This window comes from Manis javanica, chromosome 4 (assembly GCF_040802235.1).
Source record: "Manis javanica isolate MJ-LG chromosome 4, MJ_LKY, whole genome shotgun sequence".
In the NCBI taxonomy this organism is placed as follows: Eukaryota; Metazoa; Chordata; class Mammalia; order Pholidota; family Manidae; genus Manis; species Manis javanica.
Window position 1 is genome coordinate 22,848,168 of NC_133159.1, and position 72,089 is coordinate 22,920,256.

The window sequence follows — 72,089 nt, forward strand, 5'->3', positions numbered from 1 at the left end:
TGGGGACCCACACCTGGTTTGCCAAGAAGCCTGAGGGTTGCAGGAGGCTATCATCTAAGGATATCACTTTTGACTTTCAAAAGTTCATGAAAAACCAAGTAAACCCAACCAATCACTTAAGCAGTCATTAGTAAAAGGCTTTTTTGTGCACACACCAAAAAGACAAGTTTAAAAACTGGGAGCACTCAAATCGAAACATGGACTGAGGCTCAGAGGTATGTTGTAATAAAGCAGTTCATGTAGTGTGAAGGCAGTGTTTATTGTTCACATTGATTGGTTACAATACGAGAGTTTTCTTAAATGAAAGGGAACTGGTCTGTGGCTACCTCTTATCAATTTCAGGAAACTACTTAAGTTGCACTTTGATTTTCAGAGGCAGACGCAGGAAGTGACCTCGTTTGTCTTGCAAAATGAGTTAGATTAAGGTTTTCTTGTATGAGTAACTTGTTTTGTCTGCCCAGGGAATTTTCAGGTACAGTCTTCATTTGTGTTTGATTTTTAGCAGTGCTGTGACTCTCATTTCTTGGCCCTTCTCCCTGAACACTCACTCTACGAAGTGTGGCTTGTGCCATCCATCTTCCCAGATGGCTTTTTAAGTGAAGCTGTTCGTTGGTAGAAAAAGAAAAGGGACGGGGAGAGGAGGAGCAGATGGAGACACTGCAGCCCCAGGGGAGATGAAGTGAGAGCAACTACAGGGAGGCGGGCAGGGAGGGCTGTGCCGTCCAGGAAAGGTGCAGAGCATGGCCCCCCAGGACGGACCTCTGCCACAGCCCAGTCCACGGGACCACAGTCCCAACAACAGTCATCAGAGCTCCTGGGCCTTACTGTGTGCCCCACTTTGGGGTGGGCCCTTTGGACTCACTGGTCCAACACACCCTCACACCATCTGCACAGCAGGTCCCATAACCATCCTCATTCTGCAGAGGAGGTGCTCAGAAAGGTGCAGGCACTTGTCCAAGGTCACACAGCTGGGGAGAGGAAGGCTTGGGACTTGAGTCCCAGACTGTGGAACTCCAGAGCCCAGGCTCTTAACCAAGATCTCACACAACACCCCTAGATTGTCAGCTGGAAGGGCCGCACACATCGGCCCCACGGCAGCACTCGGGCCCGAGCGGCTCCACCTTCTCCGTCTGCCCAGCGAGGGAGCTGGTGTAGCCCCACAGGTCTAAGCCTGGCTCCACAGCAGAACCTCCAGGGACTTTCCAGTAATACTGAGGCCTGGGCCCCATCTCAGTTTTCAAAATTTTTTTAGAGCCCCAACCCAACCCAGGGCATTCTAACTCTTGACCCACTTGTACAAGGTCACACCGCGGTCAGAGGGTCTAGTACCCACACCCGCTCTCTGGTAAATTCTTAAAATGAGTGCCTACAGAGCTGACCACTGGAGCGAGATAGAGAGACAGAATTGGCTGATAGCACACACATCTCAAAGTCTCTTTTGCCCCCTCCCCCTTCCTCAGAGATGCCCACCTCCTTTAAGCCAGGCTTCAAGGCATGGGCTGTCCACCAGTATGCACCAACTGCCCAGCCCAGTGTCACCACGGCGGCTTGGTGTGCGATTGAATGGGAGGGCGAGGGAAGTGCCTGGGAAGGGTGCCCCCCACCCGGATGTTGCAGGCAGAGCAGAGCGACTTCCTCTCCAGGCAGCCCCACTCCACACCCTGCACTGTGTTCTTCGGAGTCAAATCAAATCTGGTGCATCAAATGACAGGGCTGGGAACAGCTCAGGCATAAATAATGCTGGAAAACAGCATGTGTCTCACACTCACAATCAGGCACTGCCTGCCCAGAAGAAAGGCTTTCTGCCCCATCTCCTAGAGGGGCAGAGCAAGGCACAATGTGAGGCCATGGCCAGAGGCTCTCAAAGTGGCAGGAGATGGGGAGACCCCACAGCCTCGCTCCTGCCAACCTGGCCCAGACGCCTCATTCTTCACTGTCTGTTCCCCAAGCCCACTCCTCCCTGGGTTTCCTGACCCAGGAAAGCGCTGGGGAGCCCTGAGAAGCTCCCTCCTTCACCACTGCCTCAAAGATGAATTAAGTCTTTCCTGCCCCCACTCACTCACCAGTCTACCAAGTGCCCATGGTGTGCCCGCTCTGCACCAGGGAGACAGCCCAGCAGGAAGGGCAAGCACCCAGGTAGGAGCGCCTAGCCGTGCTTGGGGCTGTGCTTGGGGTCCTGGGAGCTGCAGATCCAGTGAGGGGAGAGGAAGTCCTGGGTGGAGGGCTCAGGGGTGCAAATCCTGAGATGGGGAGAGCTGGGAGTGGTTCTCTGCGGAGGGAGGCCCTGGCCCTCCATTTTAGGTGAGGAAACTAAGTCAGAGAGAAGCTGTCACTTGCCTGTCCCCAGTTTGGCCCCCTTTGGTGTTGACTAAAACCTCCCAGTTTTCTAGCTGACACCAACTTCTCTGTAAGATGTAAAATCTGACCATGTTCAAATCCTTTTGCTGAGGGTGCATGAAAATGGCAGCTGTCCCTTTTAGAGAAAGTCCATGGAGGCGGGTGTCAGTGACAGTGCAGTACCCTGTCCTCCAAGGCCAGCCTGTCTGAGGTGCCCATTAGGGAACGAATGTGGTCCAGCTCACTGCACACCAGTTCGGCGTGTGCTGAAGAAATTGCTACCCAGACAACAGAGTGAAGGGGGCACAGTTGAAGCCCAGCTTATAAGGGAGAGGGGAGGGGTGGAGAGGGCCTCTCAGGGGCTCTTCATAAGACCAGAACTGCTGGGTCAGAAGTTTCTCTTGACTCAAATTTGTCCCATGAGATTCAATTCCAGGAATTTTTTAGAACTGCTGGCAATAGACAATATCTTTTTTGTGAACTTAAAACAGTAGAAAGGTCTATCAGAAGCAGGCAGGGGTGCCTCCAGAAAGAGAAGAACTGCCTCAGGTTCAAGCCTAAGTGGATTGGGGGCACCTCAAATCCACTTTGGAATAAAAATAATAGCAAGCACTTATATATTGGGTGTATGTATGTGCCTGGAGCTGTTCTAAATACCCTACCCATATATTTACTTACTTGTTCCTCTGCACAACTCTAAGAAATAGTCATTATTATTCTGATTTTACAGAATGAGAAACTGAGGCACAGAGAGGTTGAGTAGGATGACCACGTTCGCACAGTCACTAAGTCCTGGAGTCAAGAATCACACCCAAGCTGTCTGGCCTCGGTGTCTGGGTCCTTAATCACCTGAATGCAATGTTCCTGCATGAAACACAGTGAAGAGAAACAAAGAAAGTAAATGTAAGCCACGGAATTACATGGTCAGCTAGTCTTCTGGGATAGCACTTGGTAGTTCAGGCTTCAGTATTCTTCACTGAATGCCTACTGTGTGTCAGGCCTGGTGGGAGGCACTGGATGTGGGCCAGAGGGAGGGAGACCAGCTGGAAGCTATTGCAACAGGTGGGTAAACAGAGACCCAGAAAAAGAGAAAGGACATGCCATGGCACACAGCAGGGGAGGGCAGGTGGCATGGGACCAGCATCTCTGAGTCCTGCCCAGCCCAGTCTGCTTCTTGTCCTTGTCAAGAGAGTTTCTGGAAGCCTGAGAATTTGATTTTATTATCCAATTATTGGGAAACAGGAACCACAGCCCAGAGCATCGTTTGCCATTGACCCAGTGAAATACAGATTGAGGCAATCAAATCTGTTTTAAAAAACAGTAAGACACAATGTTTTTTAACGTGTCCAGGAACATCTCAGGCATGCAGTGCAGCTCTGGGGAGTGTCAGTCACGCCAAGCTTTCAGGCAAGTGATTAAGTAATAAAAATTATGATGTTTCAATATATTTATACCCTTTGATGGAGTAGTTCTGCTTTTAGGAAACTGTCCTGAGGAATTGATTAGAGATTCAAGGAAAGATAATGCCCCCAAGATGTGCATTATAGCCTAATGATATGAAAAATGAAACAATGTAACCTCCAAAGTATTCAGCTTTAAAAGATGGTGGTAAAGTGTGATGCATCTGAATTGTTGATCTACTATACAATTATTAACATGATGCTTTTGAAAAATTTTTAATGATGTGAAAAAATGTTCCTGATAAAATAGTGAATATGAAAAACTGAATATTTTCTCAATTATACTATTTTATAAGAAATATGATCTCAATTATACTATTTTAATTATAATTCAATATTTCAATTACAATGTAGTTATAAGATTCAATATATACATAGTGAAAGATTAGAAGGTCATAATTAAAATAACAAAAATAATAAAGGTTACTGCACATTGAGCATCTACTATATACATGACACTGTACTAACTCCTCTCCTAAGTACTAATTTAATGAGTAGTAAGTGCTCATTTAACCTTCACAACAACTCTGTGTCATGGGTACTTTTGTTCCATTTTACATATTTTTAAAAGCACAGAGAGTTTAAGTGACATGTCACAAAGCTGAGGGGCCCAGCCAAAAATTGCACCCAGGTCTGGCGAACTCAGAAACCTTTGCATTGTCACTACTATTTACTCTACTTGCCAAGCTGGGGAGACCAAGGTAAGGTGAGGGTCAACTGAGCCAGAGCACCAGGGATCTTATGAAACATACGAAGCCTTTGGACTTTGTTCATCAAGGGGACTGTGCAGGGATTTAAACAGGGGAGGGGCATGGCCCTGAACATGGATCTTAGCCTAGCCCTGGAGGACCTCAGAGAACAGGACCGAGATAATTCAGTGGGATTACTCATGAGCAGGCCAGGAGCCAGGGGTTGCTCTGTCCCCCTAATGGTGCTCTGTGCCTCAGCCACGTCTGCTTGCAGTTTCCCACACCCGTGATGCTGCCCTCCAGGCCTTTGCTCATGCTGTGCCACTGCCTGAAATGCCCTCTCCTCTACCTTGCTTTGACTTCCTGGTGAACTCCTCTGCACCCCTCAGCATGCTAGCTGAAATGTCACCTTCTCTAGAGAAGGTGGGGGTGGGGGTGTTGCCCTGAGGTGGAGTTAGGGCCTGGTGCAGTCCTCAGGAAGGTCCTGCACTAGCTCTTGCCATTGTCGGTTTATGTGTCTGCTTCTGCACCAGAACGTGAGACCCACGGGACGGGGCCTGTTCTTACTTCACCAAGACACCGTATTGTCTAGTGGTCAGAGCATGGGCCTTGAGGGTGGAAAACCCCCATCTGAGCCCCAGTGTCACCACTTAGTCACAATCTAACACAGAGCAAATGAACTCACCATTCTGTACCTCAGCTCCCTAGTGTTTCAGAGGAGGCAACGGTGACACCTACGGCGCAGGGCCTGGGAGCTTGCAGAAGTTAGAAAGCACTGAATGAGCACCTGCTCTTATTTCTCTCCAATGCTCCAGGGCCCACACAGAGCCTAATCCAGATCAACAAATGCTTTTTGAATGGTTAAGTGACTATCTTGGCCTGGCTTTGACAGCCATTAAAAGCTCCCCATATCTGGGATCCTAAGCTCTTTGCTGGGTGTCCCTGCCATCTTTCCCTAGCAAGCTGGATATGCCCCCCGTCTATGGCATCCTGTTCTGTGGCCCCAGAGGTTGATTGTAGAGAGGCACCAATGGGCTCCCAGGCTCTCTGGCTTCAGATTGGGCTTGGCCATGGGAAGAACTAGCAGGAGATTGGAGGACGAATGTTCATCTCCCCATCTCCCTTCCTGCGGGTCACTGCAGAGCATCTGCACATCCCAAAGGCTGCAGCCCTTGTGGGGAAGCCTGTTCCATGTGGCTCTTTAGTGGGGTTCTAACTACCTCTCCCTCAGGGCTTGGCCGGGTGGACTCCCCGCTGTTGTTAGCCTGGGCCTGCTCCCTGTGTCAGCGGGGTGTCCACTGAAAGGCCCTGTGTGAGGAGCATCTGTCTCCTGCAGGAACCCTGACCTGATACCCTGCCACTCACTTCTCTCCTTCACCACCCTGCACTCTCAACTGTCTGCTCACTGGCCTTACTTGACATTGCCTCCACCGGGGGCAGAGAGGGGCCTCGTCTCTCCAGCCACCCACACCCTCCCTAGTTTGATGCATAGACACCTTCCCAGACTCACCCCTTCTGCCCTCAGAGTCCTCATGAGTTCCACTGCTGGGGCATCTCCCACCTTGGTCTGCACAGCCTCTCATGTTTGAGTCACTGTTAAGTGAGACAGAACGTGGTACACTTGGGGCAGAAAGCCCTGAGTTCAAATCTCACCTCCACTGTGCACCACTTGTGTGAGGCTGGGCAAGTCATTTCAACTTTCTAAACTTTGAGTTTCTCGCCTTTGAAATAGGCATGACCATATGGACCCTTCGTGGCTGCTGGAGGCTGAAAGAAGGTGACAAATGTGATGCGGATGCACACAGTAGAGGCCCAGCAAGTGGTGGTGATCATACTGCTGAGTATCGATGACCTGATGCATCCATCTCCCTCCTCTGCAGCCAGCTACTTAGCACAGGGACATGCCTGATGCAATACTGTAGCCCCAGGGCTTGCTCAGGACCCAGAGCACAAGGGGTCCTCCAGAAAGATGCTCACCATGCAGCCTATTTATTCCACAAAATGCATACTGCTCTAGATGCTGGAAATGCAGCCATGAACAAGACAGACACAAATCCTTGCCCTGGAGGATCTAGGCAGCTTTAGGGGTAGAATCTGGGGGTTGCATTGCCTGGAAAGACATGAGGACCCAGAAAGTTAGAGCAGCGGGGATCTGGGAGATGGAGCAGGCCTTTCAAGGTCCCATCCTGAGTGCATCAGTGGCTGCAGTGGACAGTTCCCAGGAACCACCGCAGTGTTCTGCTGTAAAAGCCGCATTTCTCCCTGCTCTCTGGCTTCTGACCCGGGGAGTGTGCTCAGTCCAAGGGCAGGGCTGACTGAAGGGGGCTGGAGGATGCCGGGGTTGCAAAGGTGACCTGCAGCTGATACAGGGCAGAAGGTGGTAGAGGTATGTGCCACATGGTTCTGCTAAGGGTCCTCAGAAGCAGGGAGTACCCACTGCCCACAGCAGTATCCACACTTGAGGCACCCATCTGATTTTTCTCCCTCCCTGGCCCTTGCTCTAAGGTCATCTCCCAAATAAACCACTAGCCAGCCACTCAAAACCTGACTTCCAGGACTGTTTAGCAGAGCCCAGCTAAGAGAGGCCATCTAAGTCCCCATCATTATGGAAACACGTCCAGAGAGGGCCAGCAACTCGTCTAGTTCACACAGAAGTTTGGGGCAGAAGCAGTCTCCCCACAGTGGCCACCACAAAGCTATCCTTCTTTTCCCTGCGCCACAAGATAAGCATTTAAGAATTCTTTGGTTTTTTTAAAAGAGAATTTGGTTCTATAAGAAGACTCAGAGACAGGTGATGCAATCAATTTTACGTGAGCATGTCCAGGAAGGAAGTGTTCCAACCTCCCCCAGTGGCCGTGTACCCTTAAACAGAGCCTGTCTCCATTTCCAAATGGGGCACCTCTCTGCATATCAGTGTGGGCTGCTGGGCTGTGTGGACCAGCTGGAGAAAGACCATTAAGTTTCCTCATCCTGCCAGCCTTTTCTACAGGTCTGGGGCATTTCATCCTCTCCACCCCCTGAGTCTAGAGCAGAGGTGTGACTTCCTCTCCCCTAAAGGGTCTGGAGAGGGGAGCACAGCAAGGCTGGGGCAGAGGAAAGTCGAGTCACTGGCTCCTCCAGCATCCAGCCTCACTGTTTTTCCTGTCCCATCCCATATTTAGAAGCCAGGTCTTCCTGCAACACACACGTGCATTCCTACCTCAGGACCTTTGCGCTTGCTATTCTTTTTGTCTGGAAACCTTTTGTTTTACTGTCCTGCTCCTTTTCTCACTCAGGTCCTGCTCAAAAGTCTTCTCACCAGGATGATAGGGGATCAAGGAGGGCTGCCCTGAGGAAGTGGCTTTATCAGGCGCCTGTGGGAATGTGGTAGAGGGGACTGGGGTGCCAGTCAATGTTCTGGCCAAATAATGATTAATTCCCCAAATCCTGTGATTCAGACTTGAAATTTTATGGTTTTAAGTTTCTGTTAATTGACTGATTCTAAGACTGATATGTCTGAAATACAAGGATGTTAGGTCTGTTGAGTGAGTGCTAAGGTGCTGGGATTCTCACATATGAGCCCTGGCTACTAGAGAAAGGGCTGTCGGAGCCTTTCTTGGCCCAGCGGAGGTCTTCCCCTTCCTACCCAGCTCCCCAGTGCGTGTGAATGTGGCTCTTGGCGGCATGGAGAATGCATATTTATTCTGCAGCTCCAGTCTCAGGCACTTGCCTTATCTGCATGTTCCAGTTTCCAGAATAAATATTAGAAGACAAGTCTGTGAAGATTTTCTGTGTGTACATGAGTTAATTCCTCCAGCCAGGAGCTCAGCCAGACACGGATTTTAACACAGAGTGCCATTTTGCACGCACTGCACGGCCGGACTGGTGACTGGGCTGCAGCAGAGGCACAGGGAGGTTAAGTAACTTGCCCAACATCAGGTAGCAGCTCTAAAAATCTGTGAACAGGCTTAAAAACATAAACATTTTCCAGCAGCTCTCCTGGCTGGTCTCAGGAGTTGTCCACTCTACGCTGACTCCTGGAACCAGCACATACTTCTGCTCTGACCAATGATCTGGGTCCAGCCTGGCAGCTGTGAAAGGCAGTCGATGCCTTCAAGCCTTTGAGCTCACCCTGAGCACTCTTCCTGGAGCATCTTCCCAGGCTCTACCCATCCAGAGAACTCCTATTCATGCTTCCAGGCCCAGGCCCAATATCATTCTCTGTGCACACCCACCCTGCCCAGCCCTCACCCTCTGCTCCTCCAGGAGCTCATAGCAGCTGCACTGCAGGATTACACCCTCAGGATCCTCTGTCCTCTCTGCTCATTCCTCCCCTCTTCCAGCAGCCTCACCAAGTCAGCACAAGTCCAGAGACTCACATTCCGGGAGGGAAGACCAACCCCATGCCAGGCCAGGATCGTCCTGACACATTGTGCACCCCCAGCCCCTGAGCCCACTTCCCGTGCCTATGGTTGGGCAAAGAGCAAAAGGCTCACTGTTGATTTACCTGAAACTGATTTTCTGCTCTGCAGCCTGCAGCTGGTACTCAGTGACCATCTTTTGGCCTCACATGCCATTCATGCTACACCCATTTTCGTTGGTAAAAGACTCATTGCTATAGTGAGGCCTCCAGACTGTGGACCCAGGCAGGGACCTCTGCGACCCCACGGCTCTCTTGACTCCCTCCTCACAACTGCATTGCTGCCTCTGGGGTAGCAAGGCTGCTGCAGCGGGGCCTGGGCCCCTGCAGGGCTGGGTGAGAGCTGGGGAGGCAGACAGGTGGCTACCTGGGGATCCTCCAACTCTGAGGTGCTGAGGGCAGGAGAGGGCTGGCTGGGTGACCCTGACTCCAGGCAGAGGCCTGGGGGTTCAGACACCAGCTGGCCACTCAGCACATAGCCTCAGAGATGGCCCAAGGAATCAGCTCACCCGACTCCATACCCAACCCCATTTCCCCCAGAGGGACCCTGGGTGTTCAGGGAGGGCGGCCTCATCACCTCCCTCTCCTCCCTGCCTGAGCCCTGGCCAGCACAGCCTCTGCTCCCGGGACAATGCCCGGGACAACATAGCTGCTTGGCAAATACACATCTGTTCAAGAATCACTAAGATTAAACAAATCCTTCCATTAAAATAAAGCTAACAGTAATAGCAAGAAAGAAATCTTTCTTTCAAAGATAAACTTTGTCCTCCAAATGGACAACTCTAGATTTGAACCACCTGCTCTGGCATTTTCCTTTGGAGCACTCAAAGGCATCTTCAAATTAAGGTCCACAGCAGGACTCCTATTTCTAACTTTTACTGGCGCCCCCTCCATTCCCTGGCTCAGGGCACAGCCCACCCCACCCCACACTGGCTCAGGCCCCAGGCTCTGGAGTCCCTTGATTATTCCTGTCCTTTGCCCCCACATCTGACCCATCAGCCAGTTCTGAAGTTCTCTCCCCAAAATACACACCACAGCCGTGCCTCCAGCTCCCGCCCACTGCCCTGGTCCAGCCTCTTATCTGCTATAGCCCCCCTGCCTGCCTGGCCCCCTGTTTTCACCCCTGCCTGGTTCCAAGCCATCCCCCTGTCCCAGAGGGGTTGGATCACACCACTTTTTTACTTAAAACTCAGCCGTTGACTTTCACTACACTTAAGGAAAACCCCAGCTCCTTACCGCATGGCCTGCGGGGTGCGGCCCCAGCCCGCTTCTCCACTCCTTGGCCCCAGCTCTTCCACCCACAGGGGCACTCCCTTCCCCTGGCTGGTTCTTTCTCATTCTCAAAGGTCAACTCCAAGGTCAACTCTTCCCCAAGCATGGTGCTGAACTCTTCTCCCCTGTGCTGGGGCTCCCTAGCGCCCCCCTCCAGCTTCTCAATCCACCCTTGCCGCTTGCTCTGTGCCCCCAGGGGGCTGATCATACAGGCGACATCAAGGAACCCTGTGCCCCTGTGGGTTTGGTCAACAGGGCACCCCAAGGGGAGGCAGGGGAAGGTCAGGGTGTTTTTCACCCTGGGTCCCTTCCTGCAGAACACGAGGGCTGGCTCTGCCCCACACTGGGGGTTCCCACTCCTGTCAGATGATCCCTTCCCACCTGGTCCCTCTACCCAGCTCTTTCTTTCTCGCTGAGTTCCAGTCCTTGTCCTCTACTCACCCTGTCAGGCCTGCAGTTTGAGAGGGGAAAGGCCGCCCCTCTCCGGGGGTTTCCTGCACACCTCCCTAAGCAGTCTCCTTTGGAAGCTCTCCTCAAATACTTGATCTGACTGTCATTTCGTCTGTCTCCTGCTGGGTCCCCAACTGATACAATACCCACCCTCCTCTCTTCCATCTCACCAGCCTGTCTGATTTCCGCCATGGAACTTCTCAATGCCCAAAATTGTTCTTGTTCACTATCTGTGTCCCGTCCACCAGAATATAAGCTCCATCTGAGAGAGGGGGATTTATTACATCATATGTCAGAGGACTAGAGCAGACACAGCTCACACCTCCTAACACCGCCATGCAGACTCTCCCGAAAGCCCAGCCAATTCTGTGCGAGTTCCTTATTAAATCACACTGACTTTTAAGTGCCTTCACACGACATTTCCCAAACCGAGATCAGGTGACATTCATTTGGGAGGTGTTAACACTTGGCAACCTTATACTGACGGTCGATGTTGGCCTGGTTTTTCTCATTTCACTGTGAGCCTGTGACATTTCACCCCAGGCTGCCTTGACAGGTTCAAGTCTGTCCATCAGCCCCAGTCAGGACTGGGGAGACCCTCATTCACTGGTCCTCCTAGAGCCTGAGGGGCTCCCACATGAAGCATTTATTCCACAGGCTTAAATGCATCCGCCTCCATTCAAACACACTCCTCCCTCATCTGTTCCAGGCTTGGGTTTCTGCTCAGCCAGCCACAGGCCTGGGATCCATGTGGCTAAGGCACACAGAACTTTAGCCCTGGGTGAGGAGTTCATATCCTGGCCTCTGTTCTATCACCAGCTCACCGTGTGGTGTTAGGTTGCCGCCCCCCCCCGGGGCCTAGTCTCCCAGCGGCTCCTCCTCCTCCTTCGGTCTTGGGTCTCCTTCCCTGTGAGTAGGTAGGACCGCATGCTCCCCTCGCCCCCTCCCTGCTCTGGTGGTGAGGTCTTGCCCAGCGCACAGGTCTACTGGTGCTCATCTCTCTTTGGGAGGTGAGAAAAAGAGAAAAAAATGTCATCCCGACTATGATCCATAATTCCTGTGATGAGAAAGCAAAAGGCAGAGACTTATGCCAGTCCCTGCTGGCCCGACTGCAGGGATATGCTAGTTCTCAGTGGGACTAAGCTGCCTTGCTGGGCGAGATGAAGCCCAGAGACCATAAAACTAGGCTGTCCTCCAAAGTGTGGGTTTCAGGATTAACTAAGTCCGTTGACAGAATGATGCTCCTTCTTGATGGCAGAGCCTCAGGGACATGAAACCTGATGCCAGGAGAGGGGATGTGGGAATGAGGATGGAGCATCACCTTCACCATTACTGTTGCCATAGCAACTGACATATGCTGAGGGTTGTCTGTGGAGGCCCTCACCTGATGCTCACAGCAGCCCTAGGAGGAAGGTAGTGTTACCACCATCTCTGCTTTCCAGCTGAGAACAGGGCTTCCAGAGGTTACATTACCTGCCCCAAGCCACAAGCTTGTAAGTGACTCTAAAAAGACTATGCCAGTTCTGAGCTCCCATCGTGAGCTTGTTCTAACAATGCACTGACACCTGCATGGCGGTCACTGTCCCCTTCGGAGCAAGGGACTGAGGGTAAGGGCCCAGCTGCCAGCACAGTCGGGGACTAGGAGCGGGTCACGGACATCACCGCTGTCACCTGGCACACTGCACATCTTGGCACCTGGCCCAGATCAGGAGGCCCAGTGTTTCAGGACCAGACTTGGGGTTGAAGGAGGGACCGTTGGTATGTTATTTCCTTGTCACCAGGCAAATTTGCAGGGAGCTTCCTTCCCAGATCTTCCCCTGTTAGATGAGCCTGATGCCGGGACACTATCAAGAAGAGAACATGGAAGAGATGCTGGGGGTACTGAAGCACCAGAGTCCCTCCCCCAACTTCCTGACCAGGTTAGTAGCCAGCCAGGTGCTAATGCCGCTCCGCCCACAATCACCCAGCCTCGGCTGAGCAGGCTGGTCTGAGAGGCTGCGGGAATGAGGGGACCACCCATGGGGGGGATGTTGAAACTGTCCATAAAGGTTGTACTGGGCAAAGAAAGAATTAATTAACCTATCACCTTACCACTGAGCCCCAAATTCTCATAATGAACCAAGAGGAGGAAGAGGAAGAGGTCTGTATAAGGATTAAATAAGGTGAAATGCGCAAAGTGCATAAAGCAATACATGGCCGATGATGCTCGTTCAATGAGGATCTATTGGGCATAAAGCACAGGGGTGCCACCAGTGCCTGGCCTCCACCCCGCCGCCCACACGTTCTTCAAGGGGCCGATGTCCCTGACACCAGACAAAGTCATTCAAGCCAAGGGAATTTCTAAACTTGGAGACTGACTTGGACAATCCTAGCCCAAAGGAATGGTTCTGCAGCGATGGACCCCAGCATCTGCCAGGCAGCTGGGGGTGGGTGGGGAGCTAAGATTTGCCAGGGAGTCGGCGGTTGGATAGCTCTGCTCAGCATCCCTCAAACCCAAACATATGGATGGCGTCTGTCAGCCACTTTTTTATTGAGATGTACTTGACATATAACATTATATTAGTTTCAGGCGTAAAACAAAATGATTCAGTTTTTGTATATTTTGCAAAATGATCACCACAATAAGTCTAGTTAACATCCATCACCATACATAGCTATAGAATTTCCTTGTGACAAGAAGTTTTAAGATCTACTCTCTTAGCCACTTTCAAATATGCAATACAGTATATGAACTATAGTCACCATGTTGTATATTATATTCCCATGACTTATGTATTTTATAACTGGAAATCTGAACCTTATAATGCCTTCCACCCATTTTTCTCACCACCCACTCCTTGCTTCTGGCAACCACCCATCTGTTCTCTGTATGAGCTCTTATTATTATTTTTTTTAAGATTCCACATATAAATGAGATCATACAGTATTTGTCTTTCTCTGTCTGTCTTATTTCACTTAGCATAATACCCTCAAGTTCCATCCATGTTGTCACAAATGGCAAGATTTCCTTCTTTTTTATGACTGAATAATATTCTATATTTTATTCTCACCTGGCCCTGGTTGACTAGCTCACTACACACATGTGGGCAATGCCTTGTTATTGACTCTATAGAGAGAGCTCTGCCCAGTCCTCTGGGTGACACAGTGGCATGGCTGCAAGGCTGCAGGAGAGCAGAGCAGAGGCTAGAGTGGTGGCAGCACTGAGGACAGAGACTGGGACGGCTGCGTGGGTAGAGAGGCCCAGAGGCAGAGACCGGCTTGCTGCACACAGACTCACTGTGAGTGGACGGGATTCTAGTGATTGACATGCCACTATGGGGAAAAAGTTGGGTATAACCCTTTCACCCCAAGAATATTCTACTGTCATTTCTTTGGTCACACTGAATCCATTGTGAACTTGCCTGGGGCTGAAACCCATTGGCAAGACAATTGGCAACAATCAACAGGGTTCACTGGTGACCAAGGAAAAAGAACAGGCTGCCCCCATGGGAGGAGTGTTTCAGCGGGCTGCACCTATGAACAGGGGGGCATTCGAGTGCCCCCTGTGAACATGTGGTACTGGGAAGGGAAGGAGGACTGGGTTCCATCCCCAAGAGAAAGAAAATTTGTTGCTGACTGAAATGGCGTTACTACGAAGTGCTGTGGAAATAATAAAGGCCCCAGAGAAGGCAGCGCCAGAAGGAGCAGCACGCAGGCTGCCAGGTGCCCTAGGGCAGGTGAAGGATGTAGTGGAGCCGTCAGCCCCAGAAATGGAGGAGGGGAGGTTTCACGAACAGATGGGGGTGGAGGCCCTGCCGGTGCTGGAGGCATCAGCCCCTCCTCAGTTGACGGTTGAAAGCTGGTGGAAAGCCTGAAGGACTTGGCAGCCCCGGGTTCCTCCAGGAGAGGTGCAGCCCCCTCCTCAGGCTGTGGAGCCCTCCAGGCTCTGCCTCTATCCTCAGGCTCAAGCAGTAAAGGAAATACACTCTGCTTCTTGAAGGAAGAATTTAAAGGGCCCCGTGAAGGTCACGATGACCCAGATGTGGGTTGGTTTGAAAAGGCAGGAGCAGAGGGAAAGAAATTGGATGACTGGAGCTGTGGCAATTGAGACTGGATCAGCGGTTCCAGCTGCTGAGGACAAAACAAAAGGCAGAGATAAAACAACAAGATCAGCCTGTGTGTCTGCAAGACTTTCTGCTGGAGAGGCTGGAGAAGGTGGGTATTGTAAGGCCCACCACAGTTCTTTTGGTTAATTCATTTGAGTAGAACTGGTTTGAGTATAGCCAGGATGGTCACTTGGTGGCAATGGATCTCCTTAGGCTTGAAGGTTGTTATAATTTGTTGTAATTTTTGTTATTTGTATATTGTTGTAGCCTCTGTTGTTGTTATGGAATTTGGTTACAATGCTCCAGCTTTCTCGCACAGGGACCATTGCAGAGGATTAAGGGCACATAAATTGAGAAGCAAGAATCCTGGAGGGGTGGAGTGTGGATAAAGTGAACGTTCCTGTGGCCAGGATTCTCACCTGGCCCTGGTCAGCTAGCTCACCACACACGTGTGGGCAATGCGACGTTATTGACTCTATATAGAGAGCCCTGCCCAGTGCTCTGGACGACACGGTGGCATGGCTGCATGGCTGCAGGAGAGCAGAGCAGAGGCTGGAATGGTGGCAGCACTGGGAACACAGACTAGGATGGCTGTGTGGGCAGAGAGGCCCAGAGGCAGAGACCGGCTTGCTGCACGCAGACTCGCTCTGAGTGAACGGGATTCTAGTGACTGACCTGTCACCGTGGAGATAAAGTTGGGTATAACCCTTTCACCCAAAGAACGTTCTACTGTCATTCCTTTGGTCACATTGAATCCATAGTGAACTTGCCTGGAGCTGAAATGCATTGGCAAGACAGCTTGGTTTTGCAAATTCCCATTTCCTTAATTCTCTAATTGTCTAGGAAATTCCCGCACTCTGGGTCTGTACATGATTGAGGGCCTTGGGTGCCTTTTTGTTAATGACAAGTCTGAGGGGGCTTCACCAAAACAGGGTACCTTCTTGGTTTCCAAACCATCAGTACAATCAGGGCAATGAACATATCACCACCTCTAAAACTTTCCTCCTTCCCCTCGTAAGCCCCCTCTTCTGCTCCCCATCCCCATCTGCAATCATTGATCCCCTCTTGCTATAAATTAGCTTGTATTTCACAGAGTTTTATATAAATGGAATCTCAGTATGCCTGACTTCCTTCACTCAGCACAATTATTTTGAGATTCATCCATGATATAGCACAGGTCAATAGTGCATTCTTCTTTATGAATGAGTAGTATTCCATTGTATAAATACACCAACATTCCTTTTTACGTATTCACCTGTTGATAGACATCTGAATTATTTCCAGTTTGGGTTTATTGCAAAGAAAGTATGAGTATTCATGTACAAATTTTTGTATGGACATATGCTTTTATTTGTCTTAGATAAATTCCTAGGAGTGGATTTGCTACACCATAAGATAGGTGTGCTTTTAACTTTTTAAGAAACTGCCAAACCGTTTTCTAGAGTGGTTCTAATACTCTCACCAGTAGGGCCAGAGATCTCCATTTCCATAATTGCCAACATATGGCACGTTCAGTCTTTATAGTTTTAGCCATTTTCTCAGGTGTGTAATGGTATCTCATTGTGGTTTTAACTTTTATTTCCCTAATGACTGAGAAGACTGGGCATCTTTTCTTTTGCCTTTCTGCCATCTGTATATTTTCTTCAATAAATGTTCAGATCTCTCTCCATTTTTTCCTGGGTTGGTTGTTTTCTTATTGAATTTCTATTGAATAACATATCCTGGATAAAAGTAGTTATTAACTATATACTCTACAAATACTTTTGCCCTTGTATGTGCCTTCTCTCTTCTTTCTCCTGAGAGTCTTTTAAAGAGCAGAAGTTTTTCATTTTGATGAAGTCATATGCATCATTTTGTTCATAATGTCAAAGTCCTATCCAAGAAATATTTGCCTAAAACAAGGTCGCAAAGGTTTTTTACTATGTTTTGTGTTTTATATTTACATCTATGATCTATTTTGAGTTCATATTTGTATATGGTGTGAGGTATGGACCAAAGTTTCTTTCTGTTTTTTGTTTTGTTTTGTGGCTATTCAATTGTTCCCCTTCCATTGGTTGTGAAGACTGTCCTTACTCCACTGAATGACCTTACACGATTGTGAAAACTGGCCCATATTTCACATGAAAAGATGCTCCACATCGCTGATTATCAGGAAAATGCAAATTAAAACCACAGTGAGATATCACCTCATGCCCGTTAGTGTGGCCAATATCCAAAAGACAACGAACAAGAAATGCTGGCAAGGATGAGGAGAAAGGGGAACCCTCCTGCACTGCTGGTGGGAATGTAACTTAGTTCAACCATTGTGGAAAGCAGTATGGAGGTTCCTCAAAAAACTAAAACTAAAAATAGAAATACCATTTGACCCAGGAATTCCACCCCTAGGAATTTACCCAAAGAAAACAAGATCCCAGATTCAAAAAAACATATGCACCCGTATGTTTATCATATCACTATTTACAATAGCCAAGATAGGGAAGCAATCTAAGTGTCCATCAGTAGATGAATGGATAAAGAAGAGGTGGTATGGTATATATACACAATGGAATCTTATTCAGCCATAAGAAAACAAATTCTACCATTTGTAACAATGTGGATGGAGCTAGAGGGTATTATGATCAGTGAAATAAGCCAGGTGGAGAAAGACAAGTACCAAATGATTTCACTTATTCTTGGAGTACAGCAACAAAGCAAAGCTGAAGGAACAAAACAGCAGCAGACTCACAGACTCCACGAAGGGACTAAGGCTATCAAAGGGAATGGGGTGGGGAGGGAGGGAGAAGAGAGAGGGAGAAGTGTATTAAGGGGCATTATAATTAGTGCACAAAATGTAGGTAGGTCACGGGGAAGGCAGTGTAGCACACAGAAGACAAGTAGTGACTCTACAGCATCTGACTACACTGATGGACAGTGACTGCAATGGGGTGTGGGGGGGACTTGATAATATGGGTGAATGTAGTAACCACAATGTTGCTCATGTAAAACCTTCATAAGATTGTATATCAATGATACCTTAATTTTTTAAATGGCCCATATTTGTATGGGTCTATTTCAGGACCCTCTACACTGTTCCATTGGTTTGTCATCTGTGTTGATGCCAAAACCACAGTCTTGATTACTATAATCTTATTATAAGTCAAAATTATGTAGTTAGTCCTTTGAATCTTATGTTTCAATGTTCCTTGAGCTTTTTTGTCTTTTGCATCTTTTGACTTTTTTATGTCTTTTGCATCTCCATATGAATTTAAAATTTGTTCATTGCTACAAAAAAAAGTCTAGTGGGAATTTGGGATTTGTAATAAAGAGAAAGACTCCACATTTGATTTTGACAGCTTTAAAGTCTCCACTCATCCTCTTTCTCCATTGCCCCACATCTGGACAACCACTGTCCTTGGTACCCAGAGAAATTTCAAATTGCCCAAGGCTCAGTCCATGCATAGGCACCACCCCTTCCAGCTCCAACCCCTACAATAAGAAGCTCAAAGCTGCCATCACCACCCCCTTCAATCTTATTTCATTCCCAATCAATCTCTACGCCTTGGGGAATTCTCTTGCTGTTCATATGTGAGAAATAAACTTTATTTCACATCCACTAATGTCCATGGGTCATTTCTCCCAACATTCATAAATTCATGGGAGCTGAGAGTGCCCAACATTCACTGTGGGATGCTAGGTGCCTAAGTAAAATAGGATTTTATTGAGATCTTAACAATATAGCATTCTGACCCATGAACATGGTATTTCTCTCCAGTTATTTAGTTCTTCTTCAATTTCACTTGGCAACGTTTTGCAGTTTTAAATGTACAAGCTTGTCACAGCTTTTGTCCAAGTTATACCCAAGTATTTCATGTATTTATGCTATTTATTTCAATTTCCAATTGTTCAGTGCTAGTAAATAGAAATTACATGTGATTTTTTGTATATTGATCTTATATCCTGCAACTTTGCTAAACTCACTAGTCATCATGATTTTTTGGCAGATTCCACCAGATTTTGTACACAGATGATCATTTTGTTTCTGAATAAAGACAGTTTTATCTCTTCTTTTCCAAACTAAATATCTTTTACCATTATATATAATGCTAGTTATAGGCTATTTGTAGATGTCCTTTATGAGATGAGAAAATATCTTTCTACTCCTGCTTTGCTGAGTGTTTTCACTAGAAATCCATGTTGGATTTTGCCAAGTGTTCTCTTTATCTGTTGAGATAATTGTATGGTTTTTCTTTTTCCATTTGACAATATGTGGATTACTTTGAAAGCTGACTAGTTTTCAGATGTTCAATGAACCACGCCTTCCTTGTACAAACCACACTTGCACATAATAACAATATATCATTTTTATATTTTTGTATTCAATTTGCAAACATTTTATTTAGGGGTTTAACATTTGTGTTCCTGATAGTTATTAGCTGATAGCTTTCCTTATTTGTAAAATCTTTTTCTGGTTTGGAGATCAGAGGAATGCTGGACTCAGCATGGGTAAGTAAGTGTTCCCTTCCTTTCTGTTTGCTGGGAGAGTTTAAAATTGATATTATGTATTTCTTCAATATTGCATAGAATTCACCAATGAAACCATCTGGGCCTGTAATTTTCCTTGAAAGGTTTTCAACTATAATTACAGTTTTTTAAAAATAAATAGGGGCTATTTTCAGGTTCTCTGTTTCTTCTGTGCAAGCTGAGGAACTCCTGATTAAGCACTAGTAGTCTGTGTCTTTCAAAGGATTTATTCATTTCATCTAAGTTAGTCACTTTAGTGGCATAGAGTCACTTATAACATTCTCTCATGATGCTTTCTACATCTGTGAGTCTGTAGGGACATCACTACTCGTGCACCTGACGCTGGCCATTTTGTCTTCTCTCTTTTGTCCTAACCAATCTGACAAGGGGTTCACCAATTTTATTGTACCAGAGAACCAGCTTTTGGTTTCATTGATTTTGTCCATTGCTTTTCCATTCTATTATTTAATTGAGTTTTAATTTTGACCTACTTTTGTCTTCATATTTGAAATGCATTGGTCTTAAATTGCTATTGTTTTTTGCCTGCCTGGGGTCTCTTTCCTCTGATTTTTCTTTAGGAACCTCCCTACCTTCCTTCAAGATTATTGGGCCAGCATTTGGCACATATCTCCAGGTTCTGAGGTGAGCAAGTGAACCAGACTCAGCCTATCTGTAGCTTTCACTCCCTCAGCCATGGTGTTAAGCTCAGAGATGGCACATGGTCCACACGGTCCTCAGAGTTAGATCTTGTACTTTTGATGAAAGTGGGTAAGAAGGCATTGCTTTTCTTTGGGGTTGTTGAACTGGTGAGAAGGAGAATGGCTGGTGGCCACATTGGAGAGGGCTTGTCTGAATGAAGCTAATGCAGACAAACACAGCAAGAAAAGATGGAGAAAGAGAGAGAGCATGTATGTGTCCTGATCCCATTGACCATGAGAGCCACAAAGCAGAGCCCCCCCATCTGTTCTGCTCTCTGCTGCATCCCCAGAAGGCCACCTGCACAAACCAGGTGCACCTGCTTCTGCCCTGGATCAAGGCAGACCTGAAGTCAGCAGCCCGCCTAGACTTCCCAGGTTCAGAAGCCAATGCATTTCCCTCTCTGTCTCTGCCAGTCTGAGTTGTGCTTCTCACACATACATCCCAGTGAGTCCTGCTCTCAAGCCGCCGCCAGGGCAAGCACAGTGCCTGGTGCATCAGGAGCTAGCTGAACACTTGTGAAGAATCAAATAAGTGGACCCAGAAATCTCTCCCTCCCTGGCCCCCTCAGCTTCTCCCCTTTCCCAGGAGCCCCCTGGCTGCAGATAGCCTAATTGGGACCATGAATTGGAGACCTACTAGGAGATCATAGCAGCACCAGTGTCTACTCAATTGACCTTTGGAGGGGGATGGCTTGGTTCAAGGAAGAGGCCTGAAATGGGCTCAGGGCTGTTGATCTTGGACTAGACTTGACTCTTCCAGGCCAGAGAATGCTGGAGTAAAGGGGTAATCACAATAACTCAGCACAGGCCCCTAACAGTTTACAATGTATGGACAATGAGCCCAAGGAAGAGGACTGGGCTTTGAAATTCACCAGACCTGCCCTGAAACCCCAGTCTGAAATCTGCCGCTGACCATCTTGTGACTTTAGGCAGCTGCTATTACCATTAGTCTTATTTATGGAGGAAATGGAGGATGCTAAAGGGGATGCAACCTGCCCAAAGAGTTGCAGTGAGCTAGAAAGAATGGGGTCTGGGCCAGGGCTTACTGACTCCCTGGTCACAGCACTTCACATTCCGTGTCCTGGGCTCCCAGGAGGAGGGTGACAGGGGAGTGCCTGGCATCTCCCAGAGGAGCAGGGGTGCAGGGTCCCTCATGTTCTGCCAGGGGGAAGCTGCCTGAACATGTCACTTGGGTAGGTCCCAGGGTACCCAGGAGGACTGGGGACTCTGCAGAGCACACAGAGGGCAGGCTCTGGAAAGGGAGCCGGCTGCCAGAACATCATTCCTCACACTCCCCTGAACTCTGAACACTGTGCATAGACAATTACATTTATAGCCGATTATTCATCCGTTGGCCCAGGGAATACAGTAAATCTTCAGACTCAGTCCTCACTGTGAGAACCTCATCACCCATGAAGGAAGCTGACCTGGAAACAAGGCAGGAACACCATGGCAGGTGTCTCTGTTCCCACTACCCCCATTTTACTTGGAGGAGATGGGGTTCCAGAGAAGTCTAGTGATCTGCCCAAGGTCACACAGCTTGGGATGGCAGAGCAGGCCCAAACCCCAGGCTTCCTCCACTGAGTCCTATGCTCCTTCCCCCATTTCACCCTGCTCTGCAGAGGATGGGAGAAGAGTTAGGAAAGGGAGAGACCAGCATGGATTGGAGGCATCAAAGGGGGGTTCCTGGGGGAAGATGAGCCCAAGCTGGGCTCCTTAAGGACAAACTGGAAGAGAAGAGCATTCAGGGAGGGAGGAGCAGCCTGCAGCTTGCTGCTCCCAGATCATTAGGCATCTGAGTCTAGAACTCTCCATGAGGGGGGTTCAAGGTCTTCCTTGAGCAAGTACCCTGGGCCCCTCTCCAGAGCAGGTGAGTCTGCATCCCAGGCAGGGTTGGAGGCAGCTCCCAGGTAGGGGGTGGTGGGCAGGGCAGACCAGGAGCTCCTGGGCACATTCTGTCCTCCTGGTTTCTGTTCCCTGTGCTCCTGATTGGGAGAGAGGATGGCAGTGTCCCTGCCTGTCTGCTGGGAGGGGACAGGGGTCTCAAGCCCTCTAATGAAGCCATTAGACCACATTCCTTTCCACCAACTGGCCCTACTAGACACAATCCCACAAACTGTCCCATCATCCCAATACCTGCCCTGCCTATGGGTCTGTGTTCCCCTTGCAGAATCCCCCCCTCATGTCCGCAGTGGGGGAAGTTAGTCCATTTCCCTCCCTTTCCTGCCTCTGAAGTCCATTTCCCCATAAGGATCCTGCAGAAGCAAACACCACCAGATGGGCAGGAAAATACCCATCAGCTCAGCTGCTCGGGCGCTCTCCATGCACAGGTGGAGCAGGAGAAGCTGGGACTGTTCTGGAAGCAGAGGCTGCGTGGGGAGAACCACCTCACTCGCTGCTCAGGCCGGCTGCCCAGAGGAGGCCCGGGAGCTGAGTCAGCGATCTGTAAAACCTCAGATCCCAGATCCCCCTTCCCTTCTTCCTCCCACAGATATTTATTGATGTCAGTTAGATGCAGACCCTGAGGTGGACACCAGGCTTATGGGGATGACAGGGACCAACATCCCAGTGTTGGGGAGAGAAGCGCATTAACAGAAGGAGACCCTGCGGTGACGAGGCTCATTTACTCAGCACATTTGTTGAGCATATGCTAGGTGACAGCCTATGCATCAGGGGAATTAAGTAAAATTGCCACAGTCCCTGCCCCGTGGGGCTCACGATCTAGAGGGGGAGACAGGAATTGATAAGTCACACAAAGTGTAAGGTTATTACAAGTGTAGCAAGAACAGCAAGTGCTAGGTCAGCATGTCTGGGGTTCCCTGCAGACCAGAATGGTAGAGTTGGAATATGCACGTGAATATGAGTTGTTATGTGAGTTTGCCGGTGAGGGAGAACATTTAGACATGGGAACAGCATGTGCAAAGGCCCTGTGGGTGGACAGAGGTTGCCACCATGAAGAACTCCAAGGTCTATGTGATTCGAGGGCAAAGGGTAGTAGGAACCTGGTGTGAAAAGAATCTGGAGGCAGGGAGGTGAGGACCAGACTGTGTAGAGCCTCAAATGTCACTTAAGGGATTTGGGGTTTTGTCCCAAGAATAGCAGGATTCTATTGAAGTGGTGTAAATGGAGCCCAGAGTTCAGGGAGTGGAATTGATATGACAGTAGTTGTGTTTCCAGAATAATCTTGAGACCACAATGAGGTGAACTGTGATGGAAGGAAGTGTAGGGACAGTGAAACCTGAAAAGGGGAATAACCAACTCAGCTTCAAGAGAGAAGAGCTTCCCAGGAAGAAGAAGTTGAAATAACAAGCATCCACATGGCATGACAGCCATTCAGTCATTCAACTCATATTGACTGAGCACCTACAAAGCACCAGGCTTTGGCTCAGTGTGAGGAGCACAATGAAGAATGGGCACAACCGAGTGCATATTCTGGAGGGGCAGGAGGAACAGACACTTCCCTAATGTCTCAAGGAAGACCAGCCTGTCAGAGACACCAGGAAACAGAGGTCTCTCTTAACTGGTGAAAAAGAAAAGCTAGGCCTCGGGTCTCAGCCAAGGAGGTCTGTGTGTCAGCATCAAGGCCCCTTCATGCAGGCACAAATCTGAGGCGCTTGGTGAAAGGGGTTGGTGTGGGATCAATCGAGGCAAAGCCAGGTCTTACGGGACCTAGAGAGCCATCAGGCTTCTTTGCCCATATTCCCTGAGGGGCCCCATTGTCTTTGCGGGAATATGGTCCATCTTGGCCAACCCCAAAACGTGCCCTTCTGGCAGGGCTCCACACATCAGGCCCCAATCTGGGTCCCACATCCATAGTCTCTGGAACAGGAAGCTGGACAACTCCACTTGGTGGTCTCAGCTGCAGAAGGCAGCGCCCAGCAGCTCTCAAAGCAGACATCTTTATCACCAGCCTGAAGCTCAGAGAGGTGAAGGCACCAGCCCAAGGTCACACAGCCTCTGAGTGGCAGCCCATGGTGCCCAGGCTGGGGGTGACATGGGGGAAGTCACTGTGAGCAGAGGGTACTGCTCCCACTTCTCTTCACTCTGATGATGTAGATGAGTTCCCCCAAAGGCCAGGCAGCCCATGGAGGATAACTGCAGAGAAGGTCCGTGGAGGGCCTCCTGTGTGTCCACAGGAAAGGTATAAAGCATTTTATACCTACTGGTTTATTTCATCTTCACAGGAACCCCATGAAAATGTATCAGCCAAAATAATGCTCTTTAACAAAGTACAGTGCTTTCAAAACAGGTATGTGCTCATCTTACGAGCCTGTGGGTCAGCCAGGCAGTTTCCTTCTGAGGATGGCTTGTTTGCTCATACAGCTGTGGTCGGTCGGGGATCAGCTGCCGGTCGGCCTTGCTGACAGGGGCTGAGACAGGTGGGCCCCCTCAGCCTGGCTCCACACGGCCTTGCATCCAACAGCAGGGTGGCCCAGCCTGGTCCAAGAGAGCTGGTCCAAGCTCCCCGTGGCAGCCTGGGCTCCCACGTCACTCCCACCACGTTCAGCTGGCCAAAATAAGTCACAAGGCCAACGCAGGGCTAAGGTGTGGGGAAGAGGCTCCACCTCTTGATGGGAGGAGCTAAAAACTGACATTGCAAGGAACGTGACACAGGAAGGAAGGGAGTCACAGCGTCCTTTAGCAGCCAGTGTCCCCAAGGTAATATTACCGTCCCATCCCACAGAGGCTCAGGGAGAACAGTGACTTCCTCAAGGTCTCATGGCTTTGTCGTGACAGGGCGGAGTGGAGGCTTGAGCCCGGGTCTGTGCTCTTCTGTGTGACTCTGCTGCTTCTTGGAAGCTGCGAGCAAACGCATGGACTGTGAAACCCGTGGCCTTGGGCTTCCTTGGGGTCCTTCCACCCCCGAGGCTCCTGTGTGTCTGTGTTAGGTGGCCTGAAGCCTCTGGCAGCAGCAGATAAGGGACTTTCTCCCCTAGGAAGGCAGATGGGCTGCTGGGGTAGAGGGTAGGCTCTGAAAGAGCTTGGAGGGGAACCAGACCAGCTCTGCTGCCAGTCGGAGGGTATGGATTATATGCATTCATTCATTCACTCATCCACTCCATAAAGATGACTTCAGAGATGAGTCCCATTGACATGCTCTGACCTGGCATTTTTCTGTTAAGACTCAGCTCAGACGTTTTCTCCTCTAGGAAGCCCTCCCTGATTCTCAGGGCCAGTTCCCTTTGATTTTGCTTCCATAGGCCCCTAGCAGTGCCCTTGGATTGTCAATGCCAATTCCTTGTGCTGCCCCACCCTCACCCCTACCCTTGAGGCCCACCAGGAAACCACACTGGAGGACAGGCAGGGTCATGTCTTGATCTTCTGTCATATTCCCTCAACACAGGAAGCTCTAGGATGCTTCCCTGGGCCCAGGACACTGCAGAACTCCCAGCAGAAGACCAGCTAGCAGAAAGAAGAGCCTTGCCCCAGAGGCTCTAATGGAACTGCAGGCAGAGAGGAAAATTGGAAATGAGCAGGTTGTGGGAGTGAGGAAATCAGAAAAGGTTCAAAATTAAAAATGTTTACAGGGTGACCTATGACATTTTGCTTAATCAGGAACAAATTACTCTGCATGCCAGGTACATCGGGGGGCTTTCTGGTGCAGGACATTTTCTTACATTGCTTGTTTCCTGCTGAGCTGGAGATGGAGCCAGACAGCCAGGAACCAGACAGAACTCTGCGCATCGGGCTGGGAGAGAGCAGAGGCCCCCACGTGGGGCCTGAGCCCGTGCGCTCTCCCCTCCAGCCATGTGGATGCCAAAGAGCTCCTCCCAGGGGACAATCTTCCTGTGCCCAGACTTGGCCAATCAGAGTGACAGACACAGGGCCCGGGGCACAGGGATGGAGGGCACAGCAGAGCTGCCCCTGGGCTCCGAGGTTTCCCAGGCGCTGACTCACCTCTTTTCCCTCCTGTCCCCGCCCTGAGGGCTGGGCTGCTCCCCACAGACGCAAGGAACTGCGCTCAGAGGAGTCATGTGCATGGCCCAGGGCCCAGCGAGCCCAGGAGGGCCCAGGTCAGACCCTGGACCCCTGCTCTTCCCATGAACCCAGACTGCATTTTTTTCCCCAAAGACACCTTCTACAGCTCTTGGGGTCATATCCCTGGGGGTCGGAGGGTCCTCCCCGCCATTCCACACCGAGCCCTTCTTCCTCCTGGGCCCTGACCCACCCCTGCTTCATGAGGGCAGGTTGACCAGGCCGGGCCTTTCCTGGCTGTGGTGTGGCCCCTTCGCTCCTCCTCTCTGGGGCCACAGTCCCCTCCCCTGTAATGAGACAGTAACAGCCTCCCCTGGGGTGTGGTGAGGGTGGAGTGAAGTCATTTGCATAAAGCTGGGGCTGTGGCCAGCAGGCTGGGGGCCATACCTGCTGTTCTCTCTGCAAGCGCCCCCAGCGCCCTCCACCACAGGCCCTTTCCCAACCCCCCCCCAGATCTGGCATTTGTTTCTCATCACTTTTTTCCTTCCCAGCACTTTTCATACCACATAGTTATTTTTGTTGTTGTTTATTTACTCATTTCATCTGGCTGTTTCCTCAATGGTGCCCAGTCATCTCCAACCACATTCCATTAGCCTGGGTGCCACACTGTCCCACCTAGGAGCCAGGGGGCTGGGAAGTGTCCTCCCAGGCTGGACAGCCGCTCCTCTGTAGCAGCACTGCCTGTGAAGTGTGAGCAGTGGACAGCCAGCTGTCGAGTGGGGCTCCATGTCACACACTCATCGCTGTATGACTTTTATATTCATCTATTAGGTTTCTTAATCATGTGTCAGCCCTGTGAGCTCCATGAGGGCAGGGACCTTGGCCATCTGGTTTACTGCTGTGTCTCTGTGCCTAGAGCTGTGCCTGGCACAAAGACATGCTCAGTAGATGTTTGAAGAATGAATCAAGAAATGAACAAATGAACTTCGGGAGAGTGACTGGAGAAGCAGAGTGGAGGCATTAAACCTGCAGGAGACAGAGTAGCAGAGGAAGGCCGAGGGCCTGCGGGGTGGCACTGATGTGACCCCCTACCTCCCCCAGCCGGCTGGGGCTGCTTGGGGCTGAGGCTTCTGGTTTCCAATGCCCAGCTGAGAGCTTGGCACAGAGCAGGTGTCAGCTACACTTGCAGAATGAATGACTGAGTGAATGAATGAGCAATGGTGAAGGGCAGGGATGGAAAGGATTGAATGGATGTAGTCAGCACAGAGGACAGAGTGGTAGGGTGTTTTTGTGCCAGGTGTCCTAAGAGCTTTAAATGGATTATTCTATCAAATATTCCCAACAGCCATGTGGGAAAAGTAAGCTTATTATCCCTTTTTACAGATGGGGATACTGAGGCACAGAATATGAAATAACTTGCCCATTGCTGTGTCTGGTACATTATAGAACCAAGATTCAAACCCAAGTCTGCCAAAGGTTGCCTTCTGGGATCAGGCAGAACATAAATTACCCCTTGTCTTGCCAATGGGCTTCAGCCCCAGGCGAGTTCACTATGGATTCAGTGAGAACAAGGAATGGCAATGGAATGTTGTTGGGGTGAAAGGGTTCAGTACCTGGTTTGTCAGGTCCCAGCAATAGGTCAAGCACTAGAATCACATCTGCATCCAGCAGTCTGCAGGTCTGCAATCCTCCTTCATCTCTGCCTCCGTCCAGAGCACTGGGCAGAGCTCTTCATATAGTGACTCAGTCAGTAGTAGCTTATTGCCTATGGGTGTGGAAGCAGTAGCCTAGCAGCAGGCCAGTGACATCATCAAGTAGTTTAAGTTTAGGTGAGGATCCTGGCCATAGGGACCTTCACTTTATCCACAACTTCACAGAGGCCACATGGCCTGGGAGGACATGGAAAGCCAGAAAAATGATGGGTCTTCAAGGGAACAGCCACCTGGGTCTCCTGGGTGATCCCTGCTCCTGTGGTGCTGGGGGAAGAGGCTTCGGGTCATTCCCTGCAGAGGGATGGTAACAGAGGAGCCCTGGCCTGGGAGGATGCACAGTGCTGAGACTGGCTCTCTGTAGGCTCCCCAGGGGCCACCCTGCCACCCCTGATCCCCAGTGTCCCCCACCTGCAAATTCCAGTATGAGCTTTGAGGATGTGAGACCCCCCAGGACTCAAGCCTTCCGGAATAGAAGCTCCAAACTCCACCCAGATCCCATCTTTCCCTCCAGTGCCTTGGAAGAGGCCAGAACTCCCTCCCCTAGGCAATCCTGCAAGTGCCCCCTAACCCAGCAGCCTCCAATCTCATCACCCCCCTTGATTGTCTTCACACCATTCATCACAACCTAAACTTGCCGTGACTGTGCTCTGTAATGGTTTGATGTTTGTCTTCCATGGGAGCAGAGGCTCAGTTATGTTGTCCATAACTGGATTCCCAGTGTGTTGCACAGAGCCAGTGTATAGCAGGTATTCAAGGAATGTGTCAAGTGGAGAAAAAATTCCTCTCTAGTCACCAGACCAACTGCATCTCCTAGGTATAACCTCCCTCTTCCTTGAACCTGAAAGATGGGCATGAACCCATGAGGGCAGGGGCTGCATCTCATCCATACCTATGTCCCCAGGACCCAGCACAGGTCCCAAGCACATAGTAGGTGCTCAACAAACCTCTGTTGCCTAAGTGGATGTGAAAGTATTTCTTGTCTCTGAACTCCACTTCCAGGGCTGACTTATCTGCAGAAGCCCCTTTTCTTTGGGTGGTAACAGTCACACTGAGGAAGTACTCCAGGAGACCCTAGGACAGGCTGTCCCCCATTATGACAGGCAGAAGAGTGACTACATTACAAGCAGGGGCAGTGGAGAAAGACTTGAGCTGTGTGATCCCAGGCAGGCCACATCCCTCTCTGATCCCCAGATTTCTCATCTGTAACAAGCAACTATGAACATGGCCCCCTCATGGAACTGCTGTGCGTGCACAGTGAAATAACCCACGTCCAGTTCTGAGCAGGGAGCCTGGAACATGATAACTGTTCAATATCTGGGGTTTTTCAACAACCACAAATGCAATGTTGCTCCCTCACATTGGTGCAGCCTCAGAAGTAGGACACACACACCCCTTTTTTGGCAGGTGTGATGGCCACAATTTCTGCTACAACCAAATGCATCCTGATATCAGGGGTCAGATATGGGCTCCCCTATGGCAGCCTCTGAGAGGGGGAGTTATGCCAAGTCCAGCCCAATTCAACCTCCCTCTCCCCCCTCCACAAGGAAGCTCCAGGTCTGGGCTGGCACTTAGTGAGAACCTAGGCTGCTGCCAACTGGACCTGCCCTTGGAGACACCACTTGTGACAGGGGCTCCCTGGGCCTGTGGACTTCAGGGAGTCCCTTGTCTTCTCAGATTGCTGCAAAGACTGAGCTGCCCACCTCAGTGGGTGATGGCAAACCCCAGGCTTGCAGCAGCACCGCCTGGGTAGGATCCTGGCTTTGCCCTTCTAGCCAGCTGGGTGGACTTAGGAAAGGTCCCCTTTTGCCTGTTGTTCATACCCTGAGCTTTTGGTGATCTCTTACCTCCAGGCCTTTGCAATACACTTCCCTCTGTCGGGAGCACTCTTCCCACATTTCTCCCCCCTGGTTAACTGCTGTGCTTGCAACCTCAGTTCAGCACTCCCCCCGGGTCCTGCCAGGCAGCCCCCAGCCCAGGCTCAGTATGGACCCCTGTGTTGCCCTCTTGTCATCGCTTGTGTCCCCTTTGGCTTCTCCCTGCAGGGACTGCATGTGGGTCACGGTCACATTCCCCATGCCAGTACAGTGTCCAGAGCACAGAGATGCCCAGCAGATGGTGGACAGATCCAAGATGAGTGAGTGACCCCTCTCCACTCCATCTCCTCCCTTGCAGAGTGGCTGTAACAATGCTGAGATATACCCCAGGTCAACGGCCCAACAACATCAGCCTCATAGAAGGTATTGCTCCCAGCACGTTCATCCTCCTGCACCAGAGAACGATGGAAAATCCATCAACTCTGGCTCCAGTGACTTCCACCCACCTGCAGATGCCAAAAGGTGGTACAAATTGGTTTTTGTGGGATCACTGCAACCTCGGGGTAGACAAGGACCAGAGACTGTCCAGCAGTCTATATGCCAGGAGGACAGAGGAGGTGGGATACAAAGGCCCCTCTCTTTGCACAGAGACACTTCCCAGGAGATGATAAAACTCGGCTCATCAGGCACGTTCACAGTGTCAGCAGCAACAGCAGATGCATTTTTAACATTTTGGCCTCTCAGATTCTCAATATTTATCTCAATAAATTTAAGTCTGGGCTTTTTCCTTTCATCTTTCTCTGATTTAAAATGCTCAGGGAGCAGTGCAGTGAGAGATGAAGGATTGACACACAGGGAAAACTCATTTTTAGAGGATTCAATTAAGTTCCAGCAGCCGCGCTGCAGGCTGAGCAGAGCCAAGTGGATGGGAGGGCTGGGCAGCGGGCAGGGCAGGTGGGGCTGAGCTGAAGGAGGTGAGAACCTGCAGTGGGCGGCTCTGGCAGGGGGGCGCCCACCGGGCTTGTTTGGGTCCTCAAGCTTAGGACTGGGGGTGGGGAAGTGGGTGATAAACAATTAGGGCAGAGCCTCCCTTAAACCAGGTCACAAAAGGGCCCTGTGCTTTAAAGAACCCCCACCTCCACCACACTCCACCCACAGGGGAGGACCCCACAAAGCCAAGGGGAGGGGGATATGAGCACCCTAGAGACCTCACTCTGAGACCCCAGGATTCTCTGCCCAAATGGCCCTGGGCCACCTCCACGAACCTAACTGCCTCTCTTGCCCAGGTCTGGCCTCCTGATGTGCCACGAGAGTGAACACCACCCCCAGAGCATGCACCCCAGACCCGAGGGGCAGCTGAGGGTCACACCCAGCCACACTGTCCCATAACCTGCCCTCCTCCCCCCCGTCCAGGGCCTCCAGCCTGTGCCGTGTGGGTGAGCTGTCCGTGGGTCAGCCCCTGGAGCTGCCTGGTGGAGCTGGGGTGCCAGAGACCACAGCTGAAAGCCCTCACACAAGCAGCAGGACAAGCACACATGCCACCATGTTCCAGACAGGCCCTGAGGCCAGGAAAAGGTGGGGAGGGACAGCTGCTCCACGCAGAGCCCTCTCCCGGGAGCACTCACGAAGGTGGGATCACCAAAGCCACGGCCGTGGTGACGGCCATCACCAGAAGCAGACCAGACTCACCCATCAGGACACGGCACCCAGAGCGCTTCTGGAGCTGCCTGCATGTGAGAGTGTCCAGGGGACCTGGGTTAGGATCCTGGCTCCCAGCCCCTTACCCTTCAGTACAGACCAGAGGGGCTCCTGCAGCCTGCTCTGTGCACAAGGCCACCCTGCTCCCTCAAGGGCTGAATTTCCTGTTTTTGGTCATGACTGATCTGGCCATGGGCCTCATCAAGTCAGAACAAATGCAGGAGGGATGGAGGCATCAGTTCCTAAGCCATGGGGGTCAGAGAGGCATGGGTTAAAATTCTGAGTCCTTCCCATCTATAATACGAGGAGAATAATACAATGTCCATCATAGTTTCATCATAAGGATGGAAAGAGGTAATCACACACCCCCAAGTCCAACATCACTCACCTCAGCGCCAGCTCGGGAAACTAACCTGCCCACATCCATTTTTCTTAGACCCCCCAGGAAGGCCACTACCAGGCCTACCAGCTCTGGGGTCCCCACGCTCTGAGGCGGGGCAGCAGAGGTCTCTGTCTCAAGAAAAGACTGAGAGGTCACTGTAACTGGAGTTGCCTCGATGCTTTACTAACTTCTCATAAAGCCAAACCGTCTATTGTAGAAATACTGGTGTCTTCTCTACGTCCTTTGACGTAACTCTAAATGCAGTTATCCAAAGGTTCCATGTATTTAGGCAGTATGGTTACTGCCTCCTGTCCATGTGGGATTATGCTCCACCTGGAACTCTGTGCATGCCTCAGGTGTTTATACTAAAACCAAGGAGATCTCAGCTATATGAGAGAGAGGAGATCGGGCCACAGTGGGATAGTTAGCTGGCCCTGGGCAGGTCGGGGCCAGGGATCCAGTTACATCCAGGGCATGGCCTGGAAGGAGCATGTATCACAGGGTTAGGGTGACAGACAAACCCCTCAGCCAGTCCTGAGGATCTGAGTCAGCTGATGCGGGCCAGAGCCCCAGAGGTCTGCCAGGATGGCAGTGAGAACCCACAATATGAGGCTATGATTAGTGGCCAGCATTTCCTGAGCATTTGCATGAGCCACACACTATTCTAAGATTTTTATGTTCATCATTCATTTAATCCTCTCTACATCTCATGAAGCCTATATCCTGTTACTATCCACAATAAACAAAAGGGGAAACTAGGGTGAGGAGCACTAAGTGACTAGTCCAGTGTCCTATAGTTGGTAAGTGACATAGCTGAGATTCGAACTGATCATCTAGCTTCACACCTGCACTAAAGCACTACTTTAGCCCAGAATTCTCATCCCAGTTCAGAAGGCATTCCATAACATGACCCTTCCAACATGTATCAGTTAGTTCTTGCTGCTTAACAAACCAGCCCTGAATGAGTTGGCTTAAAACAGCAATGGACTTGTGAACAAAGTGGCCATAGTTGTGGGGATGGAGGTTATGCATGGGCTTAAAAACATGCCCCCCGCTCGCTGACCTTATCAAGGCTTTTCTTGCTAATGCTATTGCTGAGAGACTAATCTGCCAATAGCGGACCAAATACTAAATCCCCAATAGGAAACATTCCACGCAGGGACCTGCCAGCCTGGTGGCAGATTAATTACACTGAACCTCCTCACCATGGGCTGGGTCTGTAAGAACCTGGCCTAAACAGCAGGAGCAAGACCACAGCAACCAGAACTAGGGAGAGAAGTCCCCCTCCTCCTGCAGCGCCTTCCAGTGTCCTCTGATGACAACCCTTAACTATGTGCTCACTATGAAGAATAAATGCTTCAGCAGTGCAGTCTCTTAATGCAGAGCAGGTACTGAAGGGAGAATTTCAAAGTGAGAGGCACCAAATGAATAACTGACGCAGTCCACCCCTTTGACCACTGTTTCCGCATGCTTCTACACACATTTGAACCCCACGCTACAACCGCTCTATATTGCTACCCGACATGATACAGCTATCCCTTTCTATGTTCATCTTTCCTCACACTGTGAAACATAGAGTCCCAACAGTCATTGCATTCATCACTGTCTACATTAATTGCTGTTGAAAATTTAATGATGGTTCCACTAATATTCTGTGACCTGAAGACTAAGTTGTAAAGTTAATCTTGAACAACTCGTCTATAAAATAAAAATGGGAAGGAGATCAAAGAAGAAAACTCTTAGTATTACAAATAAACACTTGCATTAAAAAAACGAGGAGTAAACACGCAAAGCTGTTGCAGTCCTCAGTTCTACAGTCATGGGGCTCTAGTTGATATCCATGGCTTCCTTCTTTAACCATTCATTCCATATCTCCACTGCCCTCAGTCAGAATCGCAGGTGGCCAGGGTTCATTATCTGGTAGTGAAACCCAAGCCTTCATTTCTGAAGGGTCCGAGTCTTCATTTATTCCACCTTTTTTGGTTACTATAAATTTCCATTAAGCTTTACTATTGGGCATGGACGTCCTAAGAGGTCACCCAGAAAGTCCCTCAGCTTCCAGACGTAGTCCTCCTTGCCTCATTACAGAGCGGCAACCCAAACCCCCCTTGGTCCTTAGGATAAACAAAGGATCTAAGAGAGTAGATTAACCTTCTCCTGGCGTGTTGGCTCAGTGGCACAAGAAGCTCAAAATGTCCAGGCGGCAGTCTCATCTTCTACCATCTTCTACCTCAGATGAGCCACTGTCCTTTTGCTCATTCCCACTTTGTGTTTCTTCAGTAGAAGGCTAAGGTCTTCAAACCAGAAGAGCTCAAATTTGCCAGGGTAGGAAGCAAAAACTCTGTGAGTGGGTTATTAGGCATAGTAGTTGGAGGAGCCTCTCCCACTTCTACCCCTTATCTCCTGAACCCAGGGGTCCCAGCTATGGGGAAACAGCAACCAATAACGATCTCAAACTCAAAACCTATTCTGCATCCTGTAAGAGAAAATCCATCTTTTCAGAATGTTCTCCTAATCAGCACCACAAGTGAGTCCTCAGTAGCCATTCCACCTTTCAACAGCCCAACCACTTCAAGTGTGTAGTAAGACCAGTCAATTCCATGGCTGCACTTCCCTTGCTGTGACATGAGTTCCCTGATCGGAAGCAGTGCTGCGAGGGATGCCATGATGGTGGATAGGGCACTCTGGAGTTCATGGATGAAGAGGCTCGAAGAGGAATCCTGGGCAGGAGACATCTCTGTATCCAGGACATGCATCTATTCCAGTGAGAGTGAATCTCTATTTCCTGTGACACAGACACCATGCAATCCAGTCCTCATGCTCACAGTAACATAGGTCACACTCTGTGTGCCTGCCAACCAATGTAGGTTACCTGAACCCCAGAGGCTTTTTCCTGCTTACCTGGAAACTGCAATAAGCAACCCAGGGAACTTCTCTGCCCTCCAGTGGCTATAAGTACACATTCTCCAATGACGTCTGAAGCCCAACTTTGGAAGGGAACCCCTTTCCAAGAGTCTCTTTGGCTCCTCTCCCTCAGCCCTAATGTATTCCTTAGAGCTCTCTTTTCTACTGTATAGTCACTCTTCCTTTGGCATGCACTGTTTTACATTAACCTCCCCTGTTTAAATTACTGTATGGTTTGTCTCCTGATTGGACCCTGACTGATAGAGGTACTTCCCTTACGCCATAGTGGGGAAAGAATGATGTAATTTGTATATAGGAATAGGTTCATGGAGATCACTCCACAAATATTTTCAATTCTTATCTTGAACTAGAAAGCCTATTTATGTTGCAGTATATCCAGTGGGTTGGAATTTGACTTGCTGTGTGTGTGTGTGTGTAGTAGCCCAGGGCCTTCTGGGAAGGAATAAACACAAGCAGATCAATCCCTGTTCTCTGAGATTCAAAGATCTTAAAATGTATCAGGAAGGTCCAGGACACTGTGAAGCCCAGTAAAGGCAGTTACTTCTCTGAAATGAGCCCTCCACTTGGGGGCAGAAGGAGGAAGCACAGGTTTGCCCACTGAGTCAAATGGCTAAAAATACTGAGGATGCCAAATACATAGGGAAAGGGTTGGGAAGCAACACTCGGGCCCCCTGCGGGAAGCCTTTTGTATCCTGTAAGGTGCCATTAGGTAGGACTGAAGGACTGTCCCATTGGGAACCCAGGTGTGCCAGAGGGAGAAGCCTCTGCCGTGATGCAAACACTGAGGGCAGGTGCAGTTCTGCCCTAAAGAACCCTTGGCCCAGGCAGAGATTGGAACCACAGGCAGAGCTGGGCACTAAAAGGTGGCCACAGTCCTTGATGTGTCCCACAGGGCACAGACAGGAGCTGTTGGACTGCTCAGAATTCAGCTGCCTTCAGCTCTGGGATCAGAACCTCATTGGTCTCTTAAAGAATAACCAACTTCTGGCTGTGCCCATTTCACAGAGGAGAGCATGGAAGCACAGAGAGAGGAAGCGACCAGCCAAAGCTCACTCAGCCAGTTAGCTGTAAGCCTTGAGCTCAGTTCCTCCACTAAACTCCTGAGCAGTTCAGAGAGACATGTTCAGAGACTCACCGGGGGAGACAGCACACAGCACGGTCTATGGCAACTCAGATGCACACAATAAATTTCAACTCAGGGAAAAAGCTGGAGAGGAAGAGATGCAGATAAAACAAAGAAGCTGTGAAATATAAAGGAAGAGGACAAAGACCCCAATTTCTATTTTATAGATGGAGAAACTGAGAACCAGTTGCCTCAGGTGATGGCAATGATGAGATGTCTTCACAACATCGTTAATGGTATGTCTTCAGCTTAGAAAACTCTGAGGTTACACACATTAAGGGAATAAAACAGTGAAAATACTTCAAATAATTTATTTTGTTGCATCAGCACCTAGGCTAAAAGTAAGAGACAAACCACAGGAAACAGCTATAGCTGCCCAGCAGCCAGGCAGAGCAGGGCCCTAAGGCCTTGGGAACATGCCACCCCCACTGCTCACCAGCTCCAATACTAGGTTAGCTTTAACCAGCTCACCTGAACTTCTCCCTGCTTCTCTTTCTATTCGTTTCCACAATTCAAAAAACTAGGCTCTAGGTATAGGACAAAGAGTGCTTAGGGCTCCTCACTCCTTCTCTGGCTTCATCATCTCACACGGGGACAGTCTAGCACCCTCCCTGGTCTCCCTGTCCTGAATTGATTCCTTCCTATTCACCCTGTGCTCTGCAGGTAATATTTGATCCTGTCATTTCCTGTCTCACCCCTTCACACCCACATGCTGAGAAGCAGTAAAATGAGCGGTTAAGAGCAGAGCACTTACGTCACACAGGCCTAAGTTAGAATCCCAGCTCTGTTATTTCCTGGTGACATCAGACAGGTTACTTAAACTCTCTAGGCATTAGTTTCCCTGTCTTACAAATAGACATATTACATAGTTAGATATTACATAGTTAATTACCTGTTACATTTCAGCCAGCAATCCTAGAGATACAAAGAACAGAGACCCAGCTTATCCTCACCCACTGTAGACGGGACTCTTCCAAATTCTGTATGGGGGGAAGGAGCAGCAAGTATCGCAAAGACAGATCTAGGCTTACATGACCCCAGCCAGCAATCCCAGGGGAAGGAGGGGCCTTTCCCTGCCTGGCATCCATTTTCCAAACCCCACCAACAAATGCTTCTAGGCTTACTTTGAGCTGTGCATTGCCTACTGCACCAATCACTGTGGTCATCGGGATGGCAGTCAGTTCTGGGTCACATGCTTACCTTTGTAGCCAGAGGATGACCCCCTCAAAAACACAGAGAGTGGGGAAGGGGCAAACGCGAGGAATGAGGGTGATGCTGGATAGTGGAGGAAGAGTGGGAGTATCCTTAGACAGAAAAACGCAGCAGAGGTCCACCCACTGTCTCCCAGAACTGTGGTGAGAATGAAATGAAATTCTGCATGTGAAATACTTTAGTCCATGATTAAGTACTCAATAAATGCTAATTCTCAGTATCATTAACACTTTCAAGAAAAAGCCAGAAGACTTTCACTTCCAGCTATGATGGAGTAACAGCAGCTAGACTTACTCACTTGTCTTAAGTAATTCACGAGTAAGACAAAATATATGATACATTAATTTTCAGATATTAGACAACAAGCAGCACAGGGAAGGATCCTTGAAAGAAGGAAAACAAAACAGGTGATGACTACAGATTCCCTGGCCTACACCTGGAGAGAGTTTTCAGGCCTAGTATATTTTCCAGACCCAGGGTAACCCAGCAGCCTCCATGAGTAGAGGAGACAGTCAAAATTTTTGAGAGGTTGACGTGGTTAGAATTTATAGGGAAGATACTGCAGAAGGGTAAGCTGACCAGAGAGAAGAGAATCTGATGGTAAATCTGAAAGAGAGGGCTCCAGAAAACTGCAGAGGATTCCCCTTGAGCTTTTAGCTGATCAGACCGTGCATATGAATAAACTTTCCAAAACTAGGGTGGGAAAGAACCAATTGAAAGGATCCAGTGGAAAAATTCACCTGGAATATTTCATTTCACAATCAACTAGAGTGGTAAAGCCTCAAAACACATGGGGAATCAGGCTGAATACTCAGAGGGTATTACGTTCTAGTGGAAAGAAATTAGCCCTAGGTTGAAGGTTTCTCTGGTCTTGGCAAAAAATGAAAGCTAAAAAGCAATTCCTAAAGAATTAAAATGTTTTCAAGTAGTTTAACTGCAACATAGAACAAAGATCAAGAATATTTAAAAGAATAGAAAAATATTGCTCAACAATACAAAATTTATAATATCCAGCATCCATCAAAAGTTGCCAAGCTTGCAAAACAGCAGACTCATATAAACCATAATGAGAAGAAAAATCAGTCCTTACTAACAGGTCCAGAAATGACCAGTTGATAGAGGTAGTAGAGGGGGATATTAAAGCTATTAAAGATATTAAAGTATTCTAATTATATTCCATCTGTTCAAGAAGACAAAGGAAAATATATGCCATGGAAGGTTTTTTTAAATGTCCAAATAAAACATCTAGAGAAGAAAAATACATTGACATAAACCATATGCTGGATGGGATTAACTGCAGAACAAAAGGCTAGTGAGCTTGAAGATATAGTAATAGAAATTATTCAAAATGAAATATAGAGGAAAGAAACTTAGAAGTATGAACGCAGCACCAGTGTTCTGTGAGATATCTGAAGCAGTCTCAGTAGAGTGCCCCAAAAGGGGGGATTGGAAAGAAAAAATATTTGCATAAATGTTGATCAAAACTTTTCCAAAGTTGATTAAAAAAAACTATAAACCCACAGACCCAAGAACCTGAACAAAGGGAAGCACAAACATGAAGAAAACTGTTCCAAGTCATACCATAATCAAATTACTTAAAACCAGTGATAAAGAGACCATTTAAACAGCAACCAATGAGAAAATAAGATACTTTATATGCAGAGACACAAAGATCACAAGAACAGCAGACTTTTCCTCAGAAATATCACAGGCCAGAAGTCAATGGAACAACATCTAGAATACACTGATAGAATAAAACTGACCAGCCAGAATTCTATACCTAACAAAAGTATCTCTAAAGAACCAAAATGAAATGTGTTTTTTTCTCAGACATAGGACAGCTGAAATAATTCATCACCAAAAGACCTCTACAATGTAAAATGTTAAGGAAAATCCTTCAGGACAAAGGAAAATCTGGATCTATACCTAGGTCTGAAGAACACCAGAATGGCAAATATGTCAATAAATACAAAAATTGTTTCTCTCATTTTTTAAATGACTTTAAAAGATAATTGAATGTTTAAAGTAAAAATAGTAACAATATATTTGGGGATTCATAACATGTACTATTCCTAGGAAACAAGGTTTCCAGGGCTCTCCTGGCTGCCTGGGGACAAAGGAAAATATATGCCATGGAAGATTTTTTTTAATGTCCAAAAAACATGTACTATGTTATGAATATGTATAACAAAAGTACCAAAAAGTTTAGGAGAAAGCAAATGGAGGATTAGTGTTTTAAGGTTCTTTTACAACACAGGAAGTGATTTAATATCAACTGAAAATAGACTGTGATAAGTTAAAATAGTATAATATAAACTCTAAGGCAGCACTTTTAAAGACATAATTTCTAAGCCAAAATGACATTAAATGGCCCTAAAAAATACCCAGTTAATACAAACAAGGACAAAAAATAGGAAACTGAACAAAGAACAGATCCAACAAATAGAAAACAAATTATAGGATGGTATTTTTAAACCCAACTATCTCAATGGTCACATTAAATGTAAACTGTCTAAACACCCCAAATTAAAAGGTAGAGATTGACAGAGTAAAATTTAAAAATCAAGAATCAACTATATGCTATCTTATTCTCTTCTATACTCCCTTTCACACTATAATGGCTTTCACATTACCTGGAATATGGTAGGCATCAGAATAGTTTGTAGAATGAAGGAAATAATGAATGAACTGTGGTTAATGGCAGAATTAACAGCTGCTTCAACTATGCTGTGCCTTCAGGGACTGTGGGAAGATGTCCTTTCCCAAAAATATATTCCTACTAGGAATTCTGGATAAGTCCCTTCCCCTCTCTGGGCTAAATTTCCTCATCTGTAAAAGGAGGTGTTGGTCTGCCCAATCCTTAATATTGGCTCTTCCAAATGATCACCAGGAAAGGGTCAGCCTTGGGCCAACCTTGGCAGACCCAGGCAGCCAGGAGAGCCCTGGAAACCTTGTTTCCTAGGAATCTTGAGACAGGGTTGTGAAAAAGTTCTGGGTGTATGGATGGGGGATTTTGCTGAGTTCACAACTTTCCCCAGTATTATATATACTATAGTAAGATTCTTCCAAAATTCAAGTTTCTAAATACTCCAATTACATTGTTGTAGGGAAAATGAAGGTTCCTATGGCCAGGATCCTCACCTGACCCTAATGTACTTGATGATGTAATTGGCCTACTGCTAGGCTAATACTTACACACCTGTTGTCAATGAGCCATTATTGTTGGTGTTACTATATAAAGGCTCCTCCCAGTGCTCTCCGCAGAGGCAGAGAAGGATATGGATTGTGAACACCACAGAGCCAGACATGATTCCAGCGCTCAACCTGCCACCATGAGGATAAAGCTTGGCATAAATCCTGTGACCCCTAATTTCCATTGTTATTTGGTCTCACTGAATCCAGAGCGAACTTGCCTGGGGTCAATCCCCCTCAGGCGAGACAACTGTTATATTTTCATGACTAATATTGAGAGATTTGTCTTTAAAAGAACAACAAAATATTAATTCAAGTTAATCATAATTCTGGGTACTTTAGCGTTATCTAGAAAAAGTGTTTTGCTAAACCTCTTAATAGAATATCTATTTTACAGATTAGGAACCTGAGGCACAGAAAGGCTGGGTAAGTTGCCCAAGGTTACACAGTTAGTCAGCAGCTGAGCCAAGATTCAGTCCCAGAGAGTAGTGCCTTACAGCACATTCTTTTAAATACTCTCTAGTGCTACCTCCCATTACAGAGCTAACCAATTCATTCTCCTGCATAAAAATGTTTTTAAACCCACCTCCTTCCTTTAAAAGCCCACCTTCAGGCTTATGCATTTACTGATCCTGGTAAACATCTGCCTGGTTGTTCTCTGCCCCAGATCTCACAGGCTTGCTCCTTCCCACCACCCAAGTCTCTGCTCAAATGTCACTTCATCCTACTGAACTTTTATACCTCCCCACCCTCGCCCCCACATCTCCAGGCCCTCTTCTTGCATATTATCCTCATTTATTTCCTTCAGGCACACCATCTCTGTCTGAAAGAGCAACCTATTATTGTTGATTCCTTTATTAGCTGCCTCCCCATCTGGAATGTTCCAGCAGGGTAAGACCCTTGCCTATACTTTTTCATGGCTATATTCTTATACAGCCCTTGACACAGAACAGGTGCAATGTATCTACTGGTTGGATGAATAAAAAAATGAATGAATTTCTATATTCCCAATCCTATCACATGCCTAGCACATGATGACTTCCCCTAAATACTAATTAAATGGACAAATAGATACTGAAACTAAAACTACCTCAGAAGTTATCATAAATCAGGAATGAAGTTAATCTTATTTGTCCATGAAACAAATTTTGCTGAAGTATTTGAAAGAGTCAGTGAGATGGTTAAGGAGACATTTGTCCTGTTTAAAGGAATACATTATTTTCTGGACATTTGTATTGCCCTGGAATACAAAGTCATTGCCCTGGAAGGGGCTTCAATGGTCACATAGGACCATAGGACCATCGTCTCCTTTAACAGATGAGAAAACTGAAACCCAAAGTGAAGGAGAAAGTCTCATACAAGGTCATACTTTGAGTCTCACATAGATTTGGGACAAGAACCCAGCTTTCCTGCTTCCTTCAGAGTATTTTTGAAGCAGTCAGGAGGTGCTTTCATAATCTGCTTGTGGGCACATAAATCAGCATGATTTTTCTTGAAGGCCTTCCAATCACAATAATCTTTTTAAATAGTAGTAAATTTTTCAAACCCTCATGACAACCATAGGAGGTGGGTACAGATGAGCAAACTGAGGCTAAAGGAGGTGAAGTGTTTTGTCTATAGTCAAATGATTTCCAGAAGGTGGAGCCAAGATTTGAACCTAGGCAGTCTGGCAATGTGCATCAAAAGCATTTGATATGATAGGTCCACTTTCAGGAAATTCTCCTAAGAAAAAATTTACAATATGGGGAACAACAATTTTAAGGTGAATGATACTGTGTTTCTAAGAACACAGACACTCTTTTAACGGAGACCAGACATGCTGTATCTCTACCAACCAACAGATATCCGCCCCTGGGCCACTGATGCAGGCATCACAGACGTGGTTTGCCTCTGGCTGTGAGATAAAGCATTTCAAGACGGTTTTTCAGACATTGAGAATCTTGTCTCTCTCAGGGTCAGGTCCAAAAACCCTTCTCCTGGATCTCAGTAGGGTCAGCTCCCCCAGTGTTTAGCCTCAGGATGATGCAATGTCCTGAGCACCTTGTTGGACACCAGTCTGGCACAAGCCTGCATCGTTCATTCACAACATTCCTCTCACTATCTGTAGAAAACTGACAACCCAAGTGAGGAAGAAGGATGATGGTAAGAGACACATTTCTTCAGCCTAAAAGGGTCTGTTTTCCAGGCAGACAATGAATGACAAAGGGATGAGGCAGCAGGACTGAAATGGCAAAAGGCCTTGTAAGCAGAAGTGGCAGCCTCAGTGCTTAATGTGGAACGCCAGGTGTGAGGACACAAGGCCAAAACTCCTGCCTTCTCCGCCTCGCCGGAACAGGGAAGCATGTCAGAGACCCTGGAAACATTTCCCGTACAGGGTTTGTCTCACCTTCTCAACCCACCTGTTTCATTTTTCAAAACTTTAAGGAGACTCCCAGTATGAGCTCCCTGAAATGTCTCCATTCTTTGGTTGTCAGTGAATATTATGTTTCTCTCATATTTGTACCTTTTTCCTTTTCCTACAACTTTAAATGTCAAGTATTTCTTCTCTAGAAGCACTGAACTGAGATAAAGAAGATTAGGGGATATTTTTATCCCACTTAAAGATAACCTGGAGCAAAGGGGAGTAAACAGAAGTACTTGGAGGTTTCACTTCATTTCACTTCTCCCTCCTGGGTCCTGTCCTCCTCATCCTCCGTCCACCTCCTCAAGGGCTGCCCTAGGAGCTCCTGACACTGAGGGCATTCATGCCTCCTCCAGGACCGGCATTCCAGAATCCTAGTTCCCCCATTAACCCTGATCAGAAGTGAGCTACCATGAGAGGCTCTGATTTCCTGGAAAACTGAAGGCAGGAGCCTGGTGAATGTTGAAGAATGTTGGAGGCCCTTCATGCCCTGGAATGACACTTCAGTGACAGCTCCTCTGTAGCACCTTGGAAATCACCCACAGGCCCCTTGGAGCCACCTGTGAAAATACCCTGCTTTGAATGGGAAGCGGCAGGGTGTTAAAATCAGCTGACGGGAGCTCAATAGAAACTTATTAACTTTTAATGCAGAGCAGCCAATGCTACTTAAATATTTAAAAGCACAATCCATCACTTGAAAGGCCAGTTAGGGCTACAGAGAGATACTGGTCTTCAGGGATCTTCATTAGCAGAACTTTAGGTATTGTAGCATCTTACAGAAAGCTGGGGACCATGTGCTTATTCATAACAATACTTTTCGCTTATTGAATATCTATGTGCCAGGTACTCCAGGATGAACTTTACATATATGATGTCATTTCATCTCTACAATAACTCTGAGAGGCAAAGACTATGAGAAAACAGATTGAGAGAGGCTAAGTGACATGCCCAAGTTCATACAGCAAGTGACTGCCAGAGTCAGAATCTAAACTCAAGTGTGTTAGATGCCAAAACTCACACTTTTTTTTTTTCGCTCTGGTTATAACTGGAACTGTACGTACCCTACCACTGCACCACAAACAAATGAAGAAATGGACAAGACACATGAAACAGCTATTCTAGACATGGAACAAGAAACAGTGAAGAACCATGATCTCTGAAAAAAGGGAAACAAATGAAGTGAGCCCTGTAAGTACACCAGCTTTCAAACTAGAGGCACTTTTCAGGACACAGGCCACTTCTAACAGAAGTAGAAAAGGATAACAGCAGTATAGAAAGATTCACTGAATTGAAAAGGCAGATCTGAGTTTGTGGACACAGAGGGGACTAGGATCTGTAGGGAGAATAGCAGAGAAGAGGGAGGTACACAGAGAAAAATCTCCAGAAACCCACACAGAAGCACCTTGAATCTGCTTCTGAAGACTAAGCTTTGCAGCCATAGGGTGAAAGTCCTTAGAAGGAGAATAACTTCAGAGCACAAATCTCAGAGGTCACAGGGCTGCACAGCACTTGAATCTTACCATCTGGGGTCGAGAGACCTCACTGAACGCTTGGGATAATAAGTAAAGCCCTTAAGAATAATGCCTTAAAAACTGAGCTAAATTAGCCCTTGTCTAGCCCCATTATAACAGAGCTATAGAACAAGCCCGAATGGATCAAGATGATTTTCAAGTGACTCAACTACCTGCCAAAAGTTCAATAGTCCTTCAAGTCAGTCCTTAAAGTCAACAAAATCCAGAAACTCAAAACATTCAAATGTCCAGCATACAATCATAAATTACCCGGCATGTGAAGAAACATAAAGATGTGACCAAAAACCAGAATAAAAAAGGGGTCAGTAGAAACCAACCAAGAAATAACAGGTATGATTTAGCAGCCTAGGATTTTAAAATAATGATATATAGCATTATTAGCTATATACTACAATATATAGTCATTAGGCATAATAACCATATAGAGAGAGTTAGTTCTCCCACCTAAGGGGAAAGAAAAAAAAACTAAGAGGGGAGAAAAAAACTATATACATAAATAAATTCACACCCTTAAAATAGATACCTAATGAAGAGAAAAATGAAACGTATCAGAACCAAATGGAAGCAAGATGAAAAATCCACTAGATGGGAAGAGCCACAGAACAGACACTGCAGAAGAAAAGGTAAATATACATGAAGACATAGAAATAAAAACTACCCAAACTGAAGGAAAAAAGGAATAGAGCATCAATAACTCATAGTATAATATCAAGAGGTCTACCATCTGTGAAATCAGAGTTCTAAAAAGAGGAGTATAGAAAAAATATTTGAATGGCTAAATCTTGTCCACATTTTATGAAAATTATAAATGCACAGATGCAAGGATCTCAAAAAACTCCAGACAGGATAAATACAAAGAAAACTATAGTAAAACACATTACAAGTAAAAAAACTAAAACTTGGAATGACATGTATGCAGGGCCAAAAGAAAATAAAATGTCAACTTAGAATTCTGTCTCCAGAGAAACTACCCTTCATACATGAAGGAAAAAAATTAAAGCCTTTCCAGATAAATAAAACTAAAGAACTTTTCATTACCAGATCTGCATTATAGGAAATGTTAACAAAAGTTTATCAGGATGAAGGGAAATGGTGGAACTTCAAGTTCCACACATTATTCCTGAATAAAAACCTGAACAGACTGAAAAATCAACAACTCTTCTTGGATGGTAAAAGAGATGAGACACAGGGCAAACCACTGCCCCCAAGACTGGAGACAGGCAAACACAGATCTTCAGAGTTCACCAGACAGGGTGTCACGAGCAGAATCTGAGCTGTGATGCACAGATCTCTGGAGGCTCAGTACCAACAACTCTGAGCATTAAAAACTCCAGGGAGACCAGTCATAATTGGGCTCTCACACATTTGTGAGTTTTACCTCAGGAGCTCAACCAGCTTCCCACAGTAAATATTGGAAAAAATCTTTTCATGCTTCTGGCAAAGGGAGGGGGAAAAGGAACCATCTTGAAATTTCCCCGAGTACTCTGTTCTTAACAAGGCTTGCGCCCAGGAGAAACGGGTTAACCAGAGCCTAACCCCCTGGGGTACTTCCACAGCCTAATTGACCCAAGGGAATGGCAATTGCCCACTACAGCCCGTTCTAGCCAGCTTGTTCCACCTAAGAGGGAAGGGAGAAACTGAGAAACACTTGTGAAGTTGGCAGCGCAGAGGCACAGGCTCACTAAACACAGACCTAATCAGAACTAGAGAACCCTTCCCCTCCCCCACACCACTAAAGCCTATTTACCGCAGGTCCTTTTATCCAGTATATCATGTGGGACTATCAAGGAAAAAATACAAGGTAAAAGCAGACTATGAATTTAAAACAACTATGAGTAATATGCTAAGGGCTCTAATGGGTAAAGTAAACGGCATGCAAAAGCAGATGGGCAATGTAAGCAGAGAGATGGAAGTCCTAAGAAAGGACCAAAAAGCAATGCTAGAGATCAAAAACACGGTAACTGAGATGAAGGATGCCTTCAATGGGCTTATTAGTAAACTGGACATGGCTGAGGAAGGAAAACAGCAACAAATGAAATCTAAGATTTACCAAATGAATGAAGAGAACTGGGAATGGTAAAAAGGGGATAAATATAAAAGGCATTTTTCTCATTTTTTAAAAAGTTCTTTAAAAGGGAACCCTTTAAGCCAAAATAGCAGCAATTTATTGCAGGATCAAAAACATGGAGTGAAGGTATGAAGAGGACAGCAAAAGGATGTGATGGGAGGAAGGAAGGGACTGCTGGAAGGTTCTAACATGTGATGTGCTGTATTGTTTGAAAATAGACTGTGCTATGTTACAGTTGCACATTGTAAACCATACAGGACGCTCTAAACAGTAAACCAGAGAAGTATAGCTATTAGGACAATAGAAAAGCCCTCACAAAGGGCTTGTTCAATCCCTGATGATGTGGACAAAGGCTTGTGAGCAGCATGTGAGTTTACAGCTTCATGAACTGGGGGGGAAACCCTGCAAATTTTTTCGGTGTTCCAGGGTTTTGGTGACCTCTGGGCTGTTAAGGTGAACTCCACCCCTGCAACTGAGACTCAGGAAGAGCCCCCCAAAGGCCAAAGCAATTTCTGACCAGCACATGCTTTGTGGCCCCACCAGACTCCCTCTCTGACCTCTGTTCAGCAGAACAAATGCTATGACTGGAGAATGAAGTGTCATTTCTCCCAAGAAATGAAAAAAATTACCACCTACCACCATGGGAGATGCGTCTCCCTGGCATGGCTCAGAGAAAGCAGGGCCCCATCTACCACAGCATTTTAAGATTCTTTGGAAGAAGGTTAAGTACGGTAGTTAAATAAATCTGACACTCTTGTTGGAGAGGAATGTGCGGTGGAAAGATGGACTCCTGATTGGGTTTGGGATACATTCCAATCAGTCATTGTTCTGATAAGTGTCAATTACCTTGTACAAAGTCAAATGTAATGTTAAATCCAAAACCACAAAGGAAAGAGTTCAGTATCCAAGGGAAAGCTTAACAGTGTGAGACTTTAGAGTATTTCAGCATAAATTAGTATTGATTTACAGGACCTCCTGGAGGCCTCTCCCAACATACATAAAAAGAAACACAGAAGCTTTGGTATCACCAAGTTGTTTTATTGGCCTGACAGATTCAGTGAATCAGAATGAAACATCCCCATTCCACATCCCATCCTTTTTCTCTAGATCAAGGTGAAATCGATTCTGATTTTCAAAGAATAGTTTTTAAGAGTCCATATTCTTTAAGCCGTGACATCCAATTGTTCCGTAATTTGGGCTGTTAGCTATCCTTTCCAACCTTGTACACAAAACCCCTATAGATTCGATCCGGGGCCAAGTTCTTCAGATGCTCTTCACACAAGTCAAATTTGATATTCTCAACATCGTCCGTGTCAATAAAGTATGGAGTGGAATTCGACTGATAAGGACCCGTTGTTTTCCTTATCACACTGGATGCCACTTGGATTGGGTTTTTCAAAGATGAGCTGCAGAGTGAAAATGTTTCTTGGCCTGAGTTTCTCAACAGTGGAGGTGTAGGAGAAGGAAGAGCATAACCAGGAGCAAACTGACAGTGGACCGCAGGGCGCAGACGCCTCCCTTCGTGGTGGCAGGCGGGGTGGCAGGCAGGCTAGGCAGGGCAGTAGCCGCGGGCGTGGAGAATTCCTGTGAATTTATCTGCAGGGGTAGAAGCAGTACCAGGAGCAGCAGCCCCAGCTGGAGCCGGATCAACAGCCCTCTTTCCATGTCCCCTCTGTCGTTAGAGCTCTGGGCTCGCGCAGCCTAAGAGCCACGCGCTCCAACGGCCGCAGAGGAAAGACCAAGTGAGACAGTGCGCACGGTCCTTTCATTCAGGGCGCGTCACAACGCCGGGGCGTGGCTCAGCCCCGCCCACCCAGGGCTTTGCTTTTGAAACAAACTTTTTGTAAGTTGTTCAGCGTGCCTGTGGGCCATTACTTGGAAATCTGAGGTTCCCATTGTCTTTCTATTTTTTCCTGATCCTTAAAATCGATGCATGTTTGTTGCTCAAACTGTTAGTACAGAGTATGACAAGAAGTTTATACCCAGAATCATTATTGATATCTGGTATGTTCTTCAATAATACTTACACATGTCTTTCACACAATAGAGGATTTTTTGTACCCAGAATTTTTGCTTAACATTTATCATGAGCACTTTGCTTTCATTACAATCTGGTTTAAAAATGTGATGTATTTAGTTTCAAAGATTGCACACTGAACTCTGTGTGTGTCATTTTATCCTCATCGTGTTTTGTTTTTCCGTCTGGATTTATAGAGGAGACAATTCACCATGGTGTTAGTCTTGGTTGTTTCTAGGCAATAAGATTTTTGTATTTTCCCATTTTTCTACACTGGTTAGATCTATGGGGGCTGAACTAGTAGTTTTGGGGGTTTGGGTTTGGTTTGAGTTATTTTGATGAGTGAGGTTGGTGAAATTCAAGCTAGAATAAACCAAAGTGGGAATTGCTTTAAAAAAAAAAAAAAGACTATAGGGAGTTGTCAGTGAAAATGAAAGAATAATGAGAGGAAGTTCAAGGTTAATAATGGAACACTTATACTCTGATGGTAACTGAGCCTCTCCGAAAGACTGGGCTGTTAGCTATCCTTTCCAACCTTGTACACAAAACCCTTATAGATTCGATCCGGGGCCAAGTTCTTCAGATGCTCTTCACACAAGTCAAATTTGATATTCTCAACATCGTCCGTGTCAATAAAGTATGGAGTGGAATTCGACTGATGAGGACCCATTGTTATAACGGGTGGTTGTAACAATAAGTGGTTATAAACAATAAGTTCACTAATGTTTGAAATGTGGAGTATGACTTAACAATAAGAAATTTAATAGAAAATTTTTAAAACTTTGGATCAGATTCTCTTATCAGCTTGAAGAGAAACTTTAAAGTTACCCAATATCTTGTTTGTCCTTTGTTTCTAAAATGTAAATATTTTCTTTACATTCCAGGAAACTTAAATCTACTTTCTCTGCTTTTCCTAAGGCACAGCTTCCTGCCTCTTCAGGAATCTAATTCTCTTTTTCTGACCCTCTGGGGGACAACCTGAAGAATTCTCTCCTTCCTTTTTGCCATTTGAGACTTGAGCCCACACAAACTGGATTCCTTCTGGCTTATTTTTGCAGAAAGTGAACTAGAGGTGGTGGCAGACATGGAGGAGCAGGCAGAAACCATCCTGAGGGCTGGAGAGGCCGCCACATTTCGATAGATGCCTGTGTCCACTTTACACCACGACATGGTCAAACGAGAGGAGGTGAGAGCTGTGAACTGACTTAGGGTTTTCCAAGGACAAGGATCCTCCTAGGTGTATCTTTTCTCCCAACTTGTTTGGACGATTTTTTTTAACAAAGACATCAAATCCACTTGCCCAGCCCCAGCCTTCTTTGTTTTCCTAATCACTCAGAGGGAGCGTTGATTCCTGTTTTGGTTAATTCTTATCTTTTTGCTCCAGCCAAACAGAGGGGAACCTCCAATGTGTCTGAAGCTTTTCAACCTGTATCCATACATTTGCCACCTCTTGCCTCAAATGCCCCCATTACAACGTGGAGTGAGGCCTACCATTGTTGGTGATTGCCCAGCCACAGAAACCCCTTCCTATGCTATGGAATTCTCTGTTTTCAGAGACAGAACCTCCCCATGCCAGAGGTTTTCTTTCCCCATCTCCTTTACAGCTTGGACATAATCATGTGATTAGGTTCCTCCAGTCAGATGGGCTCCAGGCCACACTTTGGAAAGAAAGTTCCTGACAGTTTTTCTGCTAAATTCACCAGAGTAAGTCTATGTTGTATGAAATAATAACCCTACTTGATTGGTTACAGTTTTGCCTATTCAAAAATTTGCCACCTTTTAGGACTGAGTTAAAATGCTGCCTCCTCAGGGAAACCTCTGATTCCTGCATCCAGAAATTCTCTCTCTGTCACCCAGTTTGCCCCTGCGGTTTTAGTTTATGGCCTTGCAGCTCCCTGAGGGCAGTAACTTCATAGTTATCTCCCAGAATAATGGTTAAGAGCATGGACTCAGGAACTACTGCCTGGGTTCAAGTCCCAGCTGTGCCACTAACTAGCCGTGTGACCAGGAGCAAGTTTCTAAACCTGTGTCTCACCTGTAAAATGGGGGGATAATAGCCCAGCTGCCATGAGGATTATTCCGTGTGCCCACACAGAGCACTGAGAACAAGGCCTGGCCCTTAACAAACACCACACAAGCCTTTCTGTCACCCGAGGTCCCCAGGTGCGTGAGGTGCCCCCCGCATCATCTGATCCTCCCCCTGCAGAGTGGCCCTTCATGGACAGGTCTGTCGACCCTGCTGGTGGCCTGCAGAGCATTTGACCAGCGTTATCAGCTTTTTCACAGCACCCAAAGCTTCTGACCATAATCCTGCCAGGCCCTTCACAGCTCCAAGTCCTCTCAGCCCCTCTGCGGCCACTCATGTCCACCCACTTCCTGCCGTCTCCGTGTGGCCTCCCTGCTCTCATCTGCACCTGAATCCTCAAGGGGGCCTCTTACCTGATCTCTGTGCCAGCGTCTAGATGCTTCTAAAGGCCCTGCTGTGGGCAGAAGAGACACACCAGCTGCAGTACCCTGGGCTCCTCCAAACCAGCTCTATTAGCTCTTTAGTGAGGAGCTCAGGGCACGTCCACATGGGCCTCAGGCCGGGCCCAAACCGCCCAGGTTAGGAATCACTCAGCCGTCTAGCTGTCTGTCCTCAGCAAGCACGACTGCCACAGAGCAGAGCCTCTGGCACCTTCCATAAGCTCCTTTCTGCCTCCGTGGTTGTGGAGAAGCTGGAGGACAAACCCGGGTGAGCCAGAGCCTGTGGGAGGGCCCAGGGCAGGAGGCCAGTAGTGCACAGCTGCTCCACAGATGAGGTCCGGCCTCGGGTCCCTGAACGCCCCTGGCCCGGCAGGATTTCACCTTGGGAGCAGCCCAAGCCACAGAACACGATGCAGGAGGAACGCCTCTGCCAGCTGTCACGGGGCTCCAGAGCCCCAGGCCCAACCCCCGCAGGCCAGGGCCTGAATTGGGCTCAACTGTTCATCAGATGGTGGCCTGGTGAGTCTCACCTCCTCTCTGAACCTCAGTTTCCACACCTGGGTCAGGGTAAACGGACAGGAGGGCGTGGGGCAGAAGCTGACCTGGCAGGGCCTAGAAAGCCCAGGGTAAGGTCAAGTCTTTACTTAAAGGGCGCTGGAGCCTCTGAGGAGCTTTAACCAGCTGGAGCACAGGAAGATTTTGCATTTCAAATGGACCACGCAGGACCTTTCTCTCAGCCCCTCTGTGGGTTGTGAGGAAAAATGGTAAATGCTGCTGAAAAGCTCAGACCAGGGATGGCTCAGCAGCATCCCAGGAAATGGCAGCAAATGCCATCAGGGTGGAAGAGGGTGGAGTGAGACCCGGATGATAGCAGCAGCTGCTCCTAGTGCGGGTGCTGAGCCCAGCACCTCACACACACGGCCTGCAGTCTGCCCCTCATGTGAGCAGAGCCTGACCGACTTATAGCTGGGCCACACACCACTGGCTCCCAATGCCCAGAGGTGTCCCAAGGCCTCTGAGGGCAGAAGCTGGGCCTGGGCTCTCACCCGATCCAGGACCCAGATCCCAGGGTGGGTATGTGCTGGCCTCAGCTGTGGGGGTTCGGGGTTCCTGGCTGGGAGTGAGGAGGACTTTCTGTTCCTAGGTTGCCCAGAGGCCTGGGAATTCCCACTGTCATGAAGAATCCAGAGAAGGGAACGGGTGGCGAGGGGCTCTGGAGCCGGGTCATGTAGGGCTAGGCTGGAGGAACTACGGGAAGATGGGTGCTGAGGGGGCACTTCGTGGAGCTGCCACAGTGGGCCCCAGGGACCAGCCGGGACTGCTGGGGAACTCAGGCCCATGGCACAAGGTTTCCCGGAGCTTTGAGGAAGGAGCCTGGGCTCCCCACACCCCGCTCAGCAGGCCAGAGGCTCCGGGTAGGGCAGGTCCTCTGCTCCCACGAAGGCTTAGAGGACACCAGCGTCCCTCATTCACAGCGTCTGGGGAAGGAACTTGAGGGAACTCAGCTGGTCTGGGTAGGAGGTGACCTCCGTGTGAGCTGCGGCCAGGGGTGGGGAGGGCCTGGTTTTCTGGGTTGGGAGGGGTCTACAGTGGTCCTGCTCCAAACCACTCCTTCCTCTCCCTCCTTTCAGAGGGGAACTGGGGCCCCAAAAGGAGAAGAGGCTTTCTCAAGGTGCCACTGCAGTCTGGAGACAACCTGCCCCTTCCCTTGCCTCCTCTCACTCCTTCTCTCCCCTTGTCCGTCTCCCCCACATTGGTTTCCTGCTGCCCAGTTTCTGTGTCTTGCCCCAGGTCACTCGGGGACTGTGCTGTGTGCGCCCACAGGGCCTTGGGAGTCAGGCAGACCTGGTTCAAAGCCCAGCCGCCCCCTCCCAGCCTCATCATCTGACAGGAGTCTGAGCTCCTTGGAGCCTCAGTCCCTCTGGGGGACGGAGTTAATCCGAGAGCCCACCTGCAGGACTCTGGGAGGAATAAGTGAGGGAACATGGGGAAAGGGCTTAGCGCTGGCCTGATGGACCCTTATGGAAAGATGGGGGAAAGGGCAGAGACAGACAGATACAGAGAGCCAGACAGCCAGACCACTGGAACAGGCCAGGACCAGGCCTCCTGACCCCCCTTCCTCGGTTGCCATGATGACAAAGGGATGATAAAGGACCTACTATGTGCTGGGCCTGTTCTAGGTTGTATTTCAAGGACAAGTGCATGTGACTGATGAGTATTTGGATTATAGTTTCTTTGGCTCAAGGAGAGCACACTATTGTCTCAATTACTGCATATCAAGTGTCAGAGTTTTTGCAAGAACCGCTTGTGGAGAGGTGGGAAGCAGCACCTAGAATTGTGCACTGCATGGCAGCGTTTGGCATAAGTGATGGGACAATTCTCCACCAGCCACTGAGAAACTGGCCCAGAGGCAGTCAACCCATCCACTGTTGCCATTTACTGGAGGAACAACATAATGAAGTGTGAAGGGACTGTAGTCTCAGGTAGTCAAGGAAGGCCTCTTGGAGAAGGTGACATCTGAGCTAAGTCTGTCATAGTCCCAGGGCTGATCCTCCAGCCCAGGGTCACCATCTGGAATCCTCCTGAGGTCAGGGGTGACATATGCAGATGACAGGAACACAGCAGGGTGCGTGTGATGCTGGTGCTCAGTCCCAGAGCTGAGGGGTCAGGAGTGGTGGGGACCAGGTCTCAGCAGAGAGCCTATGTGAGGCTGTCTGGGAGCAGAAGCTGCCCAGTTCCAGCTAACTGACTGTGCAGGCCATGCCCAGCATGCTCAGACCTCCTGATTTTTCAGGGCAGTAGGAAATCAGATTTTATGTGTGATTTCCCAATTTTTAAACACTGGGCCTCCACCTTCACCCCCTCCTTTCTCTCCCACCTTCTTTTCTTCCCTTCTGTGCAGAGTATTTATTTTCAGAATCTTCCCAAGCCTCTGACATTTACGCTTTGAATTAGAGTGTTTTCGATTTCTCTTTCTCAGAAAGAGGCTGCTGGGTGAGATTTCCCCAGAGTCCGTGCCTGCCCTTCTGGAGGTGGAGTGCCAGGGCCACACTGGCTTTCGTGAGCTAGTTACCAACACCAGTATTTATTGAGCACCTACAGTGCACAAGGCCTCTTCTCACGAATGATCAATTTAATTCACTGAAGGACCCTGTGAGGTTGGTGTTACCTGATGCATGTGCCTGATGAACAAAGCAAGCCCTAGAGAGGTTCCAAAATGAGTCTGTTATCACATGGCAAGGAAGGGATGGAGCAAGAACAAAAATTTCGTATCTCTGACCTACATTTTTTCCCTACACCCGTGATTCTCCACCAGAGGGAATATTGTCCTCCAAGGGATATTGGACAATTCTAGAGATATTTTCAATTGTCATGGCTCAGGAATGCTATTGACATCTAGGGGACAGAGCCAGGGATCTGCAAAACATCCTACAATCTGGGTGGGGCAGGCCACCCCCAGAAAAGACTAATTATTTAGCCCAAAGTCTGTGAGCTTACTGGTGCACTCAAAGACGTGCAACACTAGACAGCAAGAGTTTGGCAGGGGGCATTCCAGAGAGAGGTAACGTGGAGAACAAAGGCACAAAGTTGCAGTAGCAACTAGATGTGTGGGCTGGTTTCACTGGCTTGGAGCAACCCAGAGCTAATGCTTATAAGCAGAGAGCCAAATGAGGGCAAGAAAAGAACCGTACCAGTATAGAGATTGAGAAAGTTCATAGGAACAGAGAGGCAGCGAGGAGAAGGAGAAAGGAAAAAATAAGACAAAATGGATCCATGTCCTTCCCCCTCCCACCACCAACCCACACTTCAATTTCCAGAAGCATTTTGGCAGAGCCCACCTAATACCCTTCAATATTTGCTCGTCTTTCTTTGATAACAGAATCTCAAATTTCAGCTGCTTACATGGTTTCAAATGACAAAAAGACCACATTTCCCAGCTTCCCTACCGCAAGGTAAGCTCATGTGACTAAGTTCTGTGTGTGTGTGTGTGTGTGTGTGTGTGTGTGTGTGTGCGCGCGCGCGCGCGCGCGTGTATAAAAGCTCATGTGACTAAGTTCTCTCTCTCTCTGTGTGTGTGTGTGTGTGTGTGTGTGTGTGTGCGCGCGCGCGCGCGTGTATAAAAGCTCATGTGACTAAGTTCTCTCTCTCTGTGTGTGTGTGTGTGTGTGTGTGTGTGTGCGCGCGCGCGCGCGCGCACTCATGCATACGTGCATAAAACTCCCGTGTGGTATCCCTGAAAGGAAGGGCCCTCCATGTCCTCTCATTCCCCCCTCCTTCTGACTGAAATGTGGATGTGGAGGTGATGCATTTCTGATCAAGTGGATTCGATCCACTTAGGATTCCACCTTAGGAAGGCAAAGCAACACAGTGCAAGGAGCTCGGTCCCCAAAATGGAGAGCCCCAGATGGCAAAAATGAGGGATTTACCTCAGAAAGAAATATCCTTCTCTGTTGTTTAATCACTGATGTGCTAAGCCTTATTAAATACATTTTAATAATATGTTGATCAAAGCACTTGGCAGCTTTGCACAGTAGCTGCGCTCTCAGGAACACCTGTGCCAAGGTCCTGTGTGTCAGTTTCATCTTGCAGCATAATAAACTACTCCAAAACTTAGTGGTTTAAACAACGATCTTTTATTTAGTTCACATTTCTGACAGCAGTTGAGGCTGGGCTCAGCTGGTCAGTTCCTCTCTCTTTCTGTGGGGGGACTGGCGGGGGTGTGGGGCTGGCTGGCTGCAGGTAGGGGCAGCTGGGTGCCATGGCCTCTCAACCTCCAGTGGGCTAGCCCAGGCTTGTTCTCAGAGTAAACATGCATGAGGGCACATAGGCCCTGGCACACATCACTATTTGTACTGCATTCTGATGGCCAGAGTAAGTCAGGGGTGGGGAAGAGACTCCGCCTCCTGATGGGAGGAGTCACACACTTCCTCAGGGCAGCCTTCATGATCTAATCCAGTGCCCTCCTGGTGTTCTCAGAATTCCTGAAGAGCCCCTCTCCTGAAACTACATTTTACTCTTACGACTTCTCCAGCGTTCTGTCTTCCTTGCTTGACTCTGAGCTCCATGAAGACAGAATTCTTATTTTCTTCACAGTCACACTGGTGCTTCACCAGAGCCAGACTTCTAACAGGCACTCAATATAGGCTTGTGAGTGAATGAATGAATGAATGAATTTAACAGGTGCTGCTGTCTAGCCACACCTCCCACACTGTGCTCCCAGACAATGGTCTGCATGGACCAATGCTCAGGGACTTCCCTTCATTCATTTGTTCCTCCCTCCCCTGGGAGGATGGATGAAGTCCTCTGCCTGACCAGAACTCCAGGGAGGCCACTTTCCATCTCTGTGCCCACGGCAAGGTACCCCACCTCTCTGTGCTTTGGTTCCTCATCTGCAAAATGGGAGCTCTCCCGAGCGGTGGGGGAGGTAACTTGCATGAAGCACATGACACCTAACCTGGAATGAGGAGAACACCGTCCATGTTAGTTCTCATTAGTGTTCAGGACTCAGAGCCCTGGCGTGTCCTCCAGTCGGGAGTCTCACTGGACAGTCATGAAACATTTATCCTTCATGGGATTTGGGGTCCTTTGGAGATGCCCACTCCCAGACAACACCCCAGAGAACTCCCCAACTCAACCCATCCACAGCAGCCTCGGGTTTGGGCACAGCCATACACAAAACAGAAAGGGAGAAGGAAGGGAAATTTACAGAACCACTGATGGGGATGACGGTTCTGAACAGGGCCTGTCCAGACACCCACCCATCACACCCTCAGGCCCAGGGACCCAATCCTCTTTACTGCAGGGCATGCCCTGGCCCTCAACACCAGGCCCAGCAGAGTCATCAGATAAATCCAACACTTAGAGAAGAGTGGGGAGGGAGGCAGGGGACTTCAGCAGACACAGTCCTGACATTCAGTGGTAATAAAAGAGAAAAATTGAGCAGCTCACTCCAGATAGCCAGCATCAGAGAAGTAATTTCTCTGTCCTGAGCCAGGATGCTGGTGGCAGAGGCACTGCCCAGGTAATTCATCAGCCTCAGATTAATGGACTCTTCAAGAGCCGCCTGCGCACGTCTCCATCCAGGTTTCTCAGGACACCTCTATTTAGATTTCATCAAGACTGTTTTTCTCCATCATCCCAGAGTGCAGAGGCAGGCACTATACCAGGTGGCACAATTGAATATTGATTTGCCAACAGTGACCCAGAGAAAAATACTCCATTCAAGCAAACCAATTGTTTCCTCCTGCCAAGCCCTCCCTGGGGCCCCAGTTCCCTGTGAGTCACCAAGCTGCCAGTGTCACATCAGGCAAATGCGAGCCCAGCATTGTGCTCATGGGGAATAAGGCTGTGTTGTATAGAAAAACACCTCGATCTCCTCACCTGTAAAATGGGAATAAGGGCTTCGGATGAAGGGTGCTCTCACTTCATTACCCAAATCTTTTTAAACAAGCATGTTACTTTTGTTGTGGCTTGTATTGACAAAATAAAGCACCATGAAATTATAAATAAATAAAATGAAGGTAAGAGCACTAACTGGGGGCAGTAAGAGTTAGATGAGATCATACACCAGCCGCTATCCGGGTCAGCACGTGCTGAGCACTCGATGCCTACAACTGCTCCAGTTATTGGGGCTGATTGTGGTGTTGCTGTTGGAAATCACAGTCCTTGGCAGGGTGTTGACTGTTTGAACAGGGAGAATGGTCTCTCTCATTTGCCTATAACATTAGAAAGACACTGCTTTCCTGCCTAGAGGCAGGGGGGTGAACTGAAATACCTTTTCATGCCAGTCCCAGAAACCCTTTTTGTGTCACCTGTTGACCTTTGATGTCAACATCAAGGGGACAGGACAGGAGATGCTGCGGTGGCCTCTTGGCTTCTCCATGGTCTGATACCTTCACTCACACACTCATTTGTTCAGGTACCCAGGAGCATTTATGCAGCCTTTATAAGCCATGACCTTGTCTTCCTGGGCTTCTAAGCCTGGTGGGCAAGGAACACACAGGAATAGGCGAGTCCAGTGGAGTGGGAGGTGCTGGCAGCCTGGATAAATGCAGAGCTTGGGACTTTCTGAGCAGGGCTTGTCTACATCTGCCCTGGGGAGGTCAGGCAAGCTTCACACAAGAGGTGACATCCACTGAGATGGGGGAGGGGGAGTTTGTCAGGTGGTCATGTGGGAAGGACACTCCAACCAGGGGGAAAAACAATTTAGAGGCTTGGAAGCATTTGATCTGTTCAAGGCAGAGCACCTGGCTTGGAATGGCTGGAGAACGGGGTACATATTTAAGGGGCAGAGCAAGAGATGGTGCTGGAGAAGCCAGTGCCTGGCGTCTCTTCTCTCTATTCCCAGGACTGAAACCTACAGAAATTCTTTCTGTGTGTGAGTTCCAATGTGTGCTTATTGCTCTGAGGAAGGGACATTTGGCAGAGAACCAGTGATGGGACATCCAGACAGCAGGACCTTGGGGGAGGCCAATAGAGGTGTGTTTAAGGAGCCTTGATTGGGCCAGTGTGACTGGAGCAGTTGAGTGAGAGGGAGAGACTACAGAGGGGTAAGCAAGGGCTGGGGCACAGGGTACAGAGAGAGCTGGGGAGAGTGGTTTTGTCCTAAAGCCAAGGAGGGCATCTGTGACTCTGAGCCTGCCACTGGTACACTTACTCTAAGCCCTCGATTATTCATGGCTGATGTGACCTTGCCGTGGCTGCTGTGGTGATTCTAATGTGACCCCTAGACACAGCCACACTGGCCTGGCCACTGGGTAAGGAGGCTGCTGCCCAGGTAAAGAAGCAAGACTCCCAAGATCAGGAATAAGGCAAGAATGGCCACTCTTTCCATTTATAGTCAACATAGTACAGGAAGTCCTAGCCAAGAAAAGGAAATAAAAAAACAAAACTTGCGTAAGGATGTGTTTATAGCAGCTTTTCCATAATTTCCAAAACTTGAAAACAACCAAGATTTCCTTCAGTAAATAAATGGATAAATAAACAATGGTGCATCCAGACAATGGGATATCATCAAGCACTAAAAAGAAATGGGCTATCAAGCCATGACAAGACATGGAGGAACCTTAAACCCGTATTACTCAGTGAAAGAAGCCAATCTGAAAAGGCTACATACTGTATGATTCCAACATTCTAGAAAAGACAAAACTATGGAAATAGTAAAAATATGAGTGGTTGCCAGTGGTCGGGGGAAGGATGAACAGCAGAGCACAGAGGAGTTTTAGGGCAGTGCAAGTATTTTGTGTGATAGCACAATGATGAACATATGTCATTATAGATTTGTTCAAACCCGGAGAATGCACAACACTACGAGTGAACCCTAATGTAAACTGTGGAGTTTGGGTGATATGATATGTCAGTGTAGGTTCACCAATTATTGCTCATCAACTGTAACAAATGTACCATTCTTATGGGGGGTGTTAATAACAGAGGAGACTAGTTATGTTTGAGGGTCATAGGTATACAGGAAATCTTTTTACCTTCCCCTCAATTTTGCTGTTAACCTTAAGTTGTTCTTTAAAAAACTTTTTTAAAAGACAGAAAGAAAGAAAGGAAAGGTACCCAAATTGAAAAAGAAGTAAAATTATCTGTATTCACAGATGACATGGTATTATACGTAGAAAACGCTAAAGATTTTACAAAAAAACACTTTGGAAGTAATAAATTCATCAAAGTTGTAGGATACAAAATCAACATTAAAAAATCAGGTGCATTTCTATCACTAAAAACAAATAATCTAAAAAGGAAATTAAGAAAATCCCAATTACAATAGCATCAGAAAGAATAAAATACCTAGGAATAAGTTTAACCAGGGATGTGAAAGATCTATACTCTGAAAACTCCAAGACACTGATGAAAGAAACTGAAGATGACAGTTTCTTTAAATGGAAAGATATCCCATGCTCATGGATTGGAAGAATTAATATTATTAAATTTTCTCTACTACCCAAAGCAATCTACATATTTGATGCAATCCCTAGCAAATCCCAGACATTTTTTATAGAAATAAAGAAATGCATCCTAAACTTCATATGGAATCTCAAGGAACCCCAAATACCCAGAACAACCTTGAAAAGAAGAAAGAAAAAGAGATCTCACCCTTCCTGATTTCAGAACATATTTCAAAGCTACAAAAGAGCGTCTACTGACATAAACACAGACACATAGATCAATGGAACAGAATAGAGAACTCGGAAACAAACCTTGCAATTTATGGTTAAATAATCTTTGACAAGGGTGCCAAGATTACTCAGTGTGGAAAGAACAGTCTCTTAAATAGTGTTGGTAAAACTGGATATCCACATGCAAAAGAACAAAGGTGGACCCTACCAAAAAGCACATATAAAAATTAACTTGAAATGGATTAAAGCCCTAAACATAAGACCTAAACCTATAAAACCTCTAGATGAAAATATAGAGGAAAATCTTCATGACATTGGATTTGGCAATGATTCCTTGGATAGGACACCAAAAACACAGAAAACAAAAGAAAAAATAGACACATGGGACCACAACACATAATCATGTCAATAGATGTAGAAAAAAACATTTGAAAAATTCAACATCCATTTTTAGATTAAAACTGCAAACTAGAAAATAAAAGGGAACTTCCTTAAACTGATAAACGGCATCCCCGAAAAGCTAACATTATATTTAAGGATTCATGACTGATTTTTCCTAAGACCCAGGAACAAGGCACCTTCCACTTCATATTGGGCTGCTCCTGATATCCTCACCTCTACCCATCTTGGCCGCACTCAAGGCACATTGATCCAACCACCTCTCCAAAAGGAAAAAATAATAATAAAGGAAACAACCACAGTCTGCCCCAGGGATTCACAACCCCCAATATCAGGGCCGTAGCAGGTTCGAAAATGGGGTGATGACCCTGGAGATGGGATTCATTACAGGGAATGTGCCTGCCTGCTGGTGGCCAGCAAAGTCTAAAGCTGCCATCACTCCTCACCTGCCTTCTCAGGGTGCACCTGGGACTTGCCATCTCGGGCTTTCTCTAGTGGCTTTTTATGATAATTTCAAAAGCCATCATGTCAACATATTGCCCTGTTGATCAAAAAATGCCACTTTGTGCTATATGCGCAATGATGGGGGAAGAGAGTAGAGGAGCTGTTTTGCTCCCCTCCCATCACAGACCCTCCGGCCCTCCCCCAAGCCTGAGACGCCACAGGCACCCCTCCAGGCTCAGCTGCCAGTTGGATTTGCAGACAATGCCGAGGATGTCGTAGAGTGGCCCTGATGACATCTTCCCAGGCTCATTCTTATATAAAAACTGCCTCCTGTAAGAGCATTTACAGAGTCCAGCTCCCTTTGAACACGGATCCTATTCATCTTTGTTCCCCCCCCTGTGGACAGAATGAAGGTTCCTGTGGCCAGGATTCTCACCTGGCCCTGGTCGGCTAGCTCACTACACACGTGTGCGCAATGCATCGTTATTGACTCAATATTGAGAGCCCGGCCCAGTGCTTTGGGTGACACGGTGTCATGGCTGCAAGGCTGCAGGAGAGCAGAGCAGAGGCTGGAGTGGTGGCAGCACAGAGGACAGAGGCCCAGAGGACGGCTGTGTGGGTAGGGAGGCCCAGAGGCAGAGACGGGCTTGCTGCATGCAGACTCACTCTGAGTGAACAGGGTTTTAGTGATTGACCTGCCACCGAGGAAATAAAGTTGGGTATAAGCTTTTCACCCAAAGAACGTTCTACTGTCATTTCTTTGGTCACACTGAATCCACAGAGAACTTGTCTGAGGGAGAAACCCATTGGCAAGACCATCACAGTGCCAAGCACAGTGCCCAATGCTTAATAGGAAGTCAAGGAAATGCTGGATGAAAGGAAAAGAACTTGAAACGGAAATTGAACACACTTTTAAGGTTGCATCAGAGCATGCAAAGAAAATGTTCGAAAATCAAAATCCTTTTCTGTTGCTCCCTGAAGAGCACAGCACTTCAAGAAAGCCTTTGGCAAATCCTTTTGTAAAGTGCAGAAGTAAGGAATTCCTTTGTACAGTAAATACCCCTCACTCATGACACCATGAATTTACATATGTATATATGTGTATGTATAACATTAATATTAATGGTGAATATATAATATTAATGCATAAATATTATTAAATAGTTAAATATTAAATAAAGCATACAGTGATGCATAAAGTCTGGCCCACCTCTCTAGGACACCCACTGTTATGTTTGGGGTTTTATTTAGGAATTGCTTGGATCAGAAATATTTTGTCTTTGGATCAGATACATTTTGATAATTTTTTTTTCACGAGTCAGAAAATTCAGGAAACCAAGAGACAGAATCTGGCCGAATGGTTTCTCTCTCCCTCTTTTCCCTAGGAAGGGCAGGGTCCAAGACATGCACCTGTTACCACAGTGTCCCTGCCCGCAGCCTGCAGAGGGAAGTTGCCAGCTATCTGATTGGTCCGAGGCCAGGCTCACATCACCTGGTTTGAGGTAGGATGGTCGGGTGACGGGGTGGGGCAGCCATCCTCAACCAATCCTCTGCCAGCAAGTCGGGGCAACCGTTCCCAAAGCAGGGCATCTGACGGCAGGATAGAAACGGGGTTCAGGGTTCACATCTACTCACTGACCTTGATAAGAAATTCATGCGGGACCCTGAATTGTTCAATCCTTGATGGAAATGTCAGAAAGCAGGAAGCCACTCAGCATGTTGCATAACTTTGCATGACAATGATAAATGTGATCTGTGGCAGTTTTAAAAGATGTTCACAACTTCGCTAACACTCGTCCCCTTGAGAGGTGGGTCCTGTGTCCCTCTCCCAGGATCTGGGCCTAGCTTTGGTGGCTGGTCAATCAGGAGATAGGCAGAACATCCTCACACCCCGCCCTAGACCCTCCCCAAAAGGCTTGTCAAGGAGGTCATCGGACCCAAGGTCCCAGATATCATCTCAACCAGGTCCAGGTGCAGAAAAGCTCCTCAGGTGCAGCTGCTTGGGTGAGGCCCACACAGGTGCCCTCTGGGAGGGAGAGCAAGGAGCATGCATAGGAACATGCCTGGGAATGGGACTGCCAGATGGCACAGCCCTAGGAGGCGGTGGCAGGACTGAGCTTTTTGTGACTGGAGAAGCAATGGCATGCTTGTACCCTGGCAGGAAAGAGCCCATGGAGAAAGGAACATCGATGACTCAGGATGGGAAGTATTGCTGGAGCCACTCTTGCACAACAGGCCAGAGGCGTGGGACCTTGTCCACAGGTGGCCTTGATGGGGCACGGAGAGCACCACACCCATGACGGATCTTTCCCAGGGTCTCCAGCACGGAGTGTACCCTTGCTTGGACAGGAGGTTGATTTTAGCTGGAGAACCTCCTGACCAGTTTGGAGGCCAGGATATCAATCACACAGAGCCTGTTAGAGCTGAGCTGAGCTGAGAGGGGACTTAAATAATCTCTCATTAAAGCCTCTCATCCACAGATGTGAAGTCCAAGGCCCAGGCCACATGGAGACTTAGAGGCAGAGTCTGGCCTGGAACCTGGATCTCCCAACTCTGAATCCCCTTGGTCTTCCTCAGATTAGACCTGCTTCCTGCCAGATCCCCATCCGTCCTCCTTCCCTTTAGATTCTTTTGTTTGTTTGTTCATGAGGCCCCTGGGATTTTTCCCCAGTTTTATTGAGATATAGTTGACATATCTGCATGTACACAGGATACACTGTATCCCTTTAGACGCGATTCTGTCTAGAAGGGTCCTAAGCAGCAACCCCACCCCAGTGTGCCTTGAGTCCATGCCACACGAAGCGTCTGCAGGGACCAAATCCTCCAGTTCTTTCTCCACCGTGTCTCTTATCACTCACGCCCTCATCCCAGCACCTGGGCCACTGCCCCAGGTACAGCCCTCACCCGACCATCACCCCACACCCTCTTGGCCTTGCAGCTCCACCGCCCCTTCCAGGGAAGGCGGCTTATCCCTGCATCTGGAGAGAAAGCCTGGGATAAATGGGGAAATCTCCTTAAGGACTGGAGCTTTACAGCTCTATACAGGGTGTCCCAGAACTGGATCCCATGGCAGGGTCCAGTCTCACATGCTCACATGTAAATAAACTAATTTCATCCTCACAACACCTGTGGCATGGGGTCTCTTACTGTCCTCAGAGCCTTTAATGCAGACAGTGACTAAGGAGTCAGAACCCTGCGTCTGTCTGCCTGGCTGCTGGCCCTGCTCCACCCTTCAGCAAGTTACTTAACCTCTGTGTGCCTCAGTTTCTCCCCCTATAAAGTGGGACCATAATGGGCCCCACCCCACAGGGCTGTTGTCAGGATGGATTGAGTTCCCTTACAAAGGAGCAATGCCTGACACAGGGATGCCTGCGACAACTCCTGCTGTCCCTGCCTTCACCTCCATCACATCATCACCACCCTGGGGGTGCACCCGTGGGCTCCGGAGACCAAACCCACCTCAGGCCCTTGCCCAGTACTGGGGTCCCCACGACTTGGGTCACAGCCTTGCTCTTACCTTCACTCCCCCGTCTCAGCTCCCCCAGAAGCAAGCGCCGAAACAAGGGTTTGAGGGTGTGTGGCTCATTTGGGAGGCAGTCTGGGTTAGCATCAGGAGGACTGGCGAGGGGGAGGAAACCTGAGAAAAGGTGCATTATTGAGTAGATGTGGGCAGCAGGGCCTCAGTGCCAGGGGCCGTCTGGAGTGATGCACCACACGCCTCGGAGCTGCTTCCCCACCAAACCTTCCTGCCTTGGTGGGAGAGCGTGTCATCCAGGCCTGTTCTTCCATGTCTGGTCCCCCTCGATGTGGACCTGCCCTCCCACTGCCAGTGGTGCCCAGAGCCACCTCAGACAATCAGGGATGGGACAGGTGGGGGGTCCCAGCCAGGGCCCCACACCACCACCTCACTCAGGCCAGCAAGTCACCTGTGCACCCAGCTCCAGTCAATGTTCCCCGCCTTTTCTGAGCACCTACTGTGTGCCTAGCACCGTGCTGAGAGCCTCCCACAGTCCCTCCCCTGCAGCCCTCACCAGGAAGGAGGGCTTCTAGGTGGGGAAACTGAGGATCTGAGAGATAAGTCACCACCCCAAGGTCACCCACCTGACCCCGGGACGCCCTGAAGGGAACCCACACACATCTCCACCCTCCCCCACCCCTGTCTGTGGGGATGGGGTTTTCAGTAACCTCCAGGTACAACCCCTGCACAGCAACCCCTCCTAAATCCTTCCTGACCACTGCCTACCTGGAATCAACCCATTTATCCCCACTGAGTAAATGTCAGAGACCATCTCTTGAACCAGAAGCCAGGACCCCATGGCTGGAGGTGCTGTGTGAAAGCCCAGCTCTGTTCCCAAGAGGGCCTTGTTTAACTGGCCATCACCCATGCGCTGCATCAGCAGGAGGCCTGCCCCACTTTGGACTTTGTGGTGATCGCAAGAGGGCTCGTTACCAAAACTGATTTGTGGAGGTTGAAAGACCTTAGATGAAGATCTCAGGGGTAGGACCACTGCGCTCAAGGCAAAAATGCAAGCCATCATTTAGCTGTGTGGGTAAAACACAATGGCTGCCATGAAATTTTAATTACATTTTATTTGTGTTAAATAATTGAGCAGTTACTGCTCTAGCCTATCTCTGGAAGGAAAGCCAGGGCCTGCTGGCTCCAGTGGGAAACTGCACATATCACAGGTGCTGTGTGGGGCGGACCTGGGTCTTCCCCATGGCCGGCCCCAGGGGTTCTCTCTCTTTTCTGGGAAGTCTGCTTTCCTGTTTTCTGCTCTGGTCATCTGGCAGCAGTAAGTAGGCCCGAGGAGCAGATGGGGGCAAGCCACAGAAGAGCTCTGGGGCAGGCAATTATGGGAAGACCATGGAGTCCAGGGTCCAGCAGAACAAGGAATGAAGCCTGAGTCTACAGCTCACCAGCTGCAAGATCATAGCAGGACACTCTACTTCTTTAGGTCTCAGTTTCCCCATCTGCAAACTAGGGACTATAACTCCCATCTGTGTAGAAGCGCCAATTATTTTTTCCTTGCGCATCTCTCTTTATCAGCCCACAAGCCTGTTAACAGTCTTCTCCAACCCCCAACAGAGCAGCAGTCCTTGAGTGGACACTCCATCCCAGCTGGAAAAATGAGATCCTCTTTCCTGGGAATCTCAGTTTGGAACATGGGGACAAAGCCAAGCAGGTTTGGAGAACCAATCTCATCAGCCCAGGGATAGAGGCCATCATTTAGGTATGGCCATGCTGGGCCACAGGTGATCAGAGAAGCCAGTCTGCAAGGGAAATTTAAAAGATGGGCAAAGAGAAACAGAGATAAGACATCCTGCAGACTCAGTCAGGGAGAAAGGCAGAGATGGGCACAGAGCGTCAGCCAAGGTCTCTTCCAGGGGCCTCTTAGGCCCTAGGATGCCTGCTGGGCTTCGAAGTTAGCATCTGAGGCATTCCCTGTAGTCTTATGCTAAACCCTATTCCTACTTCAGCTCTTCTGCCTCAGTTTTATGAACCAGTTAGGACTCTTTTCCAGCTCAAGCTGGTATTAATTTAATCAGTGTTATCATAGGAACTCACAGGGTTATGATTGAGCCAGGAATGACTTGATGGAGTCTCCAGTGATGTCATCAAGACCAGAATTCTCTCCATTTATCCTCCACTATGTTGTCTTCATTCTCAGACTCTACCTGAGATAGTAGCAACAGCTCTAAATTAGGAACATCCAGGTTCAAGTTTAGTGGAAAGAATCTAATTCAAGTGCAGTGGGAAGAGCAAGAGTCTATTTCTCAGAAGGCCAAGCATAAGGTTCATTGTAAAACAATGGCTCCAGCTGGGTCACATGCCCTCCTCTGAGCCAATACTGTGGCCAGCAATGATCTGAATGGGCTGGTTTGAACCTAGGTCATGTGGCCCACCTCTGAGCCATGGATGCTGCCTCACCCATGGACTGAAAGTGGAGAAGGGGATGACCCAAATGAAAGTGCTGCTAATAAGTGGACAGGGAATGTGAGCAAGCAAGCTCACGGGTGGGTGTTCCTGGGTGAGCCCCCACCGCGCCTAGCCTCAGAACTGGGCCCAGCCAGAACTCCCCCTCCCCGCCCTGACTTACAGCAGTGACAACAAAGACGGGGAGCCTGTACTTACCTGCAGGCTCCCTCTAGGCAGAGCCTGGGGTGAACAGTGGGTGGGTGTGCAGACTCGGGGACCACGCTGCTGGGTGTGCATCCTGCTCTGCCACTCACTCTCTGACATTCAGGCAAGTCACTAAACTCTCGGGATCCAGCTTCCTCATCTGCAGAATAGGGGAAATGCCTTCTCTTCCCTCTATGCACCTGGGTCCCCCTCTACCAACTGCAGGAAAAGTCCAGGTCCATTGGTTCAGCCCTGCCTGTGTTCTCAGCCAGCATGTGAGCACCACAGGGCAGGGCTGAGCGTGTCCCCACCATCTCCCAGTGCCCAGCACACAGCAGGTCTGCAAACACCTGTCACACGAATGCGTGAGCACGGGGGCCTCTAGCGGCCCTGCTGCCGAGCGTGCGCCCCGCGGACCAGCAGCAGCACCGCCCAGGAGCTTGTCACATGTGCAGCGTCTCAGGCCCACCCCGGCCTTCCTGGATCAGAGCTGCCCCTGCATGACCTATATATGCTTACTATAAGCCAGGCACCTCTTCTAAATTCATCAACTATGTATTCACCTAATCCCAACAGTAGCCCGATGAGGTACAAACTATTATCTCCACATATTACAGATGAGAAGCTCAGGCTCAGAGACTTAGATGAACAGGTTCAAGATCACATGGCTAGTAAGCGGCAGAACTAGGATTTGAACTCAGGCAACCTGGCTCCAGAGCCCTGGCTCTTTATTGCTGCTTCATTTTAAAAGGTTGATTATCCCTCTTTTGCAGATGAAAAAACTGAGGCTCAGAGGTGATTTGAGGATCAGAGATGACAGAGCTGAAATTTGAAGCCAGGTCTGTGGGGTTCAGCGCCCAAGCCTTGGTGCCTGAGCCCTGATTCTGCTTAGGACCTTGCTGCCTTCACCCTACCCCATGGGGCCCAGGCTGCTCTCCCACATGTTGATGCCAGACTTGGAAGCCACTCCCCCTGGTTGTCTCTAATCTTCTGTCTCTGTGGCCTTGATCCTCCGCCACGACAGGCCTCAGCACCTGCACAGGCCTGTACGACCCCTGGGATGGCAGCTCACCTGGGCCCCTGGCATATCTGTGTTCTACTAGGTGCCTGCTGGGATCTGGCAGCAGGATTCTAGCTGTTTTTGTTATGTCTCATTGGCAGGGTGTCAGCTGCTCTAGCTTTCGTCAGTGTTGAGGTTCACAGCCCACAGCTCATCAAAGCTCCCCTGTGGGGAAAAACAGCATTTCCACCAGAGCACTCTGCCTGGTTTCAGAAGGAGCAGCCTCTCCCCAGGAGGTCCAGGGATGGCCAGGCAAGGCCTCCCAGTATCTGCCGGCTGCCTTGTCTAAAGGCACAAATGCCAAGGCCACGCTGAGCAGAGAGCAGAGGGCCAATGAGCAGGACACAGCACAGAAGCCCCATTCGAGCCCTCTTTTGACTCTCAGGAGTTGGCCAGGGGCTGAGGCAGGCGGTGGTCATGCAGGTCCATGTGGCCTGGTACAGCACAAGGGCACATTTACCTCTAGAGGAGGCTGTGTTGGCCTTGGTTATGGGAGGGTGGAGTTTGCTGGATTTTCGCTCACGGATGCTCTTAGTAACTGTAGCAGATGCTGTGGGTGCTCTGTCCACATCCCCCAGGCGCTCACCCTCACACACACCAAGAAAGGCTGTCTGCTGAGGGCACCTGTGATTCTCTGTGCCTCCCGTTCCCTCCATTAGAGCATGTACCATACATTCACTCCCAAAACAGAGCACCCACTATGTGCCAGGAGTGTTCCACACTCGGGGACACAGCTCTGAGAGAGACAAAAAAAAGCCATGTCCTTGTGGAGCTGATGTTCAGTAGGGAGACAGACGTTAACAAACACAGCTGTATCTAGAGCCAGGTGGCAACATGCACTAAGGGGACACAAAGTAGGGTGAAGGGACAGAGATTACAGTGTGTCAGAGGCTGATGCAGTCCCACTGTGCGCACGGTGAGGGTGGGGACTGAAGCTTACTCTACCCAAACCTCCAGCCCAGGCACAGAGCCTGGCTAGAGGACACAGGCTAGAGGACACTGGCTAGAGGACACAGGCTAGAGGATACAAGCTAGTTCTCAGCAAACCTTTGCTAGCTGAGTATCTACGTGAACAAGGCCCTCCCTCCCCAGGCCCCTTGTGTGGACAGATCTCAGTTCTCCAATCCTTAGTGAGATCTCTCTACATGGCCACATTCCTAGAAAATTGGTCCCCCTTTTGCCTAAGGTTCTGTCCTCAGCAGATGGGGTTCAGCAGGGGGCAGATGGAGGAGGGAGGGGGAAAGAGTTGAGGAGAGAGCAGGACCCCAGCCAACCTCCATTCTCTGGGCAAAACCATTACTCTCCAGGAAGGAGGAGAGCCACTCAGACACCCTCTCGCCCCATGGGACAGAGTTGGGGTAGGGACAGGAACAGGAAATGCCACATTCCATGGCTTAGAAAGTGAATGGAACTGAAGTCCCCTAGGAAACAGCCCAGGCCTATTCCCTGTGTAGTGCATGTGTCAAGCTCATTGTTTTCTCTGCTTGATAAAGTCTAATTGATTTAAGGTTCTCTGGTGGTTATTTCACGTCTCCAAAGCATATTTTTCATAGGAAGATCAATTCCACAGAAACACCTAGAGTCTGTAGAAGTTAGACCCATTAACAAATGCTAAGTGGCCTCTCACTCACAGAGGGAGACTTTGGCTAAGACCAAGAAATGATAAAAATTCTGGGCTGCTCAGCCAGGAGCCCTGGAGTGCCATTTACAATAAAACTTTACAAGTCTTAATTATTTTTTCTCTAGCTGAAATTAAACTTCATTTCTGAGTCCAGAAAGAATGATTAAGGAAGACTCATCAGAGAACAATCAGCCCCATATGGTGGATGGAGGGCCCCTCACAGATCACTCCCCCAAAGGGGTCACTGTTCTTCAAACCCAATGAATATGTTGGAGAAGAGTCTCTGGCTCCCACAGCACCCTCCACCCCTCTGCAGTCTGGGCACTGGGCACCCTGTCATGTGCAGGGGCAGTAGAAAGGGCAGAGGCCTGAAATGCCAGCTCAGTGCCACAGACCCTTGGGAAAGGTGGGCCAGGCAGGGATTCTGAATCAGCAGAGACTGCCTCTAGAGGCCAAGAGAGGGCTGGACAGAGCACAGGCGACACTTCTAATTCTAATAAAATAGAGACATCATTTCCAAAGATGTTGATTTCTGGGAGAAGACAAGGGCCCAGGAACCCATCAGATGCCCGAATGCCCTCAATGACAAAAAAAAAAAAAAAAATGGGTTAGAGTATTGCCATCAACTCTCAGCCACTGGAAGATTCTATATGCCTGACTCTATGTTAGTACTTTACGTGTGTTATCTCATTTAAATATCCCAATAACCCAGTGCCATAAATAATAGTATTATTGCCATTTACCAATGAGGCAACCATGGCTCACAGAGTCAAAGTCTTTTGACTGCCCTTAAACACTCCAGTTGCAAAGCAGAGCCAGGTCTGCTGCCAAGGCTGAAGCATTTCGCTTACTGCCATACATCCCTCTAACTCTTACTTGCACACCCTGTGTCAATCCCCTGTGCAACATGACGTTGCAATTCTTTTATCAGGAGGTGAAATCTATTTCTCCACTTCTTCATCTGCGCTGGCCTTTTGGCTTGCCTTGGCCAATACAATGCTATGGAAGGGACATCACGCCACTCCTGAGCCTAAATCTCAAGAGGCCTTATGTCCTTCAGCTCTTTTTCTTGTAACTTGCCTTCACTCTGAGAAGAACTCTGGAGAACTCTCTCATCACTGGAGGATGAGAGAAGCTAAGGAGCAGAGATAAGCCATCCTGATGGAGGCCACCCAAGACCACCCAGCCACTGGCCAACTCTCCTTGCCAATAATCCCACCCAAGGCCAGCCCAGCCTAGCCCACCGTAGCAGAACCACCCAGCAGACCTAGATTCCTAAACTAAATAAATGCCTGTTATTTTTTTTTTCCATAATTTTTTTTTTTTTTTACTTAAACTAGATTTTTTTTTTTGAGAGGGCATCTCTCATATTTATTGATCAAATGGTTGTTAACAACAATAAAATTCTATATAGGGGAGTCAATGCTCAATGCACAATCATTAATCCATCTCAAGCCTAATTCTCGTCAGTCTCCAATCTTCTGAAGCATAATGAACAAGTTCTTACATGGTGAACGAATTCTTACATAGTGAATAAGTTCTTACATGGTGAACAGTACAAGGGCAGTCATCACAGAAACTTTCGGTTTTGATCATGCATTATGAACTATAAACAATCAGGTCAAATATAAATATTCATTTGATTTTTATACTTGATTTATATGTGGATCCCACATTTCTCCCTTTATTATTATTATTTTTTTTATTTTTAATAAAATGCTGAAGTGGTAGGTAGATGCAAGATAAAGGTAGAAAACATAGTTTAGTGTTGTAAGAGAGCAATTGTAGATGATCAGGTGTGTGCCTGTAGACTATGTGTTAATCTGAGCTAGACAAGGGCAATAAAACATCCACGGATGCAGAAGATTTCTCTCAAAACAGGGGGGGGTGAGGTTCTAAGCTTCACCACTGTTGATCCCCAATTTCTCACCTGATGGCCCCCCTGTGACTGTGCCTGTCTTAGGTTGTTCCTCCCTTGAGGAATCTTACCCGTCTCTGGCTAACCACTCATCTTCCGGGGCCATACAGGGAGATGTAAAGTTGGTAAGTGAGAGAGAAGCCAAATTGTTTGAAAAGGTTAGCTTTTTACTTCTTTGCAGATTTATGCCCTGTGGCTTCTATGCCCAGCATTTGTCTTGAGGTATCTTTACTACTTGGAGGAATTATGATACTCGGTAAATTCAATATGAGGCACAAATTCTATTTAAGCATTGTAATTAGGAAGGAAGAAGAAAAGCCTTAGAGGTAGCAGATGGAAGAAAACATGGGAGGATTGATTATTTCTTTGACATATCTTCTTGTAGAGTAACTTAAGCATGTATAGGTTTTAAACTACTAACTAAATTGCACACACATATTAACATAATAGGAATACAGTTACATAAACAAAGCAGATCTATAATTACCAGCCCTCTCCAGTGAAGCCAAGAAAACCAGTTAGGCACCCTAGGCATTTGTGAAAATTTGTCTATGATATGATGGATATTGTCCAACTGTACTTGAACAGTCTGAGAGAAATCAGACAAATTAAAGCAACCCATTTCTGGGAACTGTTCACATCCCATATGTTCTTTTAACCATAGATAGTCTGTAGTCGTAAGATTTTGGAGCGCTACAACTTGCACTTCTCCTAATTCTTGGTTGAGTTCCAACAGTATAGATCCAGTCAAATTTGTTTGTTTTACTGTATGCACAGGCCAGCTTAGATATCTCCTTCTTCATTCCAATGGCAAGTCCAGGAAACGGTGGGATGGATGCAGCTACAACTGCAGCATCGCCTGGATCTTTGTGGAGGTTTTTTGATGATCATCTTCTGGTATGAGTCTTCCACAGAGTGCTGATGTTGGAAGTTCTTCATATCATATCTTAGTTCATTTTCTGGGTAGCCAAATTAGGCTTTGATCTTCTGTATAAATACAAACAGACCCTTTGCCCACACTTTGATATGCCCTTTATACCATTGTGTAGAACTCAT

General features: G+C 48.0%; 2 long non-coding RNA genes across 2 annotated transcripts; one reads left to right on the top strand and one right to left on the bottom strand.

Moving 5' to 3' along the window:
- Positions 1-13,117: 13,117 nt before the first annotated feature.
- Positions 13,118-50,599, bottom strand: LOC140848862 (uncharacterized). The gene is made up of 2 exons (XR_012130093.1): positions 50,322-50,599; positions 13,118-14,717 (listed from the first exon to the last, which is right to left on the bottom strand). It is a non-coding gene; the product is annotated as an uncharacterized lncRNA (long non-coding RNA).
- Positions 47,120-50,328, top strand: LOC140848861 (uncharacterized). Its single transcript, XR_012130092.1, has 3 exons — positions 47,120-47,869; positions 48,941-49,068; positions 49,487-50,328. It is a non-coding gene; the product is annotated as an uncharacterized lncRNA (long non-coding RNA).
- Positions 50,600-72,089: the final 21,490 nt, after the last annotated feature.